The sequence below is a fragment of the Eutrigla gurnardus genome (genome assembly GCF_963514095.1).
Source record: "Eutrigla gurnardus genome assembly, chromosome: 16".
Lineage (NCBI taxonomy): Eukaryota > Metazoa > Chordata > Actinopteri > Perciformes > Triglidae > Eutrigla > Eutrigla gurnardus.
Genome location: NC_139927.1, coordinates 16139611 through 16211699, shown reverse-complemented (window position 1 = coordinate 16211699; position 72089 = coordinate 16139611).

Genomic DNA, 72089 nt, shown 5'->3' with positions numbered 1-72089 from the left:
TGTCTGGCAGTATTAGATATTCTTTAGTGGCTCATTTCTTTTTTAATTTGAAGTTTTATTGGATTTGATCATATTAATATTTACAAAAACAACAAAGAAACTAAAAAAAACTAAAATAAAAATGAATAAATAAAAGGGAAGATCACTATTTATGTCCAAGACACAGATATGTCCACTTAATCCGTCCCATTGTTGAACCATGTTCAGTCTTTCCATCGGCGACTGTTTCCATCATTCGTTCCGTCCACATTTTCCTTGGAGGAGTTCCAGCCAGTTGTTAGTACTCTCGATGCAGATTTACTTGACTGCAGTACCACAGTTCCATCCCAAGGGGACTCATTCGTGGTGATATTGGCAAATTAAATTCTAACCATTCACCCATAATTTCTGCAACATTTCTCCATAATGGTAAAAACACTACAGCATTCTCATAAAGCGTACATGTATGTTCCCTGTATAGACATAAACTGTCTTTAATTAGACCCATTTAATCCTATCTTGTTTGGCTCATTTCTATCCCTTTATTGGAACTGTAAAATCTTAACAGTCAAAACTAGTTTAATGACGATTTGAAGCCTGTTTTATTCAACGGTAACCCCTCTTTAGAAAGAAAAAGAAGGAATAGAGGAATGATAATAAGAAAGTAGGACAGTGAGGACAAAGACAGGCTGCCAGAGAGAATTCAAGAAGTAGGAGAGACGGAGAGTTGATACGTGGCTCAAAACAAAGACAGACATCAATTAAAATGGCCAAATATTTACTCAGCGTGGTTACAGTGTTTGGGGAATTATATGATTTCTTCTAGGCCTTCGAGACAAACTCATTATCGTCGTCTGCATTCAGCAGAGACTACGCAAACAGACAACTGAGACCTCAGTCAGTCCTTCCACGGCTACTAAAATATGATTCTCACTTATAGTAATTATTCTTTTTTAGCATTTGTTCTCCTTGAATCCCTTTCTGGGTTGGTAAGCACATTGATGTATGTGCACAAGAGAGTGAGTTTTTCATGATATGTCCCATTTGAATCTAATAATTCCACTAATGTTGGTGTCCTTTAAAGTCTAAAACTTTACACATGAAATTAGTTAATTGCCACTAGACACAAAATACTATACAAAATACTATATAAAAGTATACTATATAAAATAATATACAAAAATGACTCTGTTTTGCACTTAATACAAGTTAATGTTAAGAATATCAATACCAGCTGCTATAATACAATAAACCCAACACTCTCCTTTATGTCCATCCCAAATAAAAGATAATCTTATTTCTTTAAAACAACTGATAACCGAAACTGTAAAAGTGCTATTTCTTTAAATATGTCCAAAACCTTTGTATGAAACCAACAGTACTATGTTACCAATGCAGTTAGCTACTAAGATGACTTAGACACTTAAATGTAAAGTTGACCTTGAATTATGAAGGAAACTTCAGCTTCACACCAGGATCCAGATGGATCCAGATCCAGTAAGGTTGCTGCTCAGGGTGCCACTTTGCCCGCATCAGATCCACCTGTCGCTCCTCTGCAGTCCAAATATGGTCACTTCCCGTTCAAAATGCTGAACTTGAAGCTTCAGAACTGTAGTCCACAAAGCAATGGGTGATGTCACTATGACTAGGTCCACTTCTTACATCTAGTCTATAGTACACATACTTAGTCTGTAGTGTAGAAGTATACGATTTCAGACACAGCTTTTTAACATTTTCTCGGATCCAGAAGGCACATTTAGGTTAAAAAATCCAGAACAAACCTCTTACAGACAGGACTCTCTCTTGTTAGAAAGAAAAATAAATCGAAAGTTTTGGTGCTGTGTGTGAGGAAACGGGAGAAGTTGTCAACAAGAGAACTGGATCCGCTTAATGAGTCTACAACTGTCACCCAATCAGACAAAAGATTGAGACCCTGAGCGCGGTTCGAAAGGATTTCACGGCGTGTCATCACATCCTTAATTAACAATTAACATCAGAACTCTCGGATCTCTGCTAATGAGAATTACAGATACACTTCGACTCTGAATCACCGAGGGTATAAGCACCATGGACACACACACACACACACACACACACACACACACACACACACACACACACACACACACACCAACATGCAATCACAAAGACGCCGTTGCTGCTGCTTAGTCAACATCTGCATGGGAAAACAAAGCACTGAATCTCACCCGTTGAGGATAAACAATCTGATTTGTCACCATCAGCAGTCCCCCCCCACCCACCACCATCACCATCACACACACCAGGCTGATCGTCTGCCAGCCTCCCCACCCCCTCCCTGAAGCTGCAGCTATGATAGCAGACACTCTAGAGGGCAGTGTTGCTTTCAGATTGAAGCGGTTCAACCAGCTGCAGTGTCTCCCTGGGGCCTGCTGCGTGGAGGAAGGGGGCTCTCTCTCTTCCTCTTTTGTTTTGCTGCAGGACGGGGCCCCTGCCAGCCTCCTGCTGAAATACTGAGTGGAATTTAAAAAAAAGGGGTGGCAGAGCAGGCCGATCTGCAAATTTGTGATCTGCCAAGGCTCACTTATTGAGTGTTATGGCTGCAGCCACACAGCAATTATGGCCCGGGCCAGTCAATAGTGAAGCTTTTCATCTCCTCTCAGGGTGTCGTACGGGGCTAAAGGAGGGTATGGGGATACAAGGGTAAAGGGGAAACGGGTAAAGGGGTTACGGGGGTAAAGGGGATAGAGCGGTAAAGGGTGTAAAGGGGATACGGGGGTAAAGGGGAGGTTTAGCTCAGGAGGTAGAGCGGGTTGGCTGGTAACCGCAAGATTGCCAGTTCGATCCCCGGCTCCTCCTAGCTGAGTGCCTGGTGTCCCTGAGCAAGACGCCTCACCCCAATTGCTCCTGACGAGCTGGCTGTCGCCCTGCGTGGTTGACTCCGCCGTCGGTGTGTGAATGTGTGTATGAATGGGTGAATGTCAGTCATTACTGTAAAGCGCTTTGGACAAAAGCGCTATATAAATGAGGCCATTTACCATTTACCAAGGGGAAACGGGTAAAGGGGATACGGGGGTAAAGGGGATACAGGGGTAAAGGGGATATGGGGGTAAAGGGGATATGGGGGTAAAGGGGATACGGGGGTAAAGGGGATACGGGGGTAAAGGGGATACGGGGGTAATGGGGATACGGGGGTAAAGGGGATACGGGGGTAATGGGGATACGGGGGTAAAGGGGATACGGGGGTAAAAGGCACCGTAAAGGGTACAGAACAGTTTCATACTCTGGAGGAAAGACAAAAGAAATGTGGATCCTCAAGGACTAGATGGGTGCATTCTAGATTTGAAAAGCTTTATTCATAAGAACCTTGAGAGACGCAGAGGTTCATTAATGACCCTGGAAGACAGCGGAGGTGTACATTACATGTATATTGGCTTATGCTTTGAATGCAGATAGATGCTGCCGGAGGAGTACGAGGGTTTGGCAATTTATAATCAATCCTGTCTGTCGAGCCTTTCACTCTCCAGATGCCCCAGGTTGTAAATCAAGCTGGTCCAGGTCACAGACATACACTGAAAAAATGCACATCTCAAGTATCCAAGCATGCAATTTTATCCAGCGGCGAGTGTGAAAATTTATGAGGAAAACCCCTCAGAGAGCTCCCAGTGGCAATAAAGGTGGACATTTTCTGCCGTGTCCGACTCCTTCCGACGTCCACTCTGACACTCAAAGACCAACACATCCCTCAACGTCACCCCTGTCTGATCTGTATTCTAGTACTTAGCGAGGAAAAACGGGAAAAGGCCAAGGTTGACCTGAAAGCGAGCGCTACCAGATATAAACTGCTGTACTCATATTTCGAAGCATCAGTCACGTTTGGACAAATGTGTTGAAGACCACTGGTGCAAAAAACAACAAACATCAGCAAAAGGCATTGTGGGATTAATCACTCGCCTCTCACGCCCATAACAAATTGACCGCTTGTGTACATTTGTGCTTCCTGCGTCGGACATGCGAGAGGAGATTTAATCTTTTCCCTGAAGCGACCCCTCCCCTGCGACTGCAGAGGTCACGAGAGCAAATCAGCCGTGTTGATCATAAAAGACACACACACACACACACACACACACACACACACACACACACACACACACACACACAAACAAACCCCTGTCCTCAGAAATGCAATATAAAGACATGTCAACACACCACAGATCTAGAAGTCGCCTCCGGAGCATAATGCAATATCTGCCGTCATAATTGTCGGAGCAACACAGCGCCGTAATAACAGGAGAATCAAAGGCCCTCGTCTGCCGTGTACTGAATCGCGTCTGTTTTTGTTCGAACCGTCTGGACCATTTCCAGGTTATTCTATCTGCACAGTTTATTTTTCAGAGAGTGAGAAATGATTCCTTTTTTCTCCCGGGCACCGAGGCGTTCCCTCTACTTCTGCACTCGACGGCGTATTCATTACAGTGTTACGCAACTGGAGCTCTTGTTAACGTGAGAATGTATACCGCCTAATTCCTTCAGGGTTCTACCCGAGCTCATTAAGAGTTGTTACAATGCAACGTGTATCTACGTACATGCTGAACCCTGATCTGGGATCCAGCATTAAGGCCTGAGTCCACATAATGCCTTTTTCTGAGCTTGTCTTCTTTTAATTTTTCTTACCGAGTAGAGAGCGAATGTGATCTCACCTTAACCATACGAAAACCATTTTTCCTTCAACTTCTTGCAGGAATGTTGAAAAATACTGGAGGATTAAACACACATATTTCATGGTTTTATAAGCAATAAAAAGTCAACGTGAATGCCTAATTTAGCGCTCACGTTTATTCTCTTTGTGCCGTTGTGCCAGTCAGGCAGTTTGTTTTGCCCCCATGTGCTAATCTCCAGAGGAGGCGGGCTGTAAAATACGGTCGGTGCAGTGTTGACATTATTACAGAATGCCCACAAAAAAGGGGATTTATGGAACCATTATTCAATTAAGTACGTTTTGAAACAAGGCCAGATCCCTTCAACCTGCGGCGATGGGTCGACCTGCCTTGACTCTCAGTTTTCCTAGTACTGGTTTTGTAGAAGAGCTGCACAAATTATACATGTAACTCACCAGAGATGAGACACATGTTTCCATTCACTCCCAGTCCAAATGGAACGTCCATTCAAATTTAACTGCTATTCATTGGGAAAAAGAAAAATCCTTTTGTCAGACAAACTCCAGTCTTTCTGACATTTGAATGATTAAACATATTCAATACTTAACTATCAGAACTGTCCGACAGCTTTGACCTTATAACCTTGCACAGACACAACATGGGCTTCCCGATCGTTCACTCTCTCTGACGGACACAGAAGAGTCAGCTATTCTGACCTGAGGCAGTCTTCGACACACACGGGACCATGATCAACACATTCGCAGCTGTTTCTGGTTAGAACCCCATCGGCCTCTGAACAAACATTAACCTTGTTTTATGGCATGAAGAGTTTTGTGACGAAATAAGGTATCCTTCATTTGAAAGTAGTACCACCTGCAGTTATACACAGTAACAAGTAATGGCTTCCTGAACAGCAACCTTACTGGACCTGGTTCCATCTGGATTCTGGTGTGAAGCTGTTAACAAAGTTAACTTCATAATTCAAGGTCATCTTAGTAGCTAACTGCATTGGTAGCAAAATGTAGCAAGGTAGCCCCACCCTAATGCATCCCCTGCTTTATGGTCTATTTGACTCTAAATGGATCATAATTTACTAAATGAACATCATGCTGGATTGAAGAAGACTTGAAACTAGAGATTGAGACCATAAACTCATGTTTACAATGTTCACTGAGGTAATAAATCAAGAGAGAAATAGGGTCATTTTCTTATAGACTTCCATGTAATCAAACTTCTTTTTGCAACCAGCAGTCACCCCCTGATGGCCAGCAGAGAGAATGCAAGTTTAAGGCACTTCAGAGGTGGCTTCACTTTTGACAACCGGAGGTTGCCACATAGTCTGTCCTCAAGATGAAAAACTGACAGGTTTTAAAATGCTTGTTTTGTGAATGAAGCTCAGACATAAACACGTCAGCAACGTTATTGTTTATAGACGGTTGATGATTTATACACATACAGTTTCATGTGGTGTCGTAGAGCTCTGGGATCTCAAAGCTGCTGCAAATTTGCTTCCTCCTTTTCTGATTCAACTACATCAGGATGTCGGTGACAAACAGCAGAATCTTACTCTTACTCTCTTTCTTTAAGTTTTCAGTATTCACAGAATTTATGATTTCATTATAATCCAGTATAAAATACTATATAAACTTCAGGATTTGACTTCTACAGATTTACCTTTTTTTCCCTATGTGTAAATCTCACTCTGAGGACTCACTGCTGCAGCTTTCACAAATAAATGTGACTATGCCACAACACCTGAATCCAATAACGCCATGGCTCACTAGAGCGAAATGACTCTGCTTTGGCATCAAATCTCCGCCGCGTGGGCCTCAACGTTAGACGGTACGACGGACTCCTGCTCAACCAATTCACGTGCTCAGTGGCCCTGTAATAAGATTATTTTACAAGTGTGCTCAGCTGAACTGGATCCTCGTCTAAATCCTGGCAGGAAGTCTGAAGTTATTATTCTGAGCTGAGGTGCAGAGAAGAGAAGAAAGGGACAGTAGGGATTAGCCCAGATTTAACACCACATCCTTAGTGTCCACATGCGAACCCGACCCCCCCGCCCCCCCATCAGAGGGAAGGCTAAGGGAGGACAAGCTGCTCTGCGATTGCTGGTGTTTCACAGACAGGAAGAGTAGGACGCAACAACTGTAATCTGTCAGCGTCCCGGTGGAATAGATGACTGTGCAGCTGTGCTCAGGCTTTGTGAGTCGCACTGTTGTGTAACAGGGACAATAAAGACTTGGTCTATTTAAAAAAAACTCTTGGAATCACAGTCATTACAGTGATCTCCGTGACACACACCAGGCTCAGCACTAAAAGTAACGCATTTAGTGGCTATAAAAGAAACGGTCATTACACTCTATGAAAATACCAATGACATACTGGTGATTCATCTTAAAAATACACACTACGTAATATTTTCATATGAACAATGGAGCAAATGACTACGTATAATGTGAAAGAAGTTAGCAATGAACCTACTGAGAAGTGTCACCCAACTCAGTTCCATCAGCAGACTAGCTCGAGACAACGTGGGGGGAAACCAAAGCAGAGCTAAAAGAGAGTATGGGACTTAAAGTCAAATGCCTCTGAATGAATGGAAGTGTTGCTCTTTGTCTGCTGGATGTGTAAATAAGCAGCTGTTAAATAAAACATGCGTCAAGATTATACACCCGCCTCTCAACACCAAAATTAGCATAGTGTCAGACGCACCAGACTTTAATTAGTCCCAGATCAATATAATTTAAAGAGTGAGAACTGAGAGTCTGTGGAGGCGGATGAGAGGATACAGGACTTTCACCCAGGACGCCACTATTCGTGTCCTCTGTGAAACCATGTCATATGTGACGTATTTTGCCATCTGTTACTCAACGTCAGTCCTTTACTGATGCCAGTTATGTAACAATCATACTTATTTGAGCCCAAACCACCATCTCAAGTTGTTTTGCCACATAAGTAACCCTACAAACTATGTATTAATAAACTTATATTATTAAGTATTGGATCAAAATGTTGGCAGAAGGACAGACCAGGTGTCCAACCACTATCGCCGTCCATCGCACCTGTCCTGATCAGGGCATTTGCAGCAACTTTCTCAGACCAAATTACATGACCAGAACAGTATCCTTTGTGTAGGATCTGGAACAAAACCCTGAGTGCATTCAGTGAAACAGCATAATTACTTTTCACGGCCCAGACTCATGGCCGTCTTTCAGGCGTCTTGGCAGGAGACCCTCCGGTCCAGCCCTGCCCTCGCCTTCGCCGTGTCCTTCCACAGACTCGACTCTACAGTAAGTGGCAGTTGGTGCAGCAACTCCCAGCACAGCAGTGTGCAGGAGTGCTAATGCCAGGACCCCACATGAATAATGGGAACCCTGTGCAGCAGCCCAGCTGCTCCTGTCAGGCCCCGGCACAGCCAAAGTCAAACAGCGGGGCCCCTCACACTCTGATAACACGCTCTGTCGTCATCCAGCCACACAGGAACGTGGCCAATCACAGTTGAGCACAGCGTGTGGCGATATCTCAGACCCCTGCCCATCTGCTTCCTGGCCGGCCTGACCTTGGAGGTCACACAGCCAACGGATGTAAGGCCAAGGATGTGTGGATAACCTCTGAGCTAATGATGGACCTCCGCCTGGTGAAAGAAATGCAAAACTTGCATGGGATACTTCGACTTAGTAGCTAAAGATTTTTAAAAACTATTTTTACACAATAAATTCAATACATTTTTTAATCAAAATTATTAAGTAACCAAAGCAGTTTATTGAAACCTGGCGTTGTCATAGCTGGGGCTTTAGACCTTTTCTGTGTTTGTAAACAGCGATGACTTATTTTGTGGGTGGAGCCGAACTTGTGACAGAAAGTGACAGTTTTGTAGCAGTGCTGTCACAGGTGAGCGCCGAATGAGCAGAATTGACAAACATCATATGTGTAATTTAAGGTACAATAGAAACAGGATCAAATAATAATTTGTCTCTTGTCATTGACTACCTTGATTGGCCAGACCTTTGGACTTTCCAGTTTGGTCCAAACTAAAATGGCAGGTGTGAAAGGGGCTTCGGACCATGGTCTGCACCAAAGGACCAAGAGAGGTGGTCTCGGTCTGGATCAAACTAAACCACGGTTCAGTTCATTTGCAGTGTAAAAACGATTTTTTGGATGGTTCGGACTTTTGCACCATTTGCAGAAAGTTGAGGCAGCTAGCTATCATAGAAGAAGAAAAAGAACCAGAAAATGAAGTTGGAGTACTATAATAATGCAATCTGTCTCCATCCATTGAAACATGGACAACACCCCGACGAAAGACGATCACCCGTCTACAAAACAATTAATGTTAAGAATAGGGAGACGCAGCCCACGTAGGTGATAACGACAGCAAACAATGACATGCAAAACACTTTAGTGCACTTGTAAAATTGCAATGTGAAACCAAAATTAACCGGATGAAATGTGTACAATGTTACTAAATCCAACCGTTGGTTTGGACCTTGGTCCGGACTTTCAGGTGTGAAAATGCCCTCGGACGGCTCTCTTTAAGCAGATCATTTGTGTAGACTGTCAATCAACACGTATTGATCTACTGTGATAAAAGTGCCGAGAGCTGTCAGTGTGTGAACGCCACCTACTGACAGAACATGTCTTAGCTTCATGGCTTCGGGGTTATCACGGCGGTGTGCAAAGACTGCACATCAACAGGCCGTCAAGCTTCCATTCAAGTCCCCGTTGAGAGAAAATGACATGATATTGCCCATCATGCTGTGGGCCAGGGGGAGTGTTGGAGAGCTGGTGTATCTGAACTCCATGTCACAGAGGTTGTAGAATGTGATGTTTTATTGATCCTGGTGGGGATTCTGTATTTTGCTCAAGAAACACCCTCAGCGGGGAGACTGTGATACTGTTTCTTTGGACACCGATATTATTTACCGGTTTGTGTTAACATTGTTAGCAGAGCCATAGCCGCAATTTTAGCAGCTAGCTGATCAGCGTAAAGCCCCTATGTATAAGCTATAACTTCTGTGTGATCACAGCACTTTGCATGTTATTGCTATTTACTGTCATATTATCACGGCTCCGGATGCCAATGCCGGTCTGTCGGTTCCTCCACTGTTTTGTCCAGACTTAAATGTCATAACTACTGGACATAAGACTTTGTACAGACATTCATTGTCCCCAGAAGATGTATCCTTATGACGTTTAATCTATAGCCATAAGACTTTAAGGTTTAAACTTTGGGGTTCTGGTGACGTGTCTCACAACGATTGGATAGATCGCCAATTGAATTTATTACAGACATTCATGGTCCCCAGAAGATGTATCCTCATGACTTGAATGAATTTGTGGTGTTAAGATGAATTGTAATAACCCATCATTAATTAAGTAAATGCTTATGCATAAATACCCTTTTTAAGCTGCTATAGGAACTGAGTACACTTGAACTTGGGAACATGTTGTCTGCTAATTATTAGCAGCCTGTTCTACATTCACAGTCAGCAGGTTGTGGGTGGGAATGCAGACCTATTTTCTCCTGGAAAATGTCATCTTCAGTTAAACTCATTTGTGCTAACCAGGATGGAAACACTATTGTAATTGTGACTAAATTGTTCTATCTGCCATAAAGCCTCAATGACATGAGCAATTACCCTTTCAGCATGTCAGCTAATTCCTCATATGAAAACACACTGCCTATAGTGTACTTTTCCCCTCCCATTGAGTCCAACCCACCAACACAATATTGTGACAAAATATTATGGAATCACAGTTTTTGGAGGTTAACAGGAATGTGTGGCAGCTGAAGGTTATACTCAGTAGTCCCTTGCTGTATCATTAGCTGCTCTAACACTGTGTTGAAACCACAACTATGTAACATGAGTACAACAGCAGCAATTCCAAGTAGTTGTACCAACATAACCTTTAAGCTACATTATTGTGGGTTTTTTTGCACTTGGGGGAGTATGAACTATAGCTGAAAACACATTTTATCAACGTTTCTATGTTTGATTTGTTAGCAAACAGTTACAGGTTTATACATCCAGCAGACACATTTTGAGTCGTGTTTCTGGTCATGTGACGGATATAAGTCCAATGTTTTCTCTATTTTTGCATTTCTGTCTTGTTCTTTCAAATATGTTGCTATTTACATGTTAAATGCTCCTTTATGTTCCCTCGCCTGCTGAACCTTGGTTCACATCGCAACAAACACCAACATATTCATCCTGCATGCAGACGAGGAAGAAGCTCGGCTACAAGCTTGTGAAAACCATTTTTACCTAAACGCAAAACAATTCACAACCAATGGGTGATGGTTTTCAGTGAAAGGGAACACGTTAAGAGGTCTGATCGATTGATTTTTCAAAACAAAGCCAAACAAAACCTCGCATTTAGGTGGAATAAGTGACATGTAAATTAAATTAAATGAGTTCGAAAAATCTCAAATGGCCCCTAAATGGTCATATCGAAGATTCCACCTTAACACATCTTAACCAAAACCTCTCCAACTATTCTCTGCTTTGCTTAATTAGCATCAGTCTGTACAGGGGTGATGTTCAGATGTTGTTATATGGTTTGTTAGAGGTTTTGTGCTGAAACTGCATTATTTCAAAGGCATTCAGACATATCTTTCATTTATGCTGTGTTCCATCCTCATTTACTCGGACCCAGTGACATATACAGTATACTGTACACCTCTGCAGAAATATTGCAAGTGTTGCCTTGATGATGTTAATGATTTTAGTTGCAGAGATGCTTTTCATTTTGGACATATCATTTTCGAGCATCCCTGAGCCAGAGACCTCGGGTAACAGCAGCTAGCTAATGCTAACTTTGTCAAGTTTTTCCCTCCTGAAAACATTTGCCTGCTGTTGCTGGAAACAAGGTGATGAGAGTAGAGTCTTAAGTAATTTAGCAAAACGTCTCCATAGAGATGAGCTAGTGTCACCTTTCATATTAGCATTCAAGTAGTATTGATTAGTGCAACTTTAAACCATACCTTTTATCATAGTCATATTATAAATATAGACTGTCCAATTAAGAAGAGTCACATTATTCGCAGGGACCATGTTTGATAGGAAAGTTTTCTGATTCCACACATTAGCGATTGGAGTGAGGCGTACTTTGGCCGTACTGGTACTGCACAGTTCATTACACACATAAAACTATAATAAAATAAACGAGTGAGTGTAAGGATGCTGGGAAACGTACGGGCTCTGGGAAGCAGACAGCAGAGGGAGGGCCCCGGGGGGATGTACCACTCGGCAGCTTTACTGACAGGAAGCGAGCCGGCTGCGTCCCCACATTCCTCCAACAGATGTTTGACAGAGAAAATATTTTCACAGCTGGAGAGCGAAGCGAGGGAAAATATACGTTTTACGATACATCCCGCTGGAGGTGGTGAAACCAGAGGGGGGAAAAAACCATGCACGATATTTTACTGTACATGAGCCTGTGGACTGTCCTGAAAGCTGGTCCTGGGAAATCCCATTGGATGTTCAGTCACTGTCTCCTACGCAAGATTTCCCATAACTCCCTGGGTTCATGTCCTTGTGTTGTTGATAGGAAATGTATGCATTCACGTTTGCTCTCAGAGGAATGTGGGCTTGCCCGTCTAATGATTAATGTAAGAAAACAGCACCTGGTCTCTATCAGTAACACACTGCTAGAATGGGCATGGTGATGAAGGTGTTAATGATGATGAGGCTGTAGGAGCTACATACTTTCTGGAGAAAAGTAGGTAGTAGGCACTAACACAATGCAACAGAAAATTGTCTGTATACACTGAAACTTAAAGTGTTGACAAGAAGTGGAGCAGTTTCACATCTCTTTTTTTTTCTGGCCAAATCAGATGTTAGGAAGTGAGAAGTGGTCTCCATCGACTGACAGTGGAGTCTCCCAGGAGAGACACTTCCCGGCTGTCTGAGCCCTGAAATCACCACAGAGCATTTATTCTCTCCTTCCTGGGCTCGTCCTGAGGTATGTGGACACAACTGAAACTGTTAACTATTTATCACTCCTCCGCAATCCTCCCCAGTGACGCCAACCCACAAACACTTCAATAAACAGCTTATCGGCAGACAGCTCACTGCATTGTGTATGTGGCAGCAGCAGCAGCTATATTATCTACTCTCACATGCATCATGTAATTACTTTGACATATTCTAAAATCGAAGGTGATTGAGTTTTGAGATTTAATCTTATAAATCCTTGTGACCAAGAAACAAAATAGCTAATTTCGTAGGTCAATGTTGTCATTCTGGAGGGATGACTTGGTGCGGCTGTGCCTTCCATATCTGGCAACACATCTGGTTCTGAAAAAACTGCTTTATGTTCTCTAAGGGCCAGCAGGGGGCGACTTCACTCTGATTCCATGGAAGTCAATGAGAAAATGATCCTAATTCTCTCTTGGTTTATTATCTCAGTAAACATTGTAAACATGAGTTCTTGGTCTCAATCTCTAGTTTCAAGTCTTCTTCAATCCAGCATGATGTTCATTTAGTGAATTATGGTCCATTTAGAGTCAAACAGACCATAAAGCAGGGGATGCTTTAGGGCGGGAAATAAATGTTTATACATTGTTTAAAGCTTTTGCAATAAAAACATGTTTTTTTTTCTTCTGGGGAGGACACATTGCTCAAAGTCACTGTGACATCAGCCTACACTTTCCAGTTACCTCGATCTGAACTCCCGTGAATGCCCTGTGTTGTGACAGCTGTGAGATCTCCGTTGGAAGATCCTCTCAGTGGAAGGAAAACATGGTCTGAGGGGATCACTATCCCTCCTCTTATTATTGCTGGTGTGGCCTTGATGGTGGTGGAGTCAAGCCAGGGCCAGCAGGTACCTGTCAGTCACAGCCCACCTGAGGAGACCTCGTCTGAGAGTGGGAGGCTGAGGCTGGACATGTTGAAATGAATACCTTCCGGTTCTGAAAAGACGATCAATATGGAAGTACTTGCTTTCTCTCTGCTGGCCATCAGGGAGCGACTCCTCTGACTGCAAGAAAATGTCAGATGCATGGAGAACGTGACCCTACTTCTCTCTTGGGGTATTATTTCAGTAAACATTGTATACATGAGTTTGTGGAGTTATCGTCCATTTAGAGTCAAATAGACCGGAAAACAGGGCTTAAGGGCGGGGCTACCGTGTGATTGACAGGAATTAATTGACTTTGAAAACTATGAGCGTGTTCTAGTCCTGCTCGATGTGTAAAGTGTCCTGAGATCACTTTTGTAATGATAGTATTTTGATACTATAAGTACAATCGAAATTACATTTAATCTAATACACAGCCCATGGTACTTATACTGTAGGTAACAGCTAGTCCATGTAGTTGGATCCGTACAGTGAGTACAGGTCAGTGAATTCACCACATGATAATTATTAGCTTAATAAATATTCTTCCACAAAATACGTCATCACCGTTTACAATCACAACAAAAAGGTCGATAAAAGCAGTGAAGACAAGCACTGATTCACCTGATAGCTCACCCATTGTGAAAATGGGCTCCATTCTCTGTTCTCTTCCTCCTCTCTGATTACAGAATCTTTGCTTATACAGGTGCATGACCGACGGCTCCTTTCATCTGTGTCACTACAATGACTTTGACCTGAAGAGAAGTCAGCGAACAGGAGAGTTTGATTAGATACCGGCGAGAAACGATCTTCCGCTGCACCCAGCTGGCCACGTTGTTTGGCCGGACTCCCAGCTGCTCTGGCTCCGTTCCTGCTCAGGCTGCCCAGACCGACTCCTGGAGCAGCACAGGACTCTGACCCGGTGACCACACAGCCCTGAGGGCAGCGCCAAGCAATGTGGCTGAATGCTGATAGAGAAGCACCAGAGCAAATGTTGGTTCAGCCCTTATCAGGACTGATAAACCTCGTCCTGCACTTCTATAAAGATATACCGGTACTCCTAGCATTATCAGTAAGTAAACATTAGTCCAGAACTAGTTATGTCCCTAGCTACTAACCATATTGCAATTTTATATGCATGGTCCCCAGAGGATGGCTGCGAAAAATCTTAGTGACCTCCAACCTTTCCTGTGGTGCTATGTTCATATGTCATGATCTCCAGAGGACAGAGGAGGTACCTGTCAGTCTTAAGTATTGGCACTCAAGTCCCAAGTCAAGAAAGGCAAGTCCCAAGTCAAGTCCCAAGTCAAGACGATAAAGTCCCAAGTCAAGACAGGCAAGTCCCAAGTCAAGTCCCAAGTCAAGACAGGCAAGTCCCAAGTCAAGTCCCAAGTCAAGACAGGCAAGTCCCAAGTCAAGTCCTAAGTCAAGACAGGCAAGTCCCAAGTCAAGACAATCAAGTCCCAAGTCAAGTCCCAAGTCAAGACAGGCAGGTCCCCAATCACGTTGCAGGTCAAAAACATTCCACACAAATGCACGTGCATGCAAGATATCACACATGAAACCACAAAAGCATTTTAGATTTAGATTTAAATCTAATCTTTGATGACCGTTTTTTTGACTACCTGCAGGCCGATCCTGTGTACGGTCTTGTGGTTAATATTCTCTGGGCCGACCTGCAGAACAAAATATTCTCTGTATGTTTAACCAATGATAAAAGTTTGTGATGCAGTAGAATTAAAGCGGTGGCAGAGCTTGTTGCGGCCGGATCTCCTGACCTGGAGCCGAACCGTCACAGTGCCAAGAAAACGTCTATTTTACTACAGTGTAATATCTCTCGGGCAACGGGAAGAATCTGCTGTACAATACAGCTCAGGATGAGATGAAATGGTCGTTCGGGCTGGCTCCCACTCAAAAGAAAAGTGAAAGTAGAAGTACTGGCAGGGGCCGACTGGAGCCTGGGAGACGGTTTCTTGCCTGCTAACTGTCAAGCTCTTTTCACTGCTCCACAGGCCCAGTCGGGAGTACAGCCTCCCTGTGAAAAGAGCAAGGATTAAGACAGTTAGAGATAAAGACAAAGGGGACACATCGCCTCTCTTCCCCTGAGAGCACCCCCGCAGTCAGACAATGATAGCGTACAATGGGATGATGTGATCTTTTGGCCCACACCGGATGTGTCATCTAGTGCTGCTATGCAGAACTTCCCAGCATTGTGTGCGGGCCTCTGCCATTGTGGACAGGCAATACTAATACTTTGCAGATATTTCACAGTGGGTGAGTGCTTTCTTTCCACACAGGCAGCATGGAGGTCCTTAGCTGCCAGGGTCAGGGACCAGGGAGGCCCCAGGTCCGACTAGCCTGCAGAACTACAACTGTGGGAGGAGGAAGGCAATGAGCTGTGCTCTGTCTTACTATGTCTGTCCCTCTGCCATGTTTGGAAAACACCTTGTTAACACTCAGGCGATGCCTTTGTGGCTGCTAAACCTGCCACTTTAACCCTTGTGTGGTGTTCATGTTATTGTTACTCAGCCAATGTTCGCGGGTTTTGGTGGTCCCACCGCATTATTGGCCTTTAAAGGCAAAGAGAAACTCAAAGCGCGAGAGGGTGAAATGCATTCCAAGCTGAACTGCCAAGTGGTGCTGCTGTGCTATTTTCACCCACTTAAGGGTGCTTTCACACCCGTAGGTGGGTTCATTTGGTCCGGACTAAAGGGGAAAAGATATGCACTGTTGCATTTTAGTTGCATTTTTTGAAAGAAATATCAGATTATTAGTATTATTAGAGTGCAAGTCATCAAATGCAAAGTGAATTTTCGCCTTGTGTTACTTACGCCAGTTTCAACATCCGACTGTAGGATCATTTGTGTCACTTGCACTAGATGTGCTGGAGACGAGGCGGGGCTAACCTCCATGTAGACACCAATAAAGTTTCATCCATCATGGCTCAAATAACCACTAGTGCTGCTTTGTACATGTTGTGAAGTCCCAGCGCCATCTTGTCTGAGATTATGACATCATCCAGAGGTGTTCGGTGAATTTCACCAAGCTGTATTCACCGGATCTAGCAAGATACACTTCGGCTGGTTTACTACAGCTGGATGAACCAAAATAAACTATTACACTGTAATTTAATTGCAATAAATGGATTAAATGGATGCTGAAGTAACTCCATAATGATGGTTTATTAGTAAAAAGTCTGAAGTCATGCTTTGTTAGGTCTGTCTGCAAGACGACAAGCTAACAACTTTTAAAATGCTTCTTTTCTGAATGGAGTCTGGATCGATTGGAGCTAGGCTATGCTTGCCTATGCTTACATTCTGGATAATTCACGGGGACCTTAACAAAATGTGGGACAATACGTCCCACATGTTTGTTCACAGTGCTCTTTCTTGTGACAGAGATGTAAACCTTAAGACAGTCCTGGTGGATTATACTTGGGGTAGGCTATCGCAAAATAAAACTGCTTCATGAACAATTGAGACCAAATTACAGAATACAGAATGCTGAACGGCTATTGCTGATGAAATCCAATAGAGGGCTTGAAATACTGCAATCTTAAAGATGCACTCATTGATATCAACAAAGTAAAAGGGTCACTTTTAAGCTCAGATTAGAGGTATAAATCAGCATTTAGGCTCATTACATAATTTTTCAGAATACTTTAGTTTTGCTGATTCCATTGGTGACTTTGAGGGTTTTCCCAGTTTTAATACGAGAGAGACTTAAGGTGAGATGACCGGGAAAAAAGTGCATTCTGCAAATGTTACGGTCCAGCGGCCATCTTTAGTGCGCACAATGAAAGAAGCCGAACCAGGAACTATGGATATGCAGATGTGATATTTGTCATGACCACTTAGTGCTGTCTGCTCAGATGAGAACCAGAGAGGAACCGAAAGGTTAGACAGAGGAACTGACTGACTGTGAGAAAGCAGTCAAAAGGAACGCTGCCCTTGGGCCCATGAAAGCACATTTTTCTCCAATGTCATGGAGATTTCTTTCGCTAATGAGCTGCATCCACGGGCTATCAAGTGCTGCCAAATGCAGAGGAGAGTTGCTCCTTTGCTTCATTAAATCATGGACAGTTTGTGGCCTCAATCCTTGGGATGTGAGCCTTTCTGTTACTGTTAGTGGGAACCTACATCCTCTTATTTCTTCTGTAAAACAGGTCAATGAAGTGAATCTTTGTCAGACTGAATTTATTGTGGAACGATTATCATGATTCAAAGCAGGTTTATTCAACACACACTAGCCTACCTTCCCATATGTTACCCATAGTTACATAGTTTTGTCACAGTGAATATTCTCTGAAAAACCTGCTAGAATTGAACATCAATCAAAGATAATGCAACGACGGGACAGAGCTCTTTGAAAGACCTCGCAGTCGAAATGAGAAGCCGAAGATCCTCCGGAGGACGCGACTTTCGCGGTCTACGTCATCCTTTGAAGACCGCAAAGAGCCGTCTCTGAAATGGGACGGTCTGCTTCCATCGCGCAACCAGCTGCGGTTGACAAGAAAGAGCATAAAAGAGGCAACTAACCTTGTATGATAAAAATGCCAGACATCATATTTTATTCTTTTTATCGGCTCGTAGATGCCATGGTGATTAAAATCCAATCCCTCACCGCAATGAATCTTAGTTGATAAGTTGGGCCATGAAGGATCCATCAGTTGGATCTTCCAAATCAGGAAAAGAAGGCCACGATTCTGGGCTGCATTTGAAGGTGTCTTTGACACCACGTTTGAAGGTGTCTTTGAAATGTGACAGCTTTGCCACAGCTGCTGCGATGGTTATCAAGTGCCGCCTCCGACGGATGCCGGACTGGGACACAGCTAAAATGATTCCAACTGCTGATATGGTATTGTATGTAACACAACGCCAAAGCAGAGAAGCCAAACAGACTTTAGCCCACGGCACTTAACATGATACACGATCCGTGAACAATGACTTGGTAAATGTATACACCTTTAAGAGCTTAGGCGATGTTAGCGGTGCCCTCCGGGTCATACCTTTGGAAAGTGGAATGGAATCCAGGGAGGAACGTAGAGATACAGTAAGTGCAGTCGGAAGGGGGGGCTTTATCCTTTAGGGAAAACCACAAGACTGGGAGCAATCTCTCCTTAAACCCACAAAACAGACACTGATGAATGTGAGAACCACATATAACTACCTTTCATTCATCCGCATAACTCTACAAATCTACACTGGAGTGATAATAAGCAGTAAAGCGTTCACATTAAGCTTTTAAGCTTTCACTTTTTCTCTTCTCAGCAGGCAGACAAACAGACAGATTCAGGAGGGTCCTTGGCTCAACAAGTTCCTTTCTTTCTCTGGAAGACGGAAGTGTGTGAGAGCTTTGAGACGCTAAAACGAGGTTCATCTCACAACTTAACAGCTGTTTTAGCGAGTGCAAATGCAACTTTTTCAAGCTAAAGAAAGGCCCTGCACATGAAAGGCTCCTTTCATCATCCTTGGGTGCAATAAAAAAAAAGGGTCACTTGCTGCAGACTGGAACTCGTGGATCCAGGTGGTCTCGGTTGGCACACAATGTCGGGGGGGGGGGATCTCTTGTTTTGCTGTTGTGTTAATCAAGCGAGTGGAAACTTTTCAAAATGGGAATTTATAATTGCAATAAGTTAAAAGCACAAGAAGTTTGGCCTCGGTGAAAGCGAAGCTCTGAAGAGCACATGCATCATTACAGACACACTTGTCAATGGAGAGTATTTTCTTACATGTGGTTTCAAGCGTTTGAAGCTGAATAAAAGGCGCAACTACGCAAGAGATGGCGGCATTCTGTTGTCACGCTGCAGCTCTGCTAGATTCCAGCTCTCTCAAGTTCAAAGTGGAGTGCTCCCAGACTTATCTCGTTCTTGCCACAAGGGACCTCATTTATGACATTCTAAAGCCTGAGCAGGCCCTGATTTCAACCAAAGAAAACCCCATCCAGATATTCAAAGGGCTAAAAAGAAAGAAAAAAAACGAAAGAACTCACTCCCCCTGCATTTTCAGACTCCAGCAAAGCCTTAATGCTCCAACTACTGTATATTACTTGGCACAAATTTCAATCTCAGCCACATCTGTTCAGAGTGGTGCTCTGCAGGAACACACGTGCACAGGAACACACACGTTTACCCCGCAACAGTCCTGGAAAACATGTGAAGTGGTGCGGAGGTGGTGCGTTTGAAAACGGGGCTGAATGAATTGTAAGTATAACAGCATGGATAGGCCTGTTTGATGTGCAGCTCTGGCTCTCACCGCTGCCGTCACGCCCAGCGGAGAGAGAGCCTTTGGTAACATGGAGGTGATAGAGTGCTGCAGAAATGAGTCCTAAAACCCGGAAGCGAGTCTGACCCCCCCGTCTCAAAGACAATGTGTTTTTGGTCAGCTGTCTGAAAGAAGGCCTGCGGTGGACGTAGTCATGGTGACATCACCTATTGGATTGTGGTATACAGTTTTTAAGCCTTGAGTTCTGCTTTTGGTCATCACCATCTTGGAATTTTTGCAGCCAGTTAAGGAAGTGACCATATTTGGACTGTGGAGGAGCGACGGGTGGATCTGATGAACACAAGCAGCACCCCGAGGGGCAACCTTACAGGATTCTGGTGTGAAGCTGCTAACAAAGTTAGCTTCATAGTCATCTTAGTAGCTAACTGCAATGGTAGCTACCTGTCAATCACAAGGTAGCCCCGCCCTAAAGCATCCCCTGCTTTATGGTCTATTTGACTCTAAATGGACCATAATTTACTAAATGAACATCATGATGTATTGAAGACGACTTGAAACTAGAGATTGAGACCATAAACTCATGTTTACAATGTTTACTGAGATAAATAATTAAGTGACAAGTAGGGTCATTTTCTCATATTCTCGATACGTGCATTTTCCCAAATGAATAAATAAATTCAAAGTCAACTCATTGTACTGGCTGTTGTTTAGTGGTTGCACAATACATAGCTACATACAAATTAATGTATATAAAGAGCCAATTAATGAACTCAATATAATGCTCGCCTGTGATGAACGGAGAAATATGCCAGATGCTAGTGGACCTTCCATAGCAACCACCTTGGTATGTGCTGACAGCCCACATTGATTTATTTTCTTTCTATATATTTTTCCTCCCTTTTCCTTCTTGTTCTGCTCCCATAATGCTCACAGGTGCTAATGATGAAGGGCAGGAAATTGGGCTGCCTAGACCTGGGACCTCTGTGGTGTCGGCGTTTGACGAACTGGGAGTGACGATTTAATATTATTTCAGCTGAGATTTCATTGGATATTATATATTTTACTTGTTTAAGTGCATTAGTATATCATTACTGTGAGGAACTTCTTCAGAATCAGGACTGAGCGGGTCAGAGAGGTTCTCTAAAGGGACTCTGGTGCTCAGAAATACTACCACTTTTGCCCACAGGGAAAATCAACTCAACATTAAGCTTTCTATCGTAGCTTTATTCAATAAAAAGTTAAAATCCTCAATCGGCATTTACAGTACTAAACCAAAATATCCCATAAAATGCTGTGTATATATATTTATATTGTATATAAATACTTTATAACCGAAAGAGAATAACTTTCGACTAATATACAGTAAATTCAGTTCATTTATTTATTAAAATAAATGAATGGTCCAAAAAGTATATACTGCCTTAAAAAAAATGAATCATAAAAAAATCCTCATCTGTCATTTGGCTCATTCTGAAACAAATTAACAAATTTGGAAAATCAGCACATTTGAAATATTTGTCTTTCATTTCCTGTCTCCAAGGAAAAAGACAACATCTGGGAAAGATATCTATCCACTTCCTTTGCTCTGTCACATAGTTACTGTGACCATGGCAACAGGGGTCTGGGCGAAGGCAGCGTTCGTACGGGAGGAGTCCAGCTACGTTTCTGCTGAGAGGCGGCGGAATAAAAGCCTGTTGTAGATGAAAAGCAAGCAACATCCACACTCCATTCATCAACAGAGCTTCTAGTAAAAACGGAAACTGGGCTTCATCTCTTGCAGCTGTCTGCACAGCGCTCCCAAAACCAAAATAAAATGAAGTCATAATCCTTCTGCAGGAGCCGATTTCTCCTCGACTTGTCATCACAGCAAATGAAAGCTCAGTCAGATCTCCCCCTGACAGCCATCTTAAACCCACTCAGAGATCTCAGGGGACTGCTTTTCTGCATACGCAATATGCCCACAGCTCCTTCAGCCCACACAGTCGCCATGGCAACCACGGACCACCTCTGGCTTCTAGTGCATCTGTCAGCCAATATTCCCCCCTCCTCACACATATATACACACACATGCAGACACACTGCCATCTTGCTTCTTAGTATGACTGTGTGCTTTTCTTTTTTTCTTCTCACCACTCTTTCCACGTGTTTTTATCATGATGTCAAATATTTAATAAATATGCTACATGGCAGGTTGAGTGCATCTTAGTCATACTTGTGGATTTTTAACTCCACCTCTCCAGCTCTGAGGAGAGGCTTGAGCGGTGCTGAGAAAGCACTCCCAGTTTTTATCTGAAGAGGGCAGCCTTGAGCCTTTTCTTGTGCGGCCCTGGTGACACTTCCTCAGCGCCAAAAAATCCACGCAAACCTGCTGTGTCACAACCCACACTATGAATGTAGGACCACCCATCCAGCACTAAAAGTCCCTGGCTGGGATTTAAACCTTACTGACCCCCACCCCCAAATCACTGAAGAAAAATGTATTCTGTGTGTGTGTGTGTTGGTATGCATGCATGAATGCGTGTGTGCAGCAGCGAGAAAGGGAAGGAAAGCGAAGGAGGAGGAGGAGGAGGAGGACAGAGAGCAGCTGAGCGGAGCAGCTCTCCCTCATCACTGAGTAATGTTTCACGCCGGCGTTTTTTTTTTTCTGTTTCAGAAAGAGTGAAACAGCATTGTGCGTTCAGCTGCGCCGAATGTGCCCATTCTCTTCTCGTCCTCGTCTTTCACTGAAGATCTTTCTCTTTTGTCGCCCTAAACCCTCCCCGCCTGTCTAAAGTCCCCCCTCGTCCTCCAGCCCCACCCCTCTAAACCCTTCTGAAGTCCCCACACTTCATCTAAAAAAGCCAGTGCAAGCAGTGGGGGGTTTGAAGGAGGAGGAGGACAGGGCTGTGTTGGGGGAGGGGCGTAGTACTGTTGTAATCTGCAATTGTTACAGTCTGGAACCTTGCTACGCTGTCACCATCCCGAATTGATTTAACCATCAATGGCAGCATCCATTTAAGGGCTGCTAGTGCTTCGGCCCCGGCTGCCCAGATTCGAGCCCCCTTTTGCTCTCTTTCCCACCGTCGGGTATCAAAGGCTATTGTGTCCAGAGAAAGTAGAGGGGTCACCCATTTACCCCCTGCAGGTCAACCACGAGCAGGGCCAGAGGGGAAAGTGAAATTGTAGAGGAAGGAGAGCGGCGAGGAGGAGGAGGAGCACGAGGTCTCAGAGTGCAACATCAGGACACTTCCAGCGGTACATCAGGAGATGAGCACAAGTGTGTGGCCCCTGACGTCAATGCAGCCATTTCATTCAGCACACTGAGAATATTAGGAATTTTAGGCGTTTTTGAGTTGTTATCACCGGGACGGATGTTCCCCGCGTCCGGCTACGTCTCCACAGTTGGCTCCCTCCTCAGAGCTTTGTTTACCACGGCTGGCGTCCACCCAAGGATGTGGATTCTTCTCTTCATGACTCAATACCTGCACTTTCACTTTCTCTGCCTCACTACAAGTATCATCCACAGTCTAACAGATAAAATAGGCAAAGGGGGAATTGAGACTCGGTGATCTTCCAGTGGTTTACAACACAGATGTGACATGGCATCTGTGCTCCTCCAGAACCGGACAACTGGTGGCTTCAAAGGGGCTCCGATTGCAGCCCGTTTCTTTTGGCCCATTACATGTTACCGTATCTGCAGAACAACTCGGATCCAGTTTCACTTGCGTTCGGCTGCAGAGCACCGAAGGAGGACCGTGAAAGTGAACATCAGTAAAAGCTTGGGGGTGCACAGTAAATAGGAGACCACTGAGGTCTGCACCGCTTGACATTCAGAGTCATCTGAACAATGTGTTTAGGGATGAGGTAATATTACGCTGCCTTTCCTGTGTCGGGTCCAGTAATGCAAAATCCAGGATTAACACAGATGTGTTTTTCCTCTTGTGAGGAGCTGTGAAACGAGAGAGCTGACAGGCTCTCTGTGGGGAGAGCAGATATGTTAAAATTCTTAAACTATTCGTGGTTTCGGGGCCATTCTACCGAGGTCTGCAGATAGTTCTGGTCTAAGGTTTTTGAGATATCTGTCTCTGAGAGTTCTGTTGTGGCGCACACAGCTTTGGAAAATCACACTGAAAAATGTCAGCGTCAACATATCTGTCCAGTTAGCATTTCTTGTGATTGATTAGTTGCTGCTGTGGCCTCGCTGCCACGCTAACAATGCATTCAGCTACTAGGATGACTTCAACACTAAGCTCTAAGCTAACCAGAATCCAGATGGATCCAGATCCAGTAAGAGTGCTCCTCAGGGTGCCGCTCTGCCGCTTGTGTTCATCAGATCCACCCGTCGCTCCTCCACAGTCCAAATACGGTCACTTCCTTCACTGGTTGCAAAAACAACACAAATTCAGTTTCATTCACCTTCATTGTCCTGGGTTTGGAGGCAGAATTCCAAATTAATTGGTGCAAAACAGGACAAATTAAACCCAAATATTTTTTCCCTCATTCAAATTGACTTCCTTCACATATTTGAGAAATCACGCTCACGAGAATGAGACAGACAACGTGAACGCCTCCAAACACAGCTGTTAGTGAAATGTGCTGATGACAGAATGCATTAAAGGCCTCTGGCTGCTAAAAGCCATCTGAAGAAAAGCTTTCTTATGCTGATAAAATAATGTTAATCTTCAGACTGTTTTTTTTTTTTGCAATTTCCCATCTGCATAGTAAACACAGTTAAACTGTTGTCACAGTGATGTTAATTGCATGAACAAGGAAGGGCTATTGGCACGGCAAGATGTTTTGACACTTCAGTGTTCTGCACGTGTGCCAACAGTGAAATCCGAGTGATGTGGCTCCTCGTCCAATCAGATAGCGACGGGGTTCAGACGAAGGTGACTCAAGTCCAGCTAACAATGGCGCTGGTTCGAGTCCATGAGAATGTTGTAATCAGCGCCGATCACAGGAAAGTTCTGCTAAGTAAACGTCCCCAGAGACGGACCGAGACACATGGATCGTATCCTGGACGAGTTTCAGCTTTATGTCTTTATGTCTATCTGCTAAGTGTCCTGTTGAATATATAACTTGAGATGAGGTTTGAAATGGAGCAGAGTGAAAGCAGAGAATCCCTCCAGCTGTAAAGTCGCCTTCCACTCCACAAGGATATCTTTGGGTGGGTTCACGCAGCAGAATACAGACGAGGCCTCCTCTCACATTCCTCCCCTCTACAAAGAGAGTATCACTCCCTTGTCACCCAGTAAAGGGCTGTCGCGCTCACTCCCTTTATTTCAGTTTTGCTTCAGAAGTTTCCATGGTAACCTAAATGCTATTCAGCCCTTGCAAGCAGAGCAGTGCCTGCAGGTGGCTGCTCTTTAAAGCGAAGAAGCACCGCAAATGCTGCTCCTCCAAAACAACTCGAGTGGACGGATTCGACGATTGCAGATGGAAAAGAGATTACCCTGTTGATTCAAAGCTCAAAAAAAATAATTTAGCAAGCTGGATGGTTTGATTTTAATGCTGGAGTCATGGTTTAATCAAAGTGGGGAGTGTTTGATGAGGCTTTTCAAGAAAGAAAAACAAAACAAATGAGGTTTATTTAAGTATTAATGGCTTTAATGACCCATTTGATTGTTGCTCACTTAACCAGCTCTCTGATATGGTGGGGGAGGGGGGCGGTGGAGTAATAACGCTGATGTAACATGAGCGTATTTCTATGGTGAGCTTGTCGCTGAGTAACCAGTTGCCTTGACAACCCTCTCCTTCTCACGTACCCTCAACCAATACTCCCCAGTAAGTCTCTCTTTCTCTCTTGCTGATCTCCATTACGTGAGGAGGTTATTAAAATGTTCTCATCAAGACTTCAGATGACATGGAGGCCAGCCTGATACGCTCTCCCACACAGGTCCAGATAAACCACATAGCCCCGGTGTCATCTGCCATGTGGTCCTGAGTGGCTCTCAGGAGTCACAGGCCTGTGATGTCACTGACTGAATTAATGGCTCTGCTCAGACAACGAAACCTGAGGGCTGGAAGGTGGACAACGCTTTGTGACACAGGGAGCTTCTGAACGCTGAGTATATTCTTCACAGTTTGCATCAGCAGCCCCTTCTACCTTTAAAATAAGATTGTCAGACTCACTGTGGATGGTGCGCAGTCACAGACTGTATAGAAGAAGTGGACGATTACGGTTTTGAAGCCTCGAGTTCGGAATTTTTGCAGCAGAGCAGCAACCTTACTGGATCTGGATCCATCTGGATTCTGGTATGAAGTTGTTAACAAATTTATCTTCATAATTAAAGGTCAACTTTACAGCTAAGTGTTAAAGTCATCTTAGTGGCTAACTGCATTGGTAGCGTGGTAGCAACCTGTCAATCACCAGTCTATTTGACTCTAAATGGAAAATAATGTACTAAAGGAACATCCTGCTGTATTGAAGAAGACTTGAAACTAGAGATTTCGACCATGAACTCATGTTTACAATGTTTACTGAGGTAATAAATCAAGAGAGAAGTAGGGTCATTTTCTCATAGACTTCCATGTAATCAGACTTATTTTTTTGCAACCAGAGGAGTCGTTTCCTGATGGCCAGCAGAGAGAATGACAGTTTAAGACACTTCTGCATTGGCTTCACTTTTCAGGACCGGAGGTTACCGCCTGACTAAGCTTAGCTTAGCTTAGCATGTCCTGACAACAGCTGCATGCTTAACATGCAGACGTGAGATTGAGCTTCTCATTGCACTCAAGTAAGAAAATGAAAACTGTTCATTTTAACCCAGTATTTTTGTTGCTTAGTTACGCAAAACTGTGTCTCAAGTGTCAGAATCCTGGGATTTGTATAATAATAGTTTATAAACTGTATGATGAGACTGTTTGAGTAGACATGGTTGTCATTACAACATGTAAACAGCCTAATAAATACAAAGTAATTCATGAAGGCAAAATTACAACCTTTCTTCTTCATAGTTACATTCATACCGAGGTATAATATGATAGAATGTATCCCTATAGATCACATTGACAGGGTCACCATTGACCTTGGTTGGAGCCTGCTGTAATTAATTCCTGTGATGATTTGTGCCATTATTCCAGCAGGTCCTCAGTGCCCCGCCCACCAATTAGTGGAGACAGATCATGAAACAGGAATCACTCAGAGCCAAAGACTCTTTTCAGTGCAGGAACAAGAAAGCTATTTTATGGCACAGACTTGCTTGTCTGAAACGATGAAGGATGTCCTCGTAATCCCAGCTCTTCACCCCGACATAAAGGAGATGCATCTCTGAGTTTGAACAAACAAGCGAAGCATTCTGAGACACAAGCCTCACCAGTCGCCTCCGTTCCAAGCACAGAGACGCGCTCAGGCTCTCTGCACTGACATCGGTATGAACCTACTTCAGCACTAGTTCGGATACACAATAGCAGGCATTTATCATCAAACAGTGTGGTATATGTTGCTCTCTGTACAAATGTCATAAATGTGGGAAACATTAGAAAAGGAGGGTTTTTCTCATTTCATCTTTTTAATAATTTATTGAGTTGTCAAATATTGATGCGTGAAGCACCATGTGTGGTTTATTGGAAAGGGGGATTCAAAAAGCAAAGGACAGAGGAGGAGGCTGGTGTGGAGGGACAGACAACAGGATGCTCCGACTTCACTGATGACGAAGGCAGGCAGGCAGGTGAGAGATCGACTGAGCCACTGTCACTGAATGCTATGATGCACCAAAGTGGAAAGTGGTTAGTCTGGCGCCCTACACCCGGATCTGGGACTGAACTGTCTCTGGGTAATGTGGAAGAAATATGTGTGTTATGAAAAAGACAATATCTCCCTTTTGTTCAATTGTTGTAGCTTTCACCACAATAATGTTGCTACATATACATGCAAATCAGTTATAAACTATATGAATGTAGTTTTTAGGAGATGTAGTTGGTACCGCAGAGGTTAACATAATGGAATGAGGCCATTTTAAAGTGTTACCAAAACTTCTGCATCATCACCCAATTAGAAACGTGTGTTGGAGTTTGCAGGCCTCTTCTCCGCTGTGACTGGTGTGATAAGTGGAGGCGCTGATTTCTTCCTGATGATCCTGTGGAAACACAACGCTCCCCTCTGAGCCCTGTTGTGATTACAGCGCCGGCTGCTCCTCGTGGGCCAGGCAGCCATGTGAGGTTCTGATTAATTTATTCTGATTCATTCTGGAACGACTCCAGACACAACTCCCACTGAGCAGGCAGAGAATTACCCCCGGGCTTTCAGATCAATAGGGGAACTCCGTTCGTGGGCTATTTTCTGTCTGTTTACTTCTCATTCTTCACTCAAAATCTAAAAGCATTTGATTCAACATTACTGTTAACATTACAAGATAATGGCGTCTTATACACAAATATATCACAGATTAGTCAACATACATCTAAAGGGTCTTGGACCGCCATGTCACAATGCAATGGAAAAGCACTATAAAAATAAAATGTGTTATTATGATTATTAGTTGGCAGATGACCTGTTGTTGTCTCAGACTGATGGGAGAACATTCTAAAGAGTCTCAAAACGTCCTCCATCAATGATGTACCGGTAACAGAAAACCAACAGAGGCCTCCCATTTTATGCCACTCCAACCTTCTCCCTTGGTTCTATGACGTAGACTACTTCTGCCTTTGCTCCCGACGGACTAGAGTAATTATGTTTACAGTGCTAGAGGGCTTTGTCAGATGAGAGTTCAATACACCATAAAGCAGGGGATGCTTTAGGGCGGGGCTACCGTGTGATTGACAGGTCACTACAACACTACCAATGTAATTAGCTAATAAGATGACTTTAACACTTAACTGTAAAGTTGACTTTGAATTATGAAGCTAACTTTGTTAGCAGCTTCACACCAAAATCCAGATGGATCCAGATCCAGTAAGGTTGCTGTTTGGGAATACCCCTCTGCCGCTTGTGTTAATCAGATCCACCCGTCACTCCTCCAGAGTCCAAATATGGTCACTTCCTTCACTGGTTGAAAAAATTCCAAAATGCCAAACTGAAGGCTACAAACCAATGGGTGATGTCACGAAGACTACAATTCTTATATAGAGTCTATGGTTCCAAGAAATGGGGGAATCACCAAAGTCAATCAGGATTCATCCTCTGGGAACCATGCATGTCTGCTCAAACTGTCACTACAATCCACCCGGTAGATGTGGAGACATGTCTGGAAAAAATGACCAACTGTTACAAAGCCATTAGAGAGCCTAAACATATTGAAGCCAATGCACAAATCCAAACCCTGGTCACTACATCAATAATGTGAAAAGGGAATTTTCCCATTTCAACACCTGGCTGTAATGCTTCACACAAGAGATGAAAGAAATCCAATTGAGTCCACACATTGGGAATCACACGCTAAGATTCTGCCAAGTAGGTTTCCTGCAAATCTAATCATTCATAACAAAAATCAGGCAGCTCTGGGTAACTATTTGTCCAGCTGAAAAATTATACAAATACATCTGGAATGAGAGGAGCAGCAGCAGGGGATCATCATTTTAGACATGTGGTTTCCTGGTTTGGTTTTACAAGACAAACGCTGGATCACATGAAACAGTGGAATGAAACATTTGGCTGGCCGAGCAGCCGTATAGAGGCCGACATATAACACTGTCAGAAATCAATACCTAGTTTAGTATTACTTCCAGGTTTTTGGAACATAAAGGGGTTTGAAGGGAGGGGGAAAAAAGGCAACAACGCACAGGTAACATGAAAAAAACAAACCTCTTCTGTACATGGAAGTCAATTTATATGTTGCATGAGGTATCAATGGCAATGTAGCCTACTGTACACTGGTTAAAAGTCGGATTTGAAAGATGGAATTGCCAGAGGGGAAGGGGGGGGGGGGCGTCCCTTCCAGCAGAGGAAATGGTGATGACCAGGACCAGACATCTTTGTTTTTTCGCTTTTGCCTCTGGAATTATCTACTCTAATCTACAACGGCCTCCTCACATTCCTCGTCCCATAAATTGGTAAAAAAAAAATGGAACAAATATGTCCATGAAGGGAATTGTGACAGGTGTCCTAGAGACCCTCTGTGCTGGCACCTCCGGTATCTCTGACAAGTTTGAGAAAATCGCTGCAGCCTGAGTATGCACCATATAAGAGGCTGACCAGTGTGTTCGTCACTCTGGAGAATCAGTTAGAGACAGTTCACAAAAGCCTGCTTGTCCTCCATTTGATCCAAGAGTGCAGCTGGGATCGATGATTTACAGCGGCTGCACCCACAGGTCCTCGCAGCGCTCATCACATGGTAGTGGAAGACACCGAAGGTCAAGTCCCGGAGAGGGGCTGGGGGGATTACTGAGGAATGAAGCACCCCCACATGAGGCTCCAACCATGAAACCCAGGGAACAACTGGTGCAGAGGTGAGTGTGGACTCTGAAGGTCTGAAGTAACAACTGTTTGACCATGGTGACATTTGAGAGCAGTCGTTGTCTTAATGTTTGTGTCTTCTTCATAGGTTATAAAATCATAATTGCTTGCAGTTTTGGTGTCCACATGGCTGCGTCTAGTGTTCAATGAAACAAACCTCAACGATGCCTCGGGTCAGAGCTGTAGACTCGATACTTGGACCCGAACACTGCGAGACTTGACCTTCTACACCCTGAATTTTCTGGAGACTTGGAATTAAGAACATTGAAATCTCATTAAAACTGATTTTGTTGCTCAATATTGACACCTGAGAGACTTGTATCGTGACTTTCGACTTAAAGATATACACATTTCAGTATCAAGGGGTTACTGGTTGTGGTGATGAGACGATCTCAGGGATCGACGATAGTCAGAGCAATCGCTTTCCCATCAATGTATACAATTATAAATAGTATTATAATAACAATAGGCTGAATTGAATTTCTCCCATCATGGTTTCACAGCGACATGCCTTGCATATATAATTGGCACTTGCGCACACATCCCCTCAATATGATTATGAATAAAATGTATAACTAATACATAGAGCTTCATTCATACCATCTCCTCTCCTGGACCTGCATGCACCTAAATTAACAGGGCAAACAGGAGAAATAAAATCCATTAATCATGAGAAAACGTTTTTTTCTGCTGTAAGTCGGTGAGTGAGACTCTGACGGACGAGTGGAGACGTTTACAGAAGAGGCCGTCTGATTGGATGACAGAACGCTTGGTGGGTTTTACGACGGTGTGGTTAGCTAGTCGCCCTATGTCTATTCGAATGGACTTCTTTTCGTAAACGCCCCTGAGTGCAGTTTCAAACATTTGAAACCGATTTACAGAAGATAAATTAATTGATTTGACATAAAAAAATAAAATTAAATAATGACACTGATTTTCTTTACATGCTTTTGGCATATAACAAGAGTTAAATGAACACCTACACTGGGGAAATGTATTTTCCATATCACATTCCTTTAAATAAACACATCTGACATTACAAAAAAAAGTTATACTTTTGTGCAACTTTCAAACTCTCGCTCTCTCCGCCTCATTAAGTAGCCGTCCGTCGATTATTCTTTACTTCTCCTTCGACAAGACTTCAATTCTATCATTTGCCTGTTATTGAGTTGGATCTTTAATTAGCTTCACGAGGAGCCACTGAGGTTCACGTTAACTTCCGGCAAGTTGAGTGCAGATTTGGATTCATTTCAGCCGACTATCCTTACATCATGATTCAACACTGAAAATAAATGTTAAGTGGATGTTGGTTGAAGTGTCATATTTTGAACTGATCTTTCAACAATTACAGAATGGAAGAAATGAAGAAAAAAAAGCGAGATTAATTGGCGCATGTTTCTCCAACGTGTCTTTGAAAAATGAACTAAGTCAACCCTTTGCTTTACATATAATCATCTCCCACAGGAAGCAGCTTGTTACTAAGCCAATGAATGACACAGACAGGAAGTGTATTGATAGTAGCTATGATTCCCCTGGTGGATGTCTACACACGAATGCAAAGCAGATCTAAATATAACCGGCTCCCTTCCCTATACAGATGGCTGGCAGCGAAACACCAACTCACAGGGCTTCAAAGCTCATGCCCAGGAAGAAAGCTGAGACCTGGAGGGTGTTGTTGCATATGGAGTACATTTTTACATCAATATTTCAGGAGCCAATACAGCACATCCAGTGTTTCCTTCCACTTCAATTTGACCAGAAATAGTGAAAAAAAGACGCATGCCCAAGTACCAAGGTTGAGACTGGGCGGCAACCTCCGGTTCTGAAAAGTGAAGCCAACGTTGAAGCACCTTATTTGTGCATTATCTCTAGTGGCCATCAGGGGGCGACTCCGCAGGTTTAAAAAAAAAGTCTGATTAGATGGAAGTCAATACGAAAATGACCCTACTTCTCACTTGATTTATTATGTCAGTAAACATTGTAAACATGAGTTTATGGTCTCAAGTCTATAGTTTCAAGTCTTCTCCAATACAAATATACCATGAAGCTGGGGTTGCTTTAGGGCGGGGCTACCTTGTGATTGACAGTTCACTACCAAAGTTAGCTACTAAGATGACTTTAACGCGACAGCCAAAATGCCAAACTAGAGGCTTCAAAACCGTAGTTCAGCAACCAATGGGTTTCCATTGCTTCCAACAAAGCTTCATTAGTTTCTTTGACTGTATTCATAATTCATAGAGCAACTAGCTTTGCTCTCTAACTTAATCTGGGATTTCAAATTAGCATGAAAACACTTACGTGATTACTCTGGAATGCATTTAACGTCCCGGGTGATCACATTATAGTCATGGAGCACCGACTGCCATTGACAGCTGATAAACAGAGTTGTGAAGAAGAGACACTTTCCCCCCCATGGTTAGAAAGCATTGTCTTCTGATAACCACAATGTTCCAAATTCATATTATCAACTTAAAACTAGCTCTACACAACATTCAGGCCGTGTGTGGTTCAGAGAGAGAAACTGGTGTAAAACTGTAAAAGTCTTACTTGTGCGAGTCTTATTTAAACCCTAACTATGTTGTTTTGTTGCATTCCACTGCAGCGTCTTTTAGGAAGTTGACTAACTCGGCTACTTTTGAACAGCTGCTACAACCGCCGCATGCCTGAAATAACTCTTGATGCCTTGTTGACATTCTCTAATCACAGCATAGAAAATTCAGTCACATTTGCTGACCTTGGCTGGTAAGAGGTGACTTACTTCATAAACCATAATCCAACTCTGTAACCCCCTGGTCTGCCCCCCCACCCCCACAACATCAGTACCACTTTCACAGCGAGAGCACCCAAAAGTCAAGTACAGCAGCAAGAATCTTCAAAGCAGCAGAGAGCAGCTGCACAGAGCTGATGATCAAATATTTATCACGTAATATGCAAGACATAAGAATATCATTTTAAAAAGCTTCTGGGTTATTTTTAGTAACCACTGAATATTTTACTTGGTTTTACCCTCTAGTAAGCATGTGGCCTCTCACTCTCTCACACAGACTATGATGGGAAACCTCACAGCGCTTCCTCTGGTCCCCAGCGAGCCTACAATATATGAAGGGCCGCCATGCACCGGGATTTTCAAATCCAGAACGTGAACGCATCATTTCCTGTGATTCCCTAAAGAACGTCATCTGTTAACGTACAAGTGTATCCAAACTGAAAGGTTCTCTGCACACCTTTTGTTGGACACCTTTAGATCGTGCCATGAGCTGCACATGACCCAAAGAAGGTGCTTTAAAACCATGACCGGGAGATAATTGTGTGAAGAACAAAGCATGATACTTCAGGGGAGTTTGTCATATGAACCTTATGTGAAGAAAGTTTAAAAAATGTATATGGTGCCAAATTTAATTGGTCTTTTTCATTAAAGCCTCAGATACATTTTTGTACATAGTGAACAGTGAAGCAGTTAAAATCAGGAGTTATTGTTTTTTTTTATTTTTCATCCTTTTTAACTGGTTATTAAAATCAAATCACAGCCTAATTGTTTACATTTGGTTGAGGAGTTTTGACAGCCTCATACAGCACAGAAGTTGTAGAGAGCAGGTTGGGGTGGAAGGTTGGTCGTACGAATCACAGGACTTCCAATGAAATACGATCGTTTTCATCCAAAGGTAGCACAACTTTAAACCAAATGGCCAGAAAATCTGCAAAAGAAAATGCCAAATAATGTTTCCCTCCATGAATGTTACGCGAAGAGGAGATGGTGCTCATAGATTAACATAATTCTTGGCAATCTCACCAAAACTGGGTATATCATTCTTGATAAAATAAGAGACATTTAAAAATCTATAACATGTCACATGTCCAGATCTGCTGTGGCAGGCTGCTACTAGTGTGGTGCCATGGACAGTGAACCAGAAAGCCTCAGGGCAAGAATCAGATTACGTTTATAGCAGTTCAATATAAATGCTCATTCTATAATTTTAAACCACTTAGGGTTTTTTGAATGCAATGGCAATAGTTCAATCATTTTTGCCATTACTCTGTGCTCCGTGTTAGTGTTTATCTTCCAAATTAGTAATGCACAAGTCCAAGCATGCAGCGTGACAAATGTTGTCCAGCGTCCAAGAGAACAGCAGATGGTGGATAGCTCAGGAGAGCAGACAGACAGCCAGGTTCCACTGCAAACACATTAACTTCACGGGCGCACAAAGCCACACTCAAGGAGCTTGATTGGATTAGCAGGAACCCAGTGTTATCACTGGTTGTTCAGCCATTTATCTGTAATATAATGACGAGGATATTGAGTTCTTTCTCCTGCTTTCCATCCGGTGAGTATGACATCATAGTCTGGAGGATCATAACCTGATTATGTGATAAGACAATGGAGACAGGGGGCTGACACAGCTCTGCAGCCATGACTTAAGGCTTTATTAACACTCCCTGTTAAAATATTTCAAAGTATGTATCCTAGGATGTCACACCCACCACATCCCTCTTTATTCTTCCAGTATTTAGCAAAAGTCAGGTTTTATAGGATTAAGTGACATATTGATTTGTCACAAAGACTTCTCATATTCCAATCCTTTTGAATGTCTCCTGACCTTTCTGAAAGCCACCACACCTATTTCCAAAGATTACAGGTCACCTCCTGCTTTCAGGCAGACACAATGAATTAATGCTAAAGCAGCACAGCTTGGTCTCCGTTGGTTTCTGATTTTCAACCACTCACGATGCAGATCGGCATTTTGCAGAAAGTGAAGGAAGTGACCATATTTGGACTGTGGAGGAGCGACAAGTGGATCTGATGAACACAAGCAGCAGGGCAAGACCCCGAGCAGCATTACTGGATCTGGATCCATCTGGATTCTGGTGTGAAGTGTTAAAGTCAACTTAGTAGCTAACTGCATTGCTAGCATGGTAGCAACGGTAACAACCTGTCAATCACAAGGTAGCCCCACCCTAAAGCATCCCCTGCTTTATGGTCTATTTGCCTCTAAATGGATCATAATGTACTAAATGAACACCATGCTGTATTGAAGAAGACTTGAAACTAGAGATTGAGACCATAAACTCATGTTGACAGTGTTTACTGAGGTAATAAATCAGGAGAGAAGTAGGGTCGTTAAATTCCATGTAATTTGACCTCTTTTTGCCACCAGAGGAGTTGCCCCCTGATGGGCAGCAGAGGGAATGCAAGTTTAAGGCACTTGAGAATTGGCTTCACTTCTCAGAACCAGAGTTTGCCGCCTGTTACCAACTCAAACATGGCAGCTTGGTCAGTGACCATACATTTCAAACTATGATGCTCTACGTGGTCGTAGCTATGAAGGGAGTAAAGGAGGAAGTGAAGTTACGTAGTAAAAAGAGTGATAACGTCTGCAAAGTCAGATCAGGGTGGAATAATTAGGTCCTAAAACACAGGAATCCATGGGGAGACCAATGTTTGTGTCCCATGTGAAACAAAGTCAACGTTGATTTATTTTATATTACGAAATGTTACATGACGTAACTAAGTCATTTACTTAATGTAGTCTACTTAACTATGTAACAAATTAACTTACTTTAAGCCAAACAACAATTTTATGCAAAAACTAACCAAGTACTTTTGTTTCTTAAACAAAGTAAGTTTATTTTGAAAATACATGTAAGCACAAGGAAAAAGTGATGCTTGAGGGGTACCGAGGGAGGGAGTCGTAGGTAGTAGCGTAGGCTACTGATCGAGCTGTCGTGCTCGATGAGTTGGGAGTGAGAAGTGTTGCACTATGACAGCATTCTCATTGTAGTTTTCATGATGTTTTTACTTGCACTTTTAATGGTTTTGTTATTTGTTTGCTCTTGTTTTAAATTGTAAAGTGTCCTTGAGTGACCTGAAAGGCGCTTCTAAATAAAATGTATTATTATTATTATTATTATTATTATTATTATTATTATTATTATTATTATTATTAAAACAATGCAATAGACAATTTACATTATCATGACAAATTATTTTTGCATGGATTGCCGCATAAAGAAACATAATTGTGGCATTGCTGTCAGTTAGGTGAAACTGACACATTTCCTGCTGGTTCGTAGGCATTTAATTTCCTGCTCACAAGCAATAAATACGGCGTTCAGCACTGATCAATATAATTACACTTTCAATACTTTATCTCTGTATGTGACTAAGTGGTGCTTAAAATGCATTACACTGGCTTGATTCCACTGTCAGATCCAATAATGCTGTGTTCACATTCAGGACATTTAACATAAATACTGGGCAAGTGGCACGGCTTGTTTCCACTGAGATTTATGCTTGACACATAGCATTCAAAACCTTCCATGCCTGGTGCACTCACATCCCATCTGTCCATCTTGTGTGTGGAATCAAACATCTGTAACACATCTCTACTGGCAGATTTATTGGTTGTTGCGCCTGGCTTAATGGTGCACTTGACAGCTTTCTCTGGCTCAGTGAGCAGGCTAGCTCCTGGAGAAACCCTCTTTGAATCCCTCAAAGTGACTTACTGTGTTTCCCTCTCAGCCTGGAAAAGGCCTTTAGATCCTGTCCGTCACTGATAATTACAGACAGAGGCTTGAGTGTCCAATGGAGAAAAATTGAAGTGTAAGCGTAATAGACTAGGTGTAGAAACAAGTAGACCTGAATAGATCCAGGTCTATTAAGATGGACAGGCCTGAACACTGAAATGGAGGTAATTCTTCTTCAAATTGTCAATTTAATACCACTGTGTGTTGCAGCATATGTTAAGCCACCATTCTGAAGCTTTCAACCTCCTCCTACATCATCTTCAGCTCCATGACGATCGACCAAATCCCTTCACCATAAGAAAAACTGCAAGATGCTCTTGAAATCTCCAGAAAAAGTGGTAGTTTTATTGCGTGTATGAACCAATTTTGGAGTGGATGTTACGTTTACATCACTGCAGTTGTGTTCTAATGTGGTAGCAGAAAAACAATGGAAACAAGTTGAAACGGACGATATCTTCAGTAGTCAAAATGTCTTGTTGTGTTGTAAGATGTCAGAATATATATGCAAAATAAATTATCGTCATATTTATAGAATACCATCATCAAAGACGTCATTTGAACCAAAACGCAGCAATCAAACAAACTGACTGGACTTATGAAATCATCCTGACTTCTTGTCTCTGCAGCTAATTTCAGCTTTCTCCTGTTTATTACAAACAATGAAAATATTTAATAACCATAAATTAGCAACATTCCGAGTAAGTTATTTTATAATGGTCAACACTACTGATCAACCTTTGCTACTTCTGCTAACACGCTAAAGTTGCTAGAGCAACATTTGCGTGTTAGCAGAAGTAGCATGTAGACAGTTTAGCTAGCTACGTTTCTAACGGCACTGATCAATGCTAGTAACATTAGCATTTTAGCAGAAGTAGCATGTAGACAGTTTAGCTAGCTAACGTTATAACACCACTGATCAAACTTAGCAACATTAGCGCATTAGCAGAAGTAGCACGTAAACAGTTTAGCTAGCTAACATTCTGACAGCATTCATTCAGTAATATTCTCTCTGTGACATTTACTTTCCGACAACAAACTAAGCTAAGCCTTTGGGACACATAATATATTTTCCAACGTCAACAGAGATTCATGTAGGCTTGTAAGTTTTAAACTGTATCCAACAATATTACTGAAAGCTCAGTTCAGCTGAATTCTCTCACTCAACGTGACGAAATAAGAAAGTGTGGACTGCACTTGCTATCTCTAGAGATTCCACCCACAGTTAGATATCCTTCCTGGTTTAAATTCCCTTCTAAGGATCATTGTCACCTTTGCAACAATGTCTCCAGTATAAGTTTGGATGATAGCCTCATTGTGAATAATGTAAGCCCTTAAAATCCAAACAAACCTAGCCTGTCCACTGAAAGGACTCGTGCTATAAATGATTTATCTGGAATATATTTAATCCTATAATAGGCTCATGTTCATTGTGACTGCTCAATGAACTGCTTGCTCATTTTTCAAGTCCTGGCTATTCTTCCACTGTCTTCGCCACCGTTTACATGGCCAGATCGCTGCTCCTGCAAGCTAAAAAGGACTGTGCGTCCCCCTGACCGAGAGGACACCAGATGCAGGACACCGCCTGCTTGAAGCGGAGCCATTAATCACAGCAGTGCCATTAATGAAAGGGACTTATTCAGTGGAGCAAGAATGGCACAAAAACATAGGAACACCTCTTATTTAATTAAGAGGGAAAGCACAGATTGACAGTGATTGGCATCACTGAGGGACCAAATGGAAGCAGATTGTACTATTCATTTGGGGCTTACAGGACACTTTCAGCAAAACAACATTGTTAATGTTCAAATGGTAGGCAGGCTGTGTATTCTTCCCTTGACAAAAGTAAATACTGTCCATATTAGCGCATCGTTGCTGGTTCTATCCTCTGGAGGGAACACGTCATTAACTAAATGCCTGCAATGAAACGAGCCGTAAACGTAAGCTATTCAGCACATAAACAAGCTGCAAATCTTGTGAGTTTCTGAAACACTTTTCCTGGACTCAAATTAGACACTGCCCAAATAAAAGTGAAACTAAATCCAGTGATGTTTTGTCCAACATTAACCTGTGAAGTGTGGGCCATGTGTTACGGTCAGAGGGCAATAGTGGGAGGGGGGCATTGGTACAGTATTAGTTTGCACACAGACTCCAGAAAGAGCTCCTTGGTTAAGCAACAGATGCCCGGTGTCAAAAGTCACCGTGCACCCCAACCCCCTCCCTCCTCAGACAGAAGGGAGATAGGGAGGGACAGACGGCCTCTGGGCCCCTTTGAGGGCCGAAACAAAAACACGCTTCAGGCTTTGTCTTCTCTGGAAACTTGCCGCATGGATCCAAACTAGAGTGGCTACGGGTGCACTATAAGATTCGGGTAGTTGCATTCAAATTAAACTAAATTCATAACCACATTTTTAGAAAACTGATTTTGCTGAGTCAATATACCCAGTGAGCATATATTTGAGTTCAGGTCAAACGATTTCTACATTTAAAGCAAGAGGCAACCTCTTGGTCTGAATGTGGACTGTATATAAGAAGTGGGTGTAGTCATGGTGACATCACGTATTGGATGGTGGACTATGCTTTTGAATCCTCGAGTTCTGCATTTTTGCCATCGCCATCTTGGAATTTTTGTAACCAGTAAAGGAAGTGACCATATTTGGACTGTGGAGGAGTGACGGGTGGATCTGATGACACAAGCGGCAGAGCGGCACTCAAGCAGCAACTTTACTGGATCTGGATCCATTTGGATTCTGGTGTGAAGCTGCTAACAAAGTTATCTTCATAATTCAAGATCAACTTTACACCTAAGTGTTAAAGTCATCTTAGTATCTAACTGCATTGGTAGCGACCTGTTAATCACAAGATAGCCCCGCCCTAAAGCATCCCCTGCTTTATGGTCTATTTGACTCTAAATAGATCATAATTTACTAAATGGACATCATGCTGTATTGAAGAAGACTTTAAACTAGAGATTGAGATCATAAACTCATCTTTACAATGTTTAAAAATCACGAGAGAAGTAGGGTCACTTTCTCATAGACTTCCATGCAATCACTTCTTTTAGCAACCAGAAGAGTCGCCCCCTGATGGCCAGCAGAGAGAATTTAAGTTTAAGGCACTTCAGAGATGACTTCACTTTTCAGTGAGTTTGTGGACCATTAACAACGGAAGAATTTTATCATATTTTGCTACTTCCACAAAACCTTTCTACCACGATACTTCAAAATGTGCATAACAACGTGTAAATGGAAACGGTGCTACAGTAATTATTGTCATTACGATAACTTTTTGCCATAATCCTACATTCGTCACTAGTTATGATAGCCAGTAAGTGGTCTAGCTGAACACTGTACTTATATTCAATTAGTTTTGGTGCGTTCTTTGTGACCCTAAAGAACATAAATCAACACGTTACTTTCGAGAAACTGCAACATAACTCTGCTGTCAGTCTCTGGAATTTGGTTTCCCCACATGGGTCATGCAGGATCAGTTGCCAAAACCGTCCAATGATTGAGTTACATTTCGGTTCATATGAGTTCATGCTTCAAGCTCTTTGTCTGTTCCGTCCTATGTGAAATAAGCCAGTGCAGACATGAAGCAAACCAGAACTTGAGGGCACCAACAAATACTTTATTCCCTTGGTCCTGACTAAACAAACCGACATACAGGTTTCAAAGTATCCTTACATGTTTAAAAACTTTCACTTTTCAACCAAAGTCAACCCAGGTCTTCTACAAATCACCAAATCAATAACCACTGTGAGCTTCTGTTTGAAATAAGGACATGGTACAGAAAGCAGATAATGAATTTCAAAGCACTTCTCTGCAGTCTCTGTCTGTCTTGTATAGATTGGTTCTGATCCCATCAGTCGAATTTCAACTCTGCGTACGAGTCTGAGAAAGTCTAATAAGGCAGATGGCGTTCATTAAAGTAAACTTTTTAAAAACTCATTCCATCCACAACACTGGTTCAAACGCAGGGTGGAAAGCTCTGGGGCTGGGTGGCAAACACGGACGCTTGTTTTTACAGTCCCGCCGGTCCTGCCAAAGACCAGGACTTCCCGGAAACTTGTTGGAGAGTAAGCTGATTACATTTAGAGGAAAATCAACAGTGTGATGAGTCTAAAAATATCCCGTGAAGCTTCCTCTCCAGCACGACACAATGTCAGCTTGTGTAATTCCCCAGTAATTCTGCAACCAGTGTCAATTCCAAACCAACTTTTTTTACAAGGCATGAAGGGGAAATGAAAGCAGTGCTTTTATTCCAGTCGTCACAGACGTCTCTAATTTGAGTCGGCTGTAATTATGCGTAAACACTTATCCTGTCGCCACAATGACATTCTATTACACTGCAATGTGGAAACTGATTGAGCAGTTTCTGCTGGAGGCTGAGGAGATTAAATTATTTTGATGGGCAGAGGAAGCGTTGAAGGAAAGTTGGAGGGGGGGGGGCATTCCAACTGCTCAGAGAGAAACCTCAGATGGACCTTTGCCACCATGCTACACTGAAACTTATTTGGATTTGCATGGCATGCCTGCTGATTGTTCACTTCAAAAGGACCAGCGTGTAGGGTTTGGGGGATATATTGACAGAAATGAAATATAGTATTCAAAACTATGTATGAAATTATGTTTTGGCTAGGTTTGTTTACGCCCTGAGTCCACAAATCAATGGGTGACGTCACAATGATTATGTCCTCTTCTTATATACATTCTGGTTAAACCGCAGTATTTTCCGTACCATACATGCTTGGCTTATGATGTGCATAAGACTGCCTCAGCAGTAGATAACATGCCACGGGGATGGTAAACACAGTTCAGATAGAATGCATTTACTGACAAGTGCAAATTGGAAAGGAGGAAAAACAAGTTTACAATGGTACTTCACTGCTGATTGGACTTGGGTTGCTCTTGAAATTCCACTTTGCCTTTGCAGCCACTTTGTCTAGTCAATTAGACACTTGAGGACAAAGCAGAAAATAATGTTTTCCTCTGAGCTTTAGGTACAAATATGTCTTTCATGGTCGGCTCACAATCTGTTGACTTTAAATATCACCTCATAGGATCTAAAATATTTTTTAGGAAAGTAATTAACTAATACACTGCCTGTAAGTTCATGAGTAACAACACTGAAAAATTAGTAACAACACTGAAAAATGCCATCCAAACTATGTACGTTAGAAACATAGAGAAAGTATTCAGGAATTTGTTTCCATTGATCAGGTTTGAATTTTCCATTCATGCCAGCTGGTATTGGCCATGTTTCATGCTGTCCAGAGATGAAGACAAGAATTCATGCATTATGGAAACATTTTTTTTGGCAAAAGTAGTGTACATTAACATTAACTGAAGAAGTTTTATCAAACAATCTTTTAAAATGTAAAATACAAAGCAAGGAGAAGCTCAGATAACAACACAAACAGAGGGAGGGTGACTTCATTCTCTGCTCTGGTAGACATTAAATCTTTCCAGAGCTAATAGCTGTTTGCTGCTGTATTAATATTGTTCTTTTAAATTATGAATACAAAACAGTGGCTTGGAATTCCCTGAGCGCAGACCTAAAGCGGCACGTTCTATTCTTATTTTGAATTTGCGGGACTGAAGGTGAGAGGCCATCCTGCCAAACCCACCTCAGGTCACCAGTGAACAAACCAGTCCAGGAAATTCCTGTCTGCTCCTCAAAGACAAGAGACAACCAAACTCCTTCCATTTAAACCTCTCTCATTATGAGATTCGGTCTTTTCTGTAAATATGACAGTGTTGTATTATTTCAAAATCAATTAAGGACCTTTAACTGTCAAATCTAAGCATCAATATCTAACTTGTAATTTGTGGCGTACAAACTGTGTCGTTTCACAAATGAAACCTCTGAACCCTCTCCCCTCAATCAGGTTGGGTGAGTCCAAGACAGGAAGTGGCTGTATTGTGTGAACAACTCAACTTTTTGGGTTATCTCCCTGCAGGGTCAAGTAAACAACTCTCCGGCCAGCTCCAGCAAGCCCTGTCTGGGACCAGTAACCCGCTGGGAAATAAAGAAGCTGAAAAAATAATGAGCACTTGTAGTTTTGCAGATGAGATACTTCAGACAGAAATGAAAATTGTTGGTATTTCTGAATAGATATTTAGCACAAACTTATGTTAAGATGATGTCTGTGCGTTTATACTGGGCAAAGGCTCTATTCTTCTGTTCGGCCATTTTGAAAATCATGATTTTACAATGGAAGTGTATGACAGGAAGGATGGGGAGATTTATACAGCAGTGAATACATTTTCACTGCTAATTGGCCATGTTTCATGCTGTCCAGAGAGACAAGAATTCAGGCATTATGGGAATATTAAGCATTGGTGCGTTAACATTTTTTGGGCAAAAGTAGCGTAGATTAACATGAACAACTTTAGAAGTTTTATCAAAAAAGCTTTAGAAGTGTAAAATACTAATTCGTTTTGGGAAAATCCATTTCTCCTCAAGTTAATGTCCACTTGTGCTGTTTTCATGTGATAGCTGAACGTCTCTGTGGTTAGCAGCGTTCCCTGGTCGGGGTTCTCCGTTAGGTTTGGAGGTTCGCTCACAAGAGCAACGCGACTAACCGATAAATAATTACGCTCCCGTACGTCTGCTGCCAAATCTCAGAGCTACGAGCTTTACTCCTTGGGAAATAAGATTTCTCCTAAAGAAAATGTGAACTTGTGAACCTTTTGCTGGGATTTATGTTGGCTCAGTCTTTAGCACCGCTGTCTCATAAACAGAAGTCCAATCCTTGCTGTGGGCAGTCTCACTCTCTGTTGACTTACATGCTTCTATGAAAGGAAAATGGAGAGAGGAATTTGTTGCAATTGGGTTAAGTTTGAATTGTTTCCTCATGTCAGGTAATATTGCTGGGTTAAAACACAGCTTATTAGAGTTCTTCATTGTTCCACAACTATGTGTGCTAAAAACAATGCTGCAGCAGCGGTAGAGAGGGGAGTCAAGGGCTCCAGCGGCGTCAATGAGTAATGGATGAAAAGCAACAAATGAACCTCTGAGGCATAAGTGGCATGGAGAACAAAGCTGGTGGGGAGTAATAAATGGCATGGACCAGACATATGCTTCAATTCTGCTGTCTGGGAAAGTTTGATAAAACATCCCAGAAAGATTTGTAGTTCAGTTCTGCTCGTATGAAACTGGAGAAAGATCCCTGGATGACGTCCAACTGGGAGGGAAATCGCTCCAGCTAAATCAAGTGTTGTATTACATGAAATACACACGTGTCATATTCATTCTACGCAAACCTGCTCAGAGTGAAATAAATCTAATTTCAGCCCTGATAAGAAGTGATAGTGTAATATACTTGCCGAAAACATTTAATAGAAATTGCCTGTTTCCAGTCATTAATTATCAGACTGAGAAATATATCTGATACGTCTTTGGTTCAAAGGCTCCATCAGTGCATTAATAAAGAAGAAAAACACCCAAAGAGAAATTCCACATGTGGGTTTTCTTTTCATCTTGGACACTGAAGATTAATACCAAGGAACCAGACTGCTTTGACAGTAGAAACAGATAGACAAGGCTGGAATATATAATCTTACTATTCCGAACATAAAATAGGAGACTGTTAAATCCATCTGTGGCACTGCTAAAATGGAACATTGAGCATGTTTTGATGTTAAAATGTAAAGGATCTGGTTTATTATAACCTTTTTTGGCAGTTTTGGCCTTCATTTCTATTGTTTGGTTATCAAATCCACTTCAAGGGAAAACTGAAAATGAGTGGCAGGGGCAGGCAACATGGCCTTAAAATAATATTACAATTTTGCAGGGTATATTAGTGATAACAATAATCATAATGATATGACATATTATCTATATAGAGAGACTATACAGTATATTTGCTCAGAAAACTGTGTTTCGGCTGGTGTGGATATATATGCAGCCACTTCTGGAAACTGGCTCTGGACTTCTTTAAAATGACTCACTGACCAGAAGTATTGATGCAAAAGAGCATGATCAATATCAAGAATTTGAAGTGGATATGATTAATATTACTACTAATAGAATAAAATGAGGCTGAGTGTGAAGCGGTCAGGATCAGTACATGTACATCCAACTCTTTCTTCCTTGTTCTGAAGGCCCTTTATTCTGAAACCCCAATAGTCATTCTGGACTGAAGTCCACTTGTCCGACAGCCCATTATCCTGAAAAAAAGGAAAAACATCAATTGTTCCAAAGGCCTATTACTCGAAAATAAACACTCTCCCTGCAATGAACAGAACTTGGTTTCCCGGTTGCAACCCTACTATAATGAATGAAGGCATGAGCTGCACTACTCTGACTTCTATTGGCATACCCTGACATTCTTACCCATTCTAACTCCCATGCCTAAACATAACCAACGCAACCCAACTGATGAAGGCAAAGACTACTAGCCAATCAAAGGCAGAGAAGGGGGGGGGGGGACTATTGGGTTTGAACAGGTGGAATGGTTACTAATATGCAGTGATGGGAATAACGGCGTTATAAGTAACGGCGTTAGTAACGCCGTTACTTTTTTCAGTAACATGTAATCTAATTGATTACTTATCTCATTATTATAACGCCGTTAACGTTACTGTAAAAACATGTGTCGCGTGACTTCATTGAAGGCAGAAAAAAATGTTACGCTATAGTAAACAGAGATGCGTCAAGCACAGGACCAAGTGGAAGACGACTGCTCAAACTGAAGCCTGTTTCCCTTAGTTTATACCGCCCACAAGCCCCTCGATTGGCTCTGCCGTTTCTTGTGTGATTGGCCGTCCCCGCTGTCACTCCATCTTGCTTGCACACCGACGGTCTGCTAGTCTGCGGTCAGAAGTCCTACAGGAGTCCGCTACTGGAAGTTGGGAGTTTGTTCTGCCTGGTTCACGCCAGCAAGAAGGATTGTAATATCAGAGGTTTCTTTTGCATTAACGTTTGAATCGGTGTCCGTGTGCGCACGTGCGTGTGTATGTGTGTTTGGTAATTAGACGCAGCCAGGATGTCTAAAAAAAGAAAAGTGTAAGAGACTTCTTTAGAAGTCAAAGTGTAAGTTACTCAAAGAAATGCGTTACATCCATCCTGCAACACCTTCCCTGGCTCCCAATAAAGCAGCATATCCACTTCAAGATCCTCCTCATCATTTACAAAGCTCTCAATAATCTGATCAATAAAATGTATTATTATTATTGTTGTTATTATTACTATTGGATTAGAATTGCTTGATAATGTTTTGCTACATGATTTTCCAATCACTGTCAGTGCACTGTGGATTTATGTTTGTAATGTATCCATTTCATTATAATACTCAGATTTATCATAAATAATTGAACACGCATTTTAAGTTCCGTCAAAGAGGGATGGAGATGGGGTCCACATTATAATTATATAAAAAATTATTTGAAAGTAACGCAATAGTTACTTTCCAAAGTAACTAGTTACTTTTAGAATATGTAACTCAGTAACTACTTTAGTTACTTTCTGGGAGAAGTAACTAGTACTTTAACTAGTTACTTTTTTAGAGTAACTTGCCCAACACTGCTAATATGACATTGCAAATTTGGGTAATTTTACCTTTCAGCTTTGATTTCTCTTACAAATAAAACAGAATAGTTAATGACTGACTACTTGTCCACATTCCCCAATAATACAGTATATATATATATATATATATATATATATATATATATATATATATATCCATGGAGATGTATTGAAAGGATTTTATTGCAGATGATGCCGATGATTTACGAATATTTCAGTACTGTGTCATCATACAGTATCTGAGCAAGCAAACAGAGCAAAGGAGGAAGAGTCAACCAACGCTGGATGGGAATTAAAGGAAGGCGAAGTGCGGAGCGCCGAAGATGAAAAGAATACAGCCCAAGAGGATGTTTTGTTGTCAAGTTCAAAGCAGAGACCCCAGTCATGGATCGTAGGTGGCTGCTGCTTAAGGCTGTGCACAGAGCAGCTTCCTCATTAGCATCGCAGCTGACAAAAGCCATGCTTTTTAATTAATCTCTTCATTTTCTGTCACTGCATTAAATGCCAGAAGAGTATGCAATACAGGGATCCCCTTGTCTTTGATGTGTGGAGACTGGCTGCTCCACCATGTACCCTACCCCATCTGGCCTGAACTGACAATGGCAGTCCTACATCAAATCTCATTAGCGGTGACTAATATTCTTTTCATCTTCCACAAGCCTCCATTGTGCCAGCAATAAAGTGCATTCCTCAGCTCCCACTTGTCTTCTCTGTGTCTCACAGGGAGGGAGGTGAAGAAAGTGTAGGAAGAAGAGATTACTGCCAGAGTTGACTAAGTTCAACTTCACCTTTTCATGCATAAAGAGATTACAGCAGTCCCATTGTACATTTGATTAATTTTGGAAAATGAATATGCAGCCCCAAGAAGAAACTGTGGCAACTCTCTAACACCACTTTCATAATGAGCTGAGAACACTTGAGGAAATGTCTTGGTGTGAAAGAATGAAAGTTAATTACAGCCCACAATTTAAATGTGATGGAAACAGCACACTAATGATAATTTATTACTCGCACCATAAAACAAATGTAAATATAAAAAAAACCTAAATATACTCAGGGCATGTACAGCAACACATAAAGTGAATATGCACAAGGTTCTTTACATAAGTTTCACAAGGAAACTGGTAAAATGTATGTCATGCATACACCTGCAGCCACATCACTTGGATGTGGCTGCGACAATATAGTTGTGGTGTTTTGAGCTAAAAGCCAGTGTAAGCATGTAACGTGCTGACAATGAAAGTCCTTTCATGCTGATATAAAGCAGGTATGTTTACTATGTTCACAAACTTAGTTAGTTTGTTAGCATGCTAATAGTTGCTAATTAGCACTAAAACGAACAGAGGTTGATGGGAGCGTCATTAGTTTTGCATGTAGGCTATTTGGTCAGAAAGTCAACGTTATGTTCATAGGTATTGACCAAAGTAGCGCATCAGAAGGGGATTCATCCTCTGGGCACCATGACTTTCTCTACCAAATAGCAATTCGTTAAAGAGTTAAGCTGGTTGAAGCTGGAGGAAAAGCCCAGGGATAACCAAATTTGGTGCATCATCTGGGTACCCTGAATGTCTGTACAAAATATTTGTTAGGTCATCTAATAGTCGTTGTTTTTATAATAGTTTTTGTCTTTGTTTACAGGGGATCTTTAGGGGGAGATAGCAGCTTACCACGGGTTAACTTGCAATGTGTGGTAAATGTCAGTGAAATGTAGTACAGCACTGCTATTGATGGAGTCATGTGAAGCCTATACAGAAGTCTCTAAGGAGCAGGTCAGACTGACTGAGATCTAACTGTGGGGGAAATAGAAATTGTCAAAAGAAGCCATGGTGGTGTTACACCAGAGATAGTTTCAGCCAAGAGCACACATTTTCCAGTACTGATACCAGACTTATTGGATACTAACAAGGGTGTGGTGGATTTAGTGGTAAACAGCTCAAATTGACAATAGAAAGTTATGGGGTGCTCAGCTACTCTGGAAGTCCTGGTAGTAAAAGTGGAAGGTAGTAGAACACCTCGAGTACGAATGTATTATGTATAAGAACAAGTGGCGAATTTGGCCTTGTGGTGACACTAAGGGGAAGGTCAGAAGGTCACCAAAATAACAAGCTCCATGAATATCCACTAGAAATTTCATGGAAATCCGTTGGTAACGATCTTGGACCAAAATGTCGGATGGATTGTGTCACAAACAAAACATCCGTCTCAGAATACCACACAAAGTGGACAACCGCCGGCACCGCAGACATACTAAAGATGTCTGGCAGTTGGTGGTGACAGTGTGTGGGCCAAGGCAGGAAAACATCTCGTCTGCTGAACATTATCACAGTACACTTGTTTGTTTTGGATTCTTCCAAAGTCAGCTGGCAACTGTATCCAGCTACAGCGAACAAGCATTTTAAAAAAATAAAAAAAGGTCACTTCATTTCTGCCATGTGGTCCTACAGTGCACCTAAAAACATCAGAGCGCCTCTGATAATATCACAATGATGATGATGCAGTTATCTGTGAGAAGATGATGAATGTAGGTACTTCAGGACATGTCCCCTGTGTGTGACTAGCAGCTGTAACAGAGTGGCTGTTGAGCCTCTAGAGCACATTAGTTAACAACCCCAAAAGATGAAGTGTGCTGTGTGGGGCCTGTCTCTTAAACTGCCTCCAATGGGCCCATTATTCTGAATTACAAAGCCCATTCATTCAACTATTGCAGTTTATAAAGGGCCATTATAACATATCCTGAGGAAATTTAACAAGAAGTTAAAATGTGCTAGAGTAGCGTGGTATCAAAAAGCCCCACCTCCACCCTAACATCCACCTGTTAGCTCTGAATCTCTGTTCCCTTAGGATGGAAGTTATTGACCATAGACTGTATGAAGTGGACGTAGTCATGGCGACGTCAACCATCGGTTTGTGGACACCCGTTTTGAAGCCCCAAGTTCAGCATCTTGGCTGTTTTTTTGGCAGCTAGAAATGAGAAGAGAGGTTGGGAGCTAAGTACAACCAAAAGCTGAAATGTTTTGGGGCTATACATTTTCTAAAAAAAAATCACTTCCATGAAGTGACAACACACTGTGAAATGTTAAAGGTGTAAGACCGGACAATGGATAGTCACGCACTGAAGTATGCTATCTGACTCTAAATGGACCATAATTTACTAAATGAACATCATGCTGTATTAAAGAAGACTTGAAACTAGAGATTGAGACCATAAACTCATGTTTACAATGTTTACTGAGATAATCAAGAGAGAAGTAGGGTCATTTTCTCACTTCAATGCTGTCAGAGAGGAGTCGCCCCCTGATGGCCAGCAGATAGAATGCAGAGTTCAAGGCACTTCAGCGTCGGCTTCACTTCTCGCACCCAGAGGGGTGGCCTGGTCAATATGTAACATTATTTAAAAAAATGTGTGTCTGGCGGGGACTAGTGAGAGTAGCTTTTAATCCAATAGTCGACCAATCACTCACATCCCTACTGTGCATATTCTCCTGTTGTATAAAAGAAATCTAGCAGTGTAGACTGAATTTCTAAAAACCCTAATCCTGATTTCTTGTATTTATGATGTGAAAGAAATCTGATTATTGCAGGAGGCGGCATGTGACCCAGCTGACATGTAAACACACCGAGTGAGAACTAAAAACAACCAACCTATCTGAAGTGTGAGTAGAACCAGCAGCCTGTAAACACATTCCTAGTCGGATGTAAATCCATTTTGTTTCCTTTTCCCTCCCATAATCGGACGTAAAGCCTTCAGCTGAAATGTGCTGACCTGTAAAATCCCAGCTGTGGGCCCTGCGGTGCCCAACACAAACTGGGTCTTTCCCATTCGAGCGCCCTGGGTAACATGCCATGTTTTGCTGCCGGAAACCAAAGAATGTTTGACCGCTGAGCCTGGCGTCTGATGGCAGACCGTGTCCGTTTGAAGTATTCCCCTTCCAAGGCTGTGGCCAAAGTAAATAAAAGCAGACCGCTCTCTCGACCTCCATCAAACACATCACTCAGAAACAGCTGTTACCATTTAGCTGGAGAAACCGCCGACATTCCTCCCTTCAGAATGTATATGGGACATGTGAGATAGCAATCAACACGCACATTCTCTGAATGTGGTTACACTTGCAATTTCAGCCCCTTCCAAATGTAAATAGGCCGGTCCGCCTCGCTGACCGGGTCGCAGTTGTTACCTTAGATATTGTTTTGTTGTTTCAAACATTTCGAGGCCGTGATTATGTTGTCTGGTTTGTTTTTGCTTTTGTGGAAGAATCTGCAAAATTCTCTGAATGGCTGCGTCCAGTTTTAGCTCAGAGACAATTTGTGTTTATCACAATTTGCAATGGTCAGTACTGTATACATATGTGGATATATCATAACAGAATAGGCAATTATTGGCAGACATGCGGTAATGCATTGCAGATAAATGGCTCATACGCTGCATTTGTGTGTATAAACAATGTACCTGTTTGTTATCAAAACACTTGTGTTTACTGAAACTGTCACCATTGATAATAACGTTTGTTGTTTAAATGTAAAACTGCAGACTGTGGCACATTTTTGTGATTGTTAAGTGATTATGCAAAAACAATTATATTCGCTAATACTGTACATTGATTTTGCTTACTTGGGCTCAGCGAATTATCAACCTTAAAAAAGAATCAAACTCTGAGGTCAAACCAGGTCAAACTAAGGCCTGAATAAACCAACAACGTTGCAAATAGATTTGATCTATCCAAGCCATCCAACTTGGCGACGGCAAAAACGCTGAACTTGAGGCTTCAAAACCGGAGTCCACAAATCAACGGGTGACGTCACCATGACAACGTCGACTTCTTCTATCGAGGCTATGGAGGGGACACAGAAATATGACAAAGCTTCCCAGTAATCTCGAATTACAGTCACAATATTAATCACACTAAGAGTTTCATTACTATAGTATTACGTATTCTTCCAAATGTGTGGCTTAAAAACCTCGTCTCTGCCAGACTCTTCTTTTTCCTAAATCAAACAGCTAAAGGAGGAAATGGCCCCTCAGAGAGTCCCCACTTCCTATTCTGCTTTACCTTCCCTGGCTATTCAACTGTCAAACTGATCTCAGCCAAGCATATTGGTCTCTCAGCATCTATTGTATGTGCATTTGCTGAACATGGGGGTAAAAAAAAAGCTTGGAGGAAAAATCCCTTCACTGGGGAGGTATGACTAAGCTGAATCCTCACTAATGCAACTTTAATGAGTAGCGCTTCAGGAGAGAGGGTGTGTGGCCCAGTCAGCTGACGGCTGGATGGACGAGCTGCCCTGACTACCGCTGTGCGTTGGTCGGTTCGACGCAACAAACTGTAGAATGTTGGGATGAAACAACTGATATCCGAAAACTGCCAAGACATGACAAACTCCCCACGGCTCTGAGTCACGTTTCTACATTAGCAGATGGTAAACGGACTACGTGAAAAGTTGTTTCTTGTTGCATCAACTCTGCAATATTCCTCAGCTCCGCCAAGCTGAATGTTTTAGTTTTACGGCCTATAAATTTAGTTTTGCCACCAACCTCATTTCTGCAGCAGCAGCAGCAGCAACAGATGTTGGTTCACTACCTGCTCAGCAGCAGACAGCAGACGTTGTTAGAGAGGAGCTGGTGAACATAGTGGAGCATTTAGCAGCGACTGAGACACATATTTGCCTTGTCGGTAGAAACCAACACAGCGTATATGGTTGTGTTTACAGCTTCTTGCTCTGCTCCCAGGTGGCAAAAAAAAAAAAAAAATCAATAAATGCAAGTATAAAAAGAAGCAATTGCAAGAAAAGTGCACCTGCTCAATGATGAACAGGAGCTATTTACTATTTAAAGTAACATTTGAAGATTGTAGAAATATTCTCTCTTTCTTTCTGAGTGTGAGATGAGAAGATGGAAATGCGGAGCCGTAATTAGAAGGTGTGAAGCCTAGTTTAGCATAAAGAATGGATTAAGATGAGATACGGTTTTGAAGCCTCAGTTCGGCATTTTGGCCATCTTTTTTGCAACCGGCAAAGGAAGTGACCATATTTGGACAGACTTTTTTTTTTCGGAGACTAGGCCAACACAACACACGGTTGTTGTGAACATTGCTAGCTAGCTACAGCTAACATCTTTGTTACATAGGCTGAATGTATTGAAAGTCATGACTTTGAGGTTTGTCTTTACACCTTTAAGCTCAGTAATTACTTGGGACGGAGCCTGGGTAACTCCCTTTCATTCTTTATGCTAAGCTAAGCTAACCACATCCTGACTCAAGCTCAAGATGATTGATACCAATTAAAATGTATAGAGTTCATAACAATCTGAGAAAACAGGATGGAAATTTAAATCTGCGTGTGAATAATCAACATCAAACATCTCAAAGCTGTATTTTCAAACATTGCACGGTTCCTAAAAATCATTGTGGATATTGGCTCTCTTTTGGATTATTTTTTGGAGCAAAGAAGGATAAACAAATATATTTGTCTTCCAGTGAAGCTTGGGTCAGTAGCTCTGCCTTCACAAAACAATCATCTGTGTGGGAAGGGAGTTTATTTGGAGTATTGCAGTGCTTACATTACCGACTGTACTCCTATGTTGGATTATAATATCAACTTTCTTCTAAGAAATGCTGCTAAAATGTACTACGTTGCCATTCTTATTTGAAGTACACATTTAGTTGTCAACAGCTTCATGATTATCTCGAGAATGAAATTCGGTCCGACATCATTCGTGAGGAGCTCCAGCTCCGTCTCCCTGAATTCCATCAGGACGAATCCGAGACGACAGAGAGCAGCTGAACAAACACACTTTCATGTTGTAACCGAAACCCCAAACTCATGATTCACAATCACGGATAAAGGACTTTAATGCAGGCTGGACTTCTGCCAGAGACCAAGCAACAGACAACTCATCGAAAAGCAACAATATATGACTCATATGGTGATTTGGTTCATTTGATCACGCCCCGGGGTGGACAGGTCCGGCGGAGGGCCGGGTTGTAGACACAGTTGACTGCTCCCTAGGAGGAGGGGAGGGGTGAGTTGGCAGTAGATGGCCTAAAACGACCAAATGGCCCGTCTATGACCTTCAGCACATTCCCTCCCATGGTCTACTGGCCAGGGCTTTGGCCTTTTACTGGGCAGGCAGATAGAGACCGACACACCTGCACAATGCTGCTCAGACACGTCATGCTGGACAGCCAGGGACGGACTGACCTAGGGGACATCCTGCAAGCTGGAGTAAATCCCTTCACAGCATGACAGGACAAGCACTTTTTCTACAGACTTACTGACCAGAATACCCAGTGAGGATGGATCCTGTGGGAGGAGATCAATGCAAATGTTTTAGACACTATTTGAAAGAAGGAAATTATCTATAAATCAATAAACCACACGATCGTTCCCAGAAGAGTTCTGCACATGTGGAAACACAGAGAACTTGAGGTCAGTCTTGCTCGGCTGGAAAAAAAATATCTAATGTCCAATTACAAAAAAAAAAAAAGTTTTTCCAATTGCATTGCTGAAAGCCATATTGAACACGTTGTCAGTGATCCTAAGAATAACTCATTCTCTGATCATTTAGCAGAAGCATTCGAAAACTTCAACATCCTTTGCAGCTGAAATTGAAAATAAAAAAAAGGAAGCTGAACTGCCCGACATGTCATTAAGATGCAATTCCTTCCAAACTCCTGCTGCACACTTTCTCCAATTGTTCTGTCCATGTTTATTATAGGAGATTGGGAGGCTCTTAACATGGTGACGCCTGAGTCAAACGGCTCGTAGCTAACAGTGCCGACAGTACAAACAACAGCAAATGTGCGGACAGACCCAACAGCATTCACCAGTGGGGTACCGCAGGGTTTGTGCTACGCTTCTGTGACGCCGCTGTCACTTGGTGCGGCATTATCATTTAGCGCTTACCGCATGGACATGCGTTAAATACATCGACAGAGCAATGAGAAGCTCAGACAACACACACAGCGGGCGAGCGACTTCATTCGCGGCTTAGGTAGACATTACTTCACAATATCTTTACACAGGAAATCATTATTTGCTGCTATATTAATGCTCTGAATGTTGTATATTACTCTTTTAAGTTTGTTAAGGATAAAAAAAGGGCATCACATGGCCTTCTGCTGCTTCAACCAATGTTAGAGGAAAGGCATGTCAAAACACAAGATGGATGATTTTATGGTGCGTTTCAGGCTGATCCCAGGCTATGCAACCCTAGCACTGGGGCCTCGAGGAGGAATCCGAGGATCTGGACACAGCTGATATGAATCAACGATGCATCAGAGGGGACTGCTGAGATCAGACTACACTTCTTAGAAACTGACCATGGAATAATTCTGAGGTCTGGAGACAAGAAGAGACAACCCAGTGCATCTAGCTGAGCCAGTCTTGTCCCTTTTCATTTAAGGGTCATACTGGGTTTTCTGAAAAAACAATTCTGTTCTGCTGTGTAATTTCACTGAGTGTTACGTAAGCTATTTGAAAGCTTGATGGGAGGCAGTGTGATGAGGCTATAGAGCAATGAATTCACCTCCAGACACCAAGAGAGCTCCTTTGTGCTCTCGTCTCCAAGGACACCTGACTTATATTTGGCGGACAAATAATCATCTTGCAAAATAATGGGAAATAAATGAAGTTCCCTGGGGATGAGAGGAAAAAATGTCCCTTTTGGGGGACACAGAAATACAAAGAGTTTGGAAAATGAATGTCAGTTCTGTGTTCTGTTGAGGAGACGTTGGCAGTAAGCCACTCTTTCAGAAAAGTGACAGAAAATGCTAAAATGGTTAGCGTGCACATAGAGTTTGTGTGCTTTGGCTTGATGTGTTTCTCACACTGCAGGGACTCTGGCCATTTGTGCCCATCGCATCGTTTTCAGATCTCTATGTTAAAGGACAGCAATTAATCCAGACCGTCCTGTACCTTTAATAGAGGCTTTCATCCCAGTGATGGTCTGTTTGCTGTATTTAACATAATGTCCCAAAACATTAATCTAGTTAAAATGCAAGCCCTTTTAGAAATGGTATCCTACACGAACTCATCAGATAATCAGGAAATAGTGATGCTAACTGTGTTTAAGCCAGGATGGTGTGCTACAAAATCCTATGACAGTCATTAATATCAGACATTTTGTAATTGAATACATGAAATAAATTACATTTTTTGTGGATTTATAAAATCGTATAGATCAGTACAAATCAGATTTTATCAGTACAAATATCAATGTTTAACGAGAAGTTGCTTGTTTTTTGGTCCAGGAAGGTGGAGAGTGTAATTAATATGCAAGCTGTAAGCAAGACGTAGGCTGGACTTAATTACTGTTGTTTATTGTTTGCATGTCTGGTTTACACATGTTTGTAGCTATGCTGAATATCTTGATTATTTTTAGTGAAATTGAAAGCGATTTAATAGGAAAGAATGATGACACTGCATCAGAATGTTTGTTTTTGTTTTGTTTGTTGCTTACAGCGAATAATGCAGCTGCATTGACAAATGGACCATGTTTCCCGGGTCACAGCAGGATATTTGTCCTTAAACGAATCAGGACGTTATTGTGACAAAAGGAGAGCAGCCATTACATGAACCACAAAAAAAAATCATTATTCAAAGCCGAAAAATCAGGTTCCCTGCTGGGGTAAGTGAAACACTCCCATTGTGGCGAGGAGAGTCCCGGGCTTAGCGAGGGCGATGGGAGAAGCCCAGAGGGCCCGGCTGAACCAGAGGACGGTGCTTGAGATTTTACCCTGTTGCCAGCTCACAAACACTGCCCCAATATCTGGACAAAGAGCGAATCTTCAGGAGGTCAGGGAAAGTTCATTACACTGACCCGCACCAATGGGTCGGCCCATTCACTGCAAACTGTTTATACTTTACATCACAACTTACCAGTTTGCCAATCCTGCAGCTGTGTTTTACCATTTTGAATGTAGTTTTCTACTGGTGTAGCTGATTTCTATTTTTCTTAATTAGCAGACGCTTGATGGGCTCCGTATCAAGTCTAAACTTTTATTTAAGTCCAACTGATACACTTGGTTCTCAGTTTATTAGGTACATCTGGCCTAAACTAATGTATTTAATACTGAACCTCCAACCATTTATATAAATTTGGCTATATTAAATATTAGGAACAACTCTTAGTGAAACGTGATACGACTAAACAGACTCAGCCTACATCCTTCGTTATTACCCTAAATTGTAATCACAACTTCTTTAAAACTGAACATTACGACCGTCGTGAACTTGGGCCAATCGTTTGCGTCCGTATGTGTCACATGTATTCACTGTATATAGCAAGACACGCATTGGCTGGTTTACTACAGTGGTATGAACCCAAAATACATAATTTTCCTTTGATTTAATTCCAATTAACAGAAAATTATGCTGAAATAACTACATAATGATGGTGATTTGTAAAAAGTAAAAAGTGTAAACACTAGAGGTAAATTTATTCAGTCTTTTCAATTCTCATGTTCAATGTGATGGATAACATTTAAACCTGCATTCATTGATTTTCTTGGTCACTTTTTTTTAACATGAAGCTCTAAACACAACATGAACATACTCATTAACAAAGTTCACGTGGCAAATTATTTTAGTAAACAATGGGCTTTTTTCATTGAACAAACGGAGAACAAAATATTAGCATTTATTTTGAGTTGTGTCTGACATTTCACTCTCCTTTGAACTCTTTTTTGGTCCCTACCATTTCTTGAGAAAGACAGATTGCTCTTTCGCTGTTAAAATCTCCACAATGTGATTGTTCAGTTTCCACACAGAGCTTTTTCTTTTCTGAATCCAGCTGCTTGCTTTGATATTTGTAGATCAACATCTTACTCTTACAAAATGCTTGCTGGCATGCAAAATACAATAAATTATAAGTCACTATTTTGGATGAATTTTCAGACGATAACTTACACAGAAATAGTGCTTTGGGGGATATGTTGTCTAAATGTAAAATCCCCTGTAATAACACACTCCTGAATCTAAAATGTCATGTATGAAATGAATGGACTGTGTTGTCACCTTTAACTGAAAACAGCCCTTCAGATCTGAACCTGCCGTGATATTTTCGCTTCCTCACAAAGCAGGATGATTCAGATAAATGAACCGTGATGCTTTTGTTTGTGGAATAGTCGCCATGGAGATGACACACTTGCATTTTCAGCGTCCCGATATATTTGGAGAGGTGAATAAACAGTCACAGCCATTTTTAGGGTATTGGTGAAGAAGTGCTGGGTCTCTGGTAAAACAAATTGTGATCGGTTAAACATCACTCACTGTCAGCTATTTACAGTTTTGCAGGATGGCTCCAGAGCTCAGTGCACTGCCGATGCTACATTGCACTATACAAGGTTTTTTTCTCAATGTGACCTTGTTGATCCCTTGAATCTGTGAGTTATTAGTTGGTGGACATTGGTGGATTAACTGAGAGGGCAGAGCAGCTGAATAATTAGTGGCTAAAGGTTTGCTGATATCGATTGAAGCCAGAAAAGCTGTCACCCTGATGTGCTCAAACCTTGTGAGCATGGAGACACAGAAATGGCCCACTACAATCCACAGTTGAGGTTGGCAGGTTGTCCGAGCAGTCGGAATGACTGGTCCATCATGAATGGGTCAAAGGTTCAATCCCTGCTCTGAGTCCTTGTGTCCTTTGATTAAAGAGGAGGTATTCTTCTCCGTTTCTGGTGCATACTTTTGTTTCAGCATGTTTACGATGTGTTTACATACTTTAATGCTAAAAAAAACTTTGTTTTCCCATCAGGCCGTGCTGAAGCAGCTCTTCTCAGATTCTCTCTGAAATGCTCTGAGCTCCTGCCCCTCCCTCCCAAAAAGCCCAGCCTGCCGTGATTGGTCAACCACTGGGTGTGTTTTCCAGAAATGTTCGTCCCCTTACCAGATAACAGGAGTTGTTCTGCTGAGGAATAGTGATAAAAAAGTGATCTTACTAGCTTTGTTTGAGGGCAGGACAGACTAGCGGCTGGGCAGATATTATGCTAATTTGTTACTCGATGACATCGCCACTTTACGTGAGCATTAAAGTATGTAAATATGTTCTGACAGTATCGTCAAATACGTCAAGTATGCACCAGCAAAGGGGCGTACGAGGTACTCTTTAATTGGCGTTTGATGGTCTTAGTATTCAAGATAGAATCTGCTGGAGGAAAAACAACGCTCAGATTACAGTCGTAAACTAGTGAGTTATTGCCAATTATAGGAAATAAAACATTGCCTCTCATTATTTAAAAGGACATTATGCACATCCGAGGACAGAGGAACCCGCTTTTGGCAGCTCAGAGCCAAGTTCCTGTCATGCTGATGTACAGTGTGAATGCTCTCTTGACCGAAGGGAATTCCACAGTGAAATACGGACTTGAATGTGGCTGCAGTGTTTACGAGCCCAACTATTTAGGACTTCATTTAGGCATCCGAGGCACTAAGTGTGAGGTCCGCCCAGAAACCAGTTGTTAGCCAAACCTGCTTGTCTGCTCAGCCACAGTGTGGCATTATGAACACAAATGAGAAACCAGAGAAGATGCTATGGTGCCATTTCGATCTACCGTCTGGGACCAAGAGACGGAAAGAAGAGTATCGGACAAAAACTCTGCTGACATCATCGAACTAACTTGACCTGCCAGATGTTTTCTGTACACCGAAGCATCTAAGGAGCAGTCATTGGAAATAGTTTAAAAAAAGAGCAGGCGTTTTCAAAAAAATACATGGCAGGCATTTGGATGAACCACGTGTCAATCAGACTCTAATTTCCTACTCACCATTTCTGATATAATCGATGCCGACGCAGCACCTATGCTAACCTTCTAATCATTTTCATTGCAGCGCATGAACTGAACAAACCCCAAAGCTGCAAAGTCTCCAAACGTTTCTCATAAACTTAACACTAACTAAATCATGGTCATGTGAGACAAAACTATAACATGTCATTGCATACTCACAGCCAAGCAGTGGCTCTGAGCATGCAGTCTTTTTCTTTTAAAGCAGTGAAAACATCAATGAACCAAATGGAATTCATATCTGTCAGTCACATTGCCGCAGAAGCCAGAAGAAACGTCACGGGAAATGTGTCTTCAAAGCCGCGTGTGTGTAATGTAAAGTCATCTGATGGGAGTCCTGGAAGGGTTCTCGTGTCAAGAGTTTACAAATCTGCCTGTGTCATGGTTTTCAGCAGCCACGTCGGCGAGTGACCTGCCAAACTGGAAAACCAAGCAAAGGGCCGATGCCAAGCGGAGCCTCTGAGTGTAGCAGTTCTTTGAGAGGGGTAATAATCACAGTGAACTTTGTTTTACCCGCTCCTTCGGATTTGGTCAACTGAGGACACGGAGATCACGCTCGGCAGAACTGGATCGAAGACATTTTGAATAATGGAGACATTTACGCTTCATGGCCTCAGGAGAATGTCTCCATATTACCGACTGACTGTCCTTGTTCCTTATGACATCATTATTTTGGCATCCGTCCTTTATATTCACAGAGAAGGAGGTGGGGTTTGTAGCAGCCTGGTCATTTCACTAGCAACTACTCAAAGACATATTGATTAGGGTGCTTCTAATGTGTATTCTTAGTTTGCAGTCTGCCATTTCTAAGATAGAAAGAACCATGAGGCCCAGAAACAGTTTGGTCAGTCGGTTGTTGAAGACTGCCTCCCTGCAATAAACAGCCGGGTAAGGCCTCCCTACCCTCCACAAGGCCTTCAGGGATTTTCTTTTGTTTTGTTTCGTCGAGTTCTGAAGCCACATTAGTCAGAGAACTGTATCAAAATCAAAGACAGTTTTCGTGCTTGTGGGTGCTGCAGAGCAATTTCTATGACTCCAGATCTTTTTTCTCTCTTCAATATCTCTGAGTCTGCAGATACCACTGAGAGCAAAAACACACACAATTTCTTCTGGAGGCCCAGCAGAGGAAGTGATTCTACAGATTTGTTCTGGTTTTTTTACGAGTGGATAGTAGCCGACTTCTACGTCCATGGAAACAACTCAACCTGACCATTTTCCAATATCTGCTTACAGGTTTCTTTAGCCTGTCCAAAACGACAGGCTTTAAACAAATTTTTTGTAAAGAAACGTTGTGAACACATTGTGAACAACACGTGTTTCCTCCTACAGAAATATTTTACACCCAGACATCCAGACATAAGGACCTTTTGATAGCAAGTTATCTAGGGGGCCGATAACAATCAATCAAGCCTGCCTTTAGGACCTTAATCAAAAGCACCACATTATGTAGATTTCCCACAGTGTTCACAAGTTGGCTTTTTTTTTTTTTTTTTTAAATGTAGTGTCAATTTCCTTAATAAATTAATTAAAAACTATGTCTAAATACAGTGGTCAACAACCTGTTTTTACATGACTAAGACGAGACAATGGCAAGACGGCGAAGAAACGAATGAACTCTATCAACGTGCAGTATCATTGAGAAAAAAAGAAGACTAGAATGCATTTAAAAAAATATAACCATTACCAAAATATTTCCTTATTTTCATTTCCCCTTCCTAAATATAGCATCTCAGTGTGCTGTACGCACCAGTTTTGCATCTCGTGCAGCCCGTTGCATATCAGGGCTACACCTACAGTGTATCTTTCTTCCAACCTACTCAAATTCAGCCAGTTTAAACCTCAGCATCAGGGGTCATAAGGGCAGGTGGCCAGCTGATCCTGGACTGCTCCCACTCCCCGTCAGACCAACAAACTTTGTGCTGCTACAGGTTCGACTGCTGTAGCCCCCAGCGCTGGGGTTTACACTGGCTATATTTGAGTTGCTACAGCGACTAAAGGTCTGTCTCCTGAGCTGCCAGGGAAAAACAAAGGTGCCATGTCATTGTTTCGACCAGCCATTATTTTGAAACCGCTACAGTCCAAAACATTTCCAAAAGACAATTTGTCTGGCAGCCCCCTATCCGGAAAATTGTTCTGAAGGCCAATTATTCTGACAATGCAAATACAGAAGGTCTTCCGACATCATTCTGCATAAAAATTAGCCATGACCTTCTGTTTGTTGCATAAGAGCGTGTATTTTAAGCAATGGGCCTTCAAAACAAATTGGGCTTTTGTTCCAATGGGAAACTTTTTTGCACTTGAGCATTTCATTTAGCTCTCAAAAATGAAAATTCAAATGACAGGCAATAATAGATTATGAAGGGATTTTCACAACCCTGTCCATCAAATTGAAGGACAAAGAGAAAGCAAACGCTGCTCTGCTCACCATTGTACACAGGGCTGCACCTCAGGCCATTTTACGACGTCTGAGGTAAAATCTAATGTCCTGAGCCACCTGCCAGTGGAATCTGGCTGAGGCAGATAAGCGCTGCTGGACTGTAATCTACCTCCCCAGCACGGACAGCCGTAAACCAATGCACTTTGGGCATAATAAAGCTCTGATAGTCCAAGCAAGCATTTGTTCCCCTTTCAGCCATGGTGAAACAAATCCAAACCTTCGAGAACGTGAATACAAACAGTGATCCGTGTGGACTCAAAGTGTACACATTGTTTTAGGACAACATACAGTATTTGCCAGGTACAAGAGATCAACGCACTTCAGGCTCATCGTGACATCACACAAATGATATCTTGGGTCAAACCATGGTGAAAAGTGTCCATTATCACTACCAGCCTATCTTGGCAGCTGAGTCAAAGAGTCAAAACAAATTAGATTTTTATCCTTTGCAAAGCCTGATGGCTGGATTCGTCTTCACTTGCACGGGATTTGTCCTCATTTCAGTGTTTCGAGTAAGAGTACAAACATTAATAAAAGCTGAATATGAGCTTGTACCAAAGATTTCAATCTCTTCCCGACTCCAACTCCGCTCTCGGTTTATTTTCTTCCTCCGGTTGTTCTGATCTCGCTCTCCTGGCTATCAAATGTCAACATCTATCTCCTTATGCCAATATAATTACATGTTTTAGGATCAGTGCACATCAGCGATTCGTATTGCATTCTCACTAACTAAATCTGCCATGTTGTTGCTTGAGAGGAGGCAGAAAGTCCTTGGTGCAGGCTCCTGGGTTCTAATTACATTGTACACATCTGGCCAAAGAAAACAAAATAGAGAAGCAAACATTTCCAAATCTTGAAGAAAACACTTGCTCAACATTGTTGGTGTGAGCTTGACATCAGCAGTGTGTTGCATTATGCCTCAAGCGAAACTTCTCTCGACTTGAAAATATATTTGCAAAGAGTAAAAGTTTCATAACAGCCCCAGTGTTTCCTTTAGGGATGGAGTCTGTGTGAGAAATGTGTTTTCCCCCAACCTCTCCCACACTTCTCTAACTGCATTCTTGAGTGTAAGTGGATTCATTCTTCATGTGTATTTCACAGTTTAAAATTACACATAGTTCTGCTCAATTACACAATGAGGTTTTGAGTTTTGAGGATTTTCTTCTGACCTGGTGTGACAAAAGTTTTTTTAAACATGCACTTGTGGTCAGATGGTGGTCAGATCAGTGCGGCATACTGTCAATGCAGGACTTGGCAACTTCCTCTGCACAAACTAAAGCGGGGAGTATAATGAGACACCTGCCATAATAAAAAAAAAAGCCAGTATCCATGTACCTGTGTGCATATTAGATGATTTCACACAGATTTTGGGCGTCGCCATCTTTGCAACCAGTGAAAGAAGTGACCTTGTTTGGACTGTGTGGGAGCGATGGGGAACACCCAGAGCAGCAACCTTACTGGATCTATCTGGATCAATCGGGATTCTGGTGTGAAGCTGAACATCATGCTGGTTTGAAGAAGACTTGAAACTAGAGATTGAGACCATCAACTCATGTTTACAATGTTTAATGAGATAATAAATTCCAGCAGAGAGAATGCAAGTGTAAGCTTTGGCTTTATGTTTCAGAACCGGAGGTTGCCGCCTGGATTTGAATAAATTGAGTGTTTGATGAAATTGAACGGACATTGTCAAAGATTTTCATCAAGTAAAAATGATTTCTTAATGTGAGGGTTTGCTGCTTTTTCTCTTTTATTTTTTGTGAATGGAATATATTTATGTTTAAGGCTATTGGTCCAACACAACTAGATCCTTGATGGTTATTTTTTTACATTTTAAAGACTAAACAAGAAAAAAAAAACGTGATAATTATTAGTTGCAGCATGAGTGTCCTGCCATTTGGACAACGTACTGCAATAAACGAAGCCATCAGGGGAAAGCCACGGCTCTGGCAGAATTTAAAAGCTCCAATCAGACGTTTTCTCTCTGCAACACTTTGGCCAGTGGGTCTGGTCATCAGCCGTCCTGCCCACGAAGCAGAGTGCCAGCCAGACAATGACTCACACTTTGGCACCGGTCATTAGCCTGTCACCGAGGTCTCAGAGTGTTGTCAGTAATGACAGGGCATAGCATGCATGATCACTCCCCACCCTCCACACACAAGACCTTCTCAAGAGGCCTGTAATTCACACAACCTTTTTATTTCAGTGGTGTGTGATTTGCAGATTGAAGAGTAGATCTGGTACAAGAAGCACAAGGCCGACTACGTGAAATGAAGGAGACAGCTAAAGGGTCACAGATCACATACTACAACACTTTCCCTGACATCTGCTGCCATGCAGATACAATGAGTATCAAGTATTAGTAGAAGTAGGGTCATTTTCTCAGACTTCCATGCAATCAGACCTCTTTTAGCGACCAGTGGACTCCCTGATTGCCATTCCAGAGAATAAAAGTTTAAGGCACTTCAGTGTTGGCTTCACTTTTCAGTACCGGAAGTTGCAGCTTATTTCTAAGCCAGCACAATAGTACAGGATGTACAGCTAAATACCTCTAAACATAAAACAAAGGCAGAATAACCTGTGACAAAATGAAGTCGAGAGAAGTTCTCAATAGGTTCTTTACAGGACTTTTAAAGTCTTAGAATACGGAAAAAATTTAATTCCAAGCTTTTCTTGGCAGTTTCAAAGATAAGATTCCTTCCAGTAACTTTATGGCAATAACAGCTTTTGCAAATGTGCTTCCAGTTCTCTATTATTCTGAATACCTTGAACATTTGTTCAGGTCTGTTTTCCCCTGCAGCACGGCCTGCCAAAGCCTACATCACTTGTTCCTATACAATCCTGGTGACAAGGACAGCCAGGTGAGACACTGAATGACCGAAGCCAGCAGTGAGAACTTTCCACCACCCCATCTCTCTAATCAAGCCAGCAATGCATTCTCCAACTATATGGAACACATTAGAGCTGTGATGGTGGAGGAATTTGACTGAGAGCCATTGTAATATGCAATTAATTAAAGATATTATTTTCTCTGCTCTCAACACGATGTGTTCCCCTGGGTTTGTGGCCGTGGAAGAGTTCATCTAATGCTCATATTCTGTTTCATGCTAAGTTTATATTGAGTAACTTAATTTGTACACAATGTATTTTTGGGATCCCAGGGGCTGCAACTAACAACAAACATTTTCCCCTTTTCAATATGCGGAGATAAAAAGATTTTGCAGAAATATGGGGAAAACTAAAATCAACAGTTGCATGATTGTTTTTGAATTGGCACAGGAAGTAAATAGAAAAGTCTATTCCAACTTTTTTAAATTACTGAAGTGATTGCTGAGATCTCAGAAGGCATCAACAGCCAGTAAATAGTTTTCTCTGCAAAAAACAAACAAACAAACAAACAAACAAAAAACAAAAAACTGTCAGATAATCAGAGGTTGAAAACAAAGAAATTAACTAGAAAGAGTACACAAATACAACCCTGGAGTTATCATCATATCAGGCTTTGAGACTACAAACTTCCAACAGACAGCCTGCATTACAAACACTTTAAAATGTGTTTGAAACAAAAACATGCTTTCGAGCATCATGGGAGGTGTAGGATTCAGTATTTTGGAGCTTGACCCAGTACAAGGAATTAAAAGTCAGAATATCCGCGTCTGTGTTACATCACTTTTGAACATTGTGTGTTTTAAAGTTACTACAACAAGATTGAACGAGACCATCACTAAGAAGATCTGCTATTTCTTAATTATTCTTAATATCTCGTCATTGGTGCCACTAGGTCGGATTCTGGTGAAATCAGATGAAATCAAGCAGGTTTTCCAGAAACTCCCTCAGCTCAGATTCCAGCCCGACGCGAACAGACCCAGACCCACACTACCAATGCAGTTAGCCACTAAGATGACTTTAACACTTAGCTGTAAAGTTGTCCTTGAATTATGGAGCTGACTTTATTAACAGCTCCAAACCAGAATCCAGATGGATCCAGATTCAGTGAGGTTGTTGCTCGGGGTCTCGCCCTGCTGCTTGTGTTCATTAGATCCAACTTTCGCTCATCTGCAGTCCAAATATGGCCACTTCCTTCACTGGTTGCAAAAATTCCAAGATGGCGATGGACAACATGCCAAAAGCGAAGCCTGTAAACCATCATCTTACAACTTTTATTCATGACGTGTTTGATCTTGTGACTAGTTGTCTCCTTTGCCCTGTTGGACTGGTCGTTCTGCTGCAGCAAGATCACTCTTCAGGTCTTCAGGTCTGAGCAGTTAACAATATTTGGTCCACTCACAGCTTTTTTCCATAAGATAATCTGTTTAATGTTCATATTAAAGCACATGAAAGGGGGACAATAACAACTCAACTCTGATTTGTGCAGAGGCAGTCAGCTAAAATCAACTTGAGCCTGTCAAGTCTGCACAGAGGGACTAACTAGAGGTCTCTCTGAGTACACACCGAAACCTAAGGTCAACATCTCATTCCACATCAAAAAAATGATCGCCACAGTAGCACCTTTTCTTTCTCAAAAAAAAATCCCCATAAGGAAGTTCTTCAAAATAAAGGGTTTTCCTTTTAAAAACATTTGTAAGCTTGAGGAAAATCCCCAGGGTTTGATTTTTTCTTCTTTCGTAAGACTTTCATTTCTCTTTTCCCGAGAGCTCATGGGTCTGTTTTAGTGTGCAGAAAGATGAAAAGTGGGCAGGACTTTGGCGAAGGCTTCACTTTCGATTGAAGAGCAAAAACAGGAACCCGATTCAGCGCCATCACACCATCCCCATTCAGTGGTGCATGAGAGAAAGCCCTGATCCACAGGAAGAGAGCTGGACTCAGCTGGGGCATTGACATTCTGATGGGATGCAGTCATCGTGTCATCCTGAGTGCCGTCTCAGTCCCTGGTGTCAAGCGACCCTAACAAGTTGTGTCTTCTGATTCACAATGACGGTATCCAGGAGTATGTAAACCCACTGCGACCTGTAGGGGAGACTCCAGAGCTGATAAGTGTAATGTGAAAATAATTCCTCTGAGACAGGATGATGATTTGTGCACAGGAAAATCCAGCAGATGAGTTTTGCACACTTCCTGCAGGAACCCAAGATACAAGGCAGCCTTCACCCCGACAGACCTCAGACAACGTCTATCAACTCCAGACGGGGTTACGAAATGGTATTTCCAGTCCGACAGTCACCCAAGCTTCCTGTAAGTGTTATCCAAGACGCCTCAGAGCACTGGTTCTTCTTTATTCAAATCCTGACATTCAAATTTAGGTCAAAGCACCTATGTTATAGCATCAGAATACTGTTTTCCCAAGCACGTCTGAAAATATGATTTCATAAAAATATTCATATGGGTTTCTATTAGAATCATACGATTATTATGTGTGTTCCACGCTGAAGAGCAGAGTCTGACTTAGGATTGAAGATGCCATCCGCATTATATTACAATTAAATGAAATGACTGTATTGCTGATGTGAACTGTATGCACCTTGTAATATGTGAGCGTAACCACCTTGTTTCGTGGCACTCGGCATCCTTCCGGTGGCCTGTGAACCTTTGCCGTGGTGTCTGGCCTCTTCTCTGGGGAACCTGGAGCAGGACATCCTGCCATTCAGAGCTGCTGTCACAGTTGGGAAGGTGGTACAGCTGCAAAGAGCTTCCTGAGCTCCGGGGTCACATCTGAGAACAGGAAGAAGAGCATTTCTGACCCCAGACCAGCTTCGTCTTTGTGTTACATCTGAAAGAGAGCTAAGATAAGTGGGGTGGTCCCATGAAAATCAGCACAATGGAATGCGGACAGCAACAGATCATCTTTTCCTCACAAGAAACACTGTCAGACTTAAACTGATTTTCTACAACCTCCTCGGAGGCCCAAGGGTAGAAGCTGGCCTTCAGTAGCAGAAAAATAGAGGTATTGAGAAATCAATAATCGGTTCATTTCGGAGCCTCCTGAGACCAGTGCGTTTATTGACAAGACTGGAGATATTGCTTTGGTTCCATTTTCTGAAGGTATGTCGATGACCAATATAAGTTCATGTGCAATCCCTCAAAGATCTCTCATAAAATGACTACTTTCTTGGATGTTTGATGTGAAAAAAAGGAGGAAAAATCACTGGCAACAGGAAAAGATTTGGTTTACATTTCTTTATGAAAGAAGATCTGGGCATTTAGCATGGCTGAAACCACTAAAGAGGACCACCTAGCACACAAACTAAAAACGACATCATCAGAAAGTCAAAGTAGCCTAAAAATAACAGTGATGGCTGCGTTTCATCGGATTCAAAAAGGTCCAAAGAAGAAGAACTCGAGGGGACTTTTGGCCACTTGAGGGCGTTTTGACAAGCCAACATTAGTCCGTTTTACTTCGATCTGTTGAAAACTTGATGCGGTAAATTTGTGCAATTGTGAACGCAGTAAGAAATAATGTAAGTAGCTAATTGCATTGCTAGCATGATAGTGACAGTAACAAAGTTGCGCCCGCCACGCTGTGGTAGCAACCTGTCAACAAGGCAGCCCCGCCCTAAAGCATACCCTGTTTTTTTTACTCTAAATGGACCATCATTTACTAAATGAACATCATGCTGGATTGAAGAAGACCTGAAAATAGAGATTGAGACCATAAACTCACGTTTACAATGTTTACTGAGATAATAAATCAAGAGAGAGTAGGCATATTTTGTCATAGACTATTTAGACAGTCAGAGAGGAGTCGCTAAGGCACTTCAGTATGGGGTTAACTTTTCACACCTGGAGGGGCCTTTTTGGAGCCGTTGAGAGGCAATGCCCCCCCTTTTGCAATTATTTGTTAATAAATAAAAATGATGGTATATCAATGATTCATGATTCAGACATCAAGTTATTAATCTGTGATTCAAATTTGACCAAACAATTGCAAAAGTCTGCTTGTTATAGTGTACACAAGAATGCCCAAGGCGATACAGACATTGGATGATGAGAGTTAAATGTCTTCTTATCTCTGTTATGAATGTGACATTCTGCAATTTCCACTCTCATCTGCAACAAACTACCACGATGCAACGCGAGAATCCTAAATGATTTGTTCAAGATTCCTTCAACATAAACACACTTAATGATCCTTGCAAGATTTATTTTGTGGAAGAAGGGGGGTAATGACAACTTAAAGGAACACGCCCAGTTTGACGATCCATCCCATGGCAGCAATTTAACACATAAAACTTCCCATCGCTGTGCTTTTGTTGGCCTGTTTGGCAGGGAAGACTGAAGCGGTGTGACGCACACGCAGACCTGAGGTGCGTTGGGCTGTGCGCCACAGGTTGAATCTGATGTCCCGGGGCGGTGGCATATAGCTGAGGGGCTGTTATTATTCCAGCTTCCTGTTTGGCACTGCTCCGAGAGAGCCATCACATCGGGGCCCGATATCAACCACAACAGTGTTGCAGCTGAGCCTGGATCTACTGCATGGCTAAGTCTATTAAGGCCCGATGTCTTCCTGTCATGCGTCACTGTGGTGAAACGACACTTAACCATCAGCTGTCGTCTTTGGGTGGAGACACCGTGCTAATGTGCACCCGTGCTTGTCTTGCATTGCAAACATTCCAGCTGTTTACTTTTAGCCTCCCGCGGCTCAGCTCCTCTTAAACTCCGCTGCTGCTGCTCGGCGGGGGGGCTTCAAAGCTGACCTGGTTTTTATTTCGGCTGCACAATACAACACCTGCACACTAAAAGAGGCGATTCATTGCTATATCTGGTACTGCAGAGATATGTGTCTTTGTGTGCACTCATTGTGTTTTCATGTGTGCCATCATCCCCGACGGGTACGGGGCCACATTAATCTGCCCTCACCCGCAATGAAAGTCATGGAAAAAAAATCTAACAAAGCCCAAAGTCTCTGCCTCCAAACCATCTTTCTATCATTTGCCAGGAATCCAGATGGTACAAGTCTATACATCACAGCATAATGCTCTTTCATTGTACACAGCCTTGTTTCACATGATGTGTGGCTCTTTTGTGACGAGCCGTCACAAAAGTACATTCACTGAGTGCGAAACCTCCGACTCTCCCGCAGACACCACTGTCTGTGTCTCATCTTAAACCAGAGGACATAACAGTGTTGTCATTGTCCTTTGGCTGCCAGGGACGCTGGCTGTTAAAAAGGCATTTCATTAACTTTGCACCCTGCATTTTGTATTACAAATAGTTCTGTAATGACAGGCCCAACCCAGAGGCAGCATGTATGCACAAAGAACAAAAGGCCCATAACTGATAAGAAGGAAGGAACCGTGGAAAGGCCCTCTTCTTAGAATCCCCAATGCCGCCGCGGGTACAATGACACGCACTGCTACTTCAGGCATTTACTTTTATGGTTTAAAAAATGGCAAGAATGCGATTGTTCATTCATTGCGAGCAAAAGCATCACGGCTGATTAGAAGTCAAATTCAGCCATTCTCTGACAGTTCCGCGTCCTGGTAGCCATGGCGGCAGGCTAAGCAAAGTGGCCAGGCATCCCTTTTTGCATCAGGGTCCTCCCAGGCCGGATGGGAAATATAAACCCCTCCAGGGTCTTCTAGGCCCTCTCAGTAAGAGGTACCCATGAGGAATCAACCAGGGGTTGGAGAGTTCAACTATGTTTTAGAAGTAATATAATGTAAAAAAAGGTATTGATTGAAGCCCCAATCAGACACCATTAAAACCATTGTTCAGAAAAGTGAAAGTACTCTCAACTTTTCAGTGGATGGTACCACTTCCTTCCTGTTGTGATGCCTTCAGATGTGATAGGTATTTAAAAAGTTAAATGTAAATATATAATCCATCTGCCTGATTGTGCCCTGCTCCACAAACCCATTGTGCTGCATCGCCCACTTTGCCATGCCGTTTTAGAAGAGGCTGCAAATGTTGCGACTCCCCTCTTGAGTATGGTACTCTCTCCTACTTGATTAACATACATATTTTATCCGAAATAAGATCCCATTGGCAACACCGGAAAGGGAGGAATTAGGCCCTCTATAAAGAGAGGGGAGACCAATGCCTTCATCAAATGCTCAAACCACCTTTTGGCATGAGAGAACAGTGGTTGTACCACAAGCTTTGTGGTAAACCAGCCTAAATCCATGGGGTCCAGTCAGACTCAGCTCCATGAAGAAACACTAAACCTCTATTGTGTGGGCCCACCACTCGCAAGGTCCGGTGCCCGGCCAATCAGGAAGCAGGGTAAAGGGTCCGGCCTTTGCATTTTTAATCCTGGCAGTGAAAACAAGTTCTGGGGACGTGAAGTCAAATTCTGGCGGATAAAGTTTGAAGGATTTATGTTCAGGAGAATGATACTGCTTTTTTCCAAAGCATTTGAGCGCGAGAAACCACAAGCTGGGTTTGAAAAAAAAAGAAGAGATGAGAGTGGTGGCAGCCAGAAATTGACATGATTCACAGCTTTTCTCTTTTTTGTGGAGAAAACTGCATGAAGCGTTTAACAGTAATGGAGTTTCCATGGCCACGTTTGAAATGGCTCTGGAGATTTTTGCCGGCCTCAGGCCCCCAGCAAAGGGAGCTAATCTTTTTTCCAAACTGTGAGAATACCGTGAGAATAAAGGGAAAACATGCAGCACCGCCTAATGACGGTGCTTATATTTCAAACCTGGACGAAAAGCTCTATGTTCAAAAGTTTGAACTTTTAAACGTTGTAACCATGTGATCAGATACTGTTAATCCTCTAATATAGTCCCGGGCCTTTATTTACTCAAGCGCATCGCGCCCAGGCCTTTATTGGAAGGAGGCCAGAATTAGAGACAGGCCTCTATATCTATTTGAGCAAAATGGACTACCAGTAGAATGAATAAAAACGAGATTTTGTGTCTATTTGAACCTATAAAATACTAGGTTCATTTATTGAAAAAGTCTCCTCTTTGGCTCCGCAGCTGCCATATTACTGTAAACAACGTTTACCGCTGGCCAGTATTGCACGCTTGGTGGGCTGCCAGAAAAACGTTGGTTGTAATAATAGCCCCGGCCTCCATTAGAGACCGGCCTTTATTTACCTGCCAATGTTAGAGACCCGGCCGGTAATAGAATACAGGCCTATATTAGAGGATTTACGGTACTTGTGCTCACCACTCACGTTGCCCCCCCCCCCCCCCCGGGCCAGAACTTTATTATGTGAACAGGGAGTGGAGGCCTTCCAAGCTGCCATTAGGACGACAGACTGTATTTAGAGTTATGCAATGTTTTACCTGGGGGCAGGAAGTATTAGAAGGCTGTTCTCCCTCCCATTATTTTGTCAGGTTACCAGCCCAACACGTGTCCTATCAGCCCATTCTCACTTCCAACACGTCAAACAACACAGTGATCCCCACGTCTGACACCAGTGCTCATTTATTTCTTTTATATGATGCATCCATCCCGCGGCTTCACGAGCTGAGCAACCCACGTAGTGCAAGGTGCAGGAGGAGCAGTGGGCGGGTCAAACAATCACAGGACTTGTGTCCAGGCTACCAAATTGCTGGTCACCTGCTCTTTCCCTAAACCCTAAAAAGGTTTTGTTGCCAAAACCTTTCTTCCTCTAAATATGGACATAATACAATAGGATACGAAAAGTACACATTAGAATACAATAAAAAGGTGTCTTGCTCAGGCTGAATTGAACCGACACTAGAGGGGTGCGTGGAATGACACAGTATGAAGTTGTTATGCTCGCATGAGGTAGTTTTTGTGATCAACAGGATAGTTGGCTGACAGCCAACATCTCACCTGAATGACGCCGTCTATTCAACAGCTCACTTAAAATTTGCTTGACAATTGAAT